The sequence below is a fragment of the Pogona vitticeps genome, chromosome 1 (genome assembly GCF_051106095.1).
Source record: "Pogona vitticeps strain Pit_001003342236 chromosome 1, PviZW2.1, whole genome shotgun sequence".
NCBI classification, from domain to species: domain Eukaryota; kingdom Metazoa; phylum Chordata; class Lepidosauria; order Squamata; family Agamidae; genus Pogona; species Pogona vitticeps.
The window spans coordinates 245,276,812-245,328,497 of NC_135783.1; the positions used below are offsets into that span (position 1 = coordinate 245,276,812).

At 41.8% G+C, this 51,686-nt stretch overlaps 5 protein-coding genes across 5 annotated transcripts; 1 reads left to right on the forward strand and 4 right to left on the reverse strand.

Annotated features, from left to right (window-relative positions):
- Positions 1 to 1,181: 1,181 nt before the first annotated feature.
- LOC110078354 (olfactory receptor 5J3-like) lies at positions 1,182 to 6,681 on the reverse strand. The gene has a single exon (XM_078383503.1). It carries the CDS (start codon positions 3,086 to 3,088, stop codon positions 2,171 to 2,173), a length of 918 nt encoding a protein of 305 aa, XP_078239629.1. The 5' UTR covers positions 3,089 to 6,681; the 3' UTR covers positions 1,182 to 2,170.
- Positions 6,682 to 10,471: 3,790 nt separating this feature from the next.
- Positions 10,472 to 13,135, reverse strand: LOC110078353 (olfactory receptor 5J3-like). The gene has a single exon (XM_020792392.3). It carries the CDS (start codon positions 12,238 to 12,240, stop codon positions 11,302 to 11,304), a length of 939 nt encoding a protein of 312 aa, XP_020648051.3. The 5' UTR covers positions 12,241 to 13,135; the 3' UTR covers positions 10,472 to 11,301.
- A 13,275-nt stretch (positions 13,136 to 26,410) lies between these two features.
- Positions 26,411 to 30,258, forward strand: LOC110078296 (olfactory receptor 5AS1). Its single transcript, XM_072985404.2, is given in 4 exon segments — positions 26,411 to 26,554; positions 28,888 to 29,086; positions 29,340 to 29,449; positions 29,452 to 30,258. Coding segments are annotated over 3 exon segments (720 nt in total). The 5' UTR covers positions 26,411 to 26,554; positions 28,888 to 28,999; the 3' UTR covers positions 29,975 to 30,258.
- A 5,816-nt stretch (positions 30,259 to 36,074) lies between these two features.
- Positions 36,075 to 39,085, reverse strand: LOC110078341 (olfactory receptor 5AS1-like). Its single transcript, XM_078383504.1, has one exon. The coding sequence runs from the start codon at positions 37,233 to 37,235 to the stop codon at positions 36,156 to 36,158; it is 1,080 nt and encodes a 359-aa protein (XP_078239630.1). The 5' UTR covers positions 37,236 to 39,085; the 3' UTR covers positions 36,075 to 36,155.
- A 9,030-nt stretch (positions 39,086 to 48,115) lies between these two features.
- On the reverse strand, positions 48,116 to 51,299 carry LOC110078297 (olfactory receptor 5F1-like). The gene has a single exon (XM_020792300.3). The coding sequence runs from the start codon at positions 49,206 to 49,208 to the stop codon at positions 48,192 to 48,194; it is 1,017 nt and encodes a 338-aa protein (XP_020647959.3). The 5' UTR covers positions 49,209 to 51,299; the 3' UTR covers positions 48,116 to 48,191.
- Between the last annotated feature and the right edge of the window lie 387 nt (positions 51,300 to 51,686).

Genomic DNA, 51,686 nt, shown 5'->3' on the forward strand with positions numbered 1-51,686 from the left:
GAAAATCCCAGCAACAGATATTGTTGGTAATTAAAGGCTTTCCCTCCCATTCCAAGGCATCCACGTATTCCCAATGATGAAAGAGTTTATGTGGGAGCCTGAGGAACTTCGGAACATGAGTCAGAATTATTTCATTTCTGAAACATTTGAAACTATACAATAATCACAGATTTTAAAATGCTGAAACAAACTATACTGAAAACAATTAAACATATTTAAAAGATAATTAAAACAACTTTTAAAACATGTTAAAACTTTAAAAACCTGTTAAATTATAGTATTTCTGAGATCCCCACATTGCTTAAAAGCCTGCCTGATGACAGAAGGACAAAAGGGAGGCAGCCAACTTAGAATCAAGGGACAACACATTCCAAAGCTTGGGAGCATCTACTGAGAAGGCCCTCTCCTGTGTCCCCACCAAGGACACCTGGAAAGATGGTGGATCTGAGAGAAGGGGACCTTAAAGAAGATCTTAAAAGCCAATAGGGCCCCCCCATGGGGTGATATGATCTTTTAGATAACCCGGACCCACATTGTATACGGCTTTACAGGTCATAACCAACACTTTGAATTTGCTCCTGAAACAGACTGGCAGCCAGTCAGGCTTCGTAGTAAGGGAGTTATATGCTCCCTGTAACCAGCCCAAGTCAGTAATCTGGCTGCAGCATTTTGAACCAGCCAAAGTTTCCAAACACTCTTCAAAGTCAGCCCCATAAGGAGTATGTTGCAGTAATCCAGAAGATATGAAATGTAGGCATGTGTCACCATTGTCAGATCAGGCATCACAGGAAACAGGTGCAGCTGGCGCACCAGCTTTAACTGTGCAAATGCATTCTTGGCACTATTGAGACCTGTGCATTCAAGCTCAGGGTTGAGTCCAAGAGCACACTCATTGTGCATGCCTATCTTTTCAGGAGTAATGCAATCTCTTCCGGTACAGGCTGATATCATCTCCTCTGATTTTCCTTTTGACCAACAAGGAGCCCATATGTCCTGTATGGATTACATTTCAGTTTGCTTGCCCTCATCCAGTCCATTACTGACAATAGACACAGAGCAACTTCCTTGGAATCAGATGGAAAGGCAAGACAGAGTTGGATGCCATCAGCATATTCATGGCACCAAGCCTCAAAACCCTGGACAACCGCTTCCCACGGTTTCATGTAGATGTTGAATAACACGGGCGACAGAACTGAACCCTGGGGGGGAAACTACAAACCAATGACCAGGGTGTCAAAAAGGGTTCTCCCAATACCACCTTCTGCATTTTGCAATCAAAACAATCTGAACTAACAGCAAACATGGTCATCAATACTAATAACCTGTTTAGCAATAATAATCTGGGAAAAAATATAAGAATCATCAATAGCACCTACCTCTGTATCCTTTATTATCATTATTGGATAGATCTCTCATTCCTTTTCTCTCACTCTTAACAGGAAAGGCTCAACACTATTCACAAATTCAAAATCCTAACAACTTGTTAAGAGCTGGCTGACTTTCATTTAAGTGTAAAAAGTTAAAGGGGCAGTTAGAGGGGCTGGGGGTACGAAGATACTTAATACTACATGAAACCATTATCAATGTTAAATTATTTGGACAGTATTAAAACAGGTGTGCTGCATTTAGCCCATCCCCTTGTCTGCTGCTGTATTCATAGGGAGAGGACTCATCTTAAGAGGAAAGCCTCTACAACATGTGCAGTCTCTCCACACAACTGGGTGCCCAGGAAAACATCTGGAGCTTCCGTCTGTAGTACACTGTCTCCTGCTCCTCCAATTGTCCTGCATGTGGTGATAGTGACAGAGGGCAGAGCTAGAACAAGTTCATATTAACCTTTTTCTCAACACTGGAATAAGGCTTACATCAGTTTGTAACTAAGCAAAATTCAGTTTTATTATTTTAATTTCAATAGGTAGGAAGCATCGTTTGAACAATGACTTCACTGAAAAGTAAGATAAAGTTGGTGGAGATCACCATATGAAACATCTTTCCTTTCTACTCTAGCAATGGTTGCCGTACACCTCTGTGGTTTCTTCTATTTTCTATAATTGGTGCATCATATTTATACATAACACAAAATGCTACACCACCACCTTCCCATTTATGATCTCTTTGTCATTGCAAAATGGCTCTAAATACCTAAGATAATTGGAACTAATTTGTTTTGTCAGTTGATCATTCTTTTCAATGAGTCTTTTACCTCTTTGTTCCTCAGGCTGTAGATTAATGGGTTCAGCATGGGGACCACCAGGGTGTAGAACACAGCTGAGACCTTCTCTTGCTCCTGGGAGTACATGGAACTGGGCTGCAGGTGACTTAAGCTTACTGGTCCATAGAACAAGGTTACAGCTGTTAGGTGGGAGGCACAGGTGGAGAAAGCCTTGTACCTGCCCTCAGAACAGCGAATCTGTATGATAGAGGAGAGGATGCACAGGTAGGAAATGAGGATGACCAGGAATGTAGAAAGAGCGATTACTCCTGAGAAAGCGATTAGCAAAAGTTCATTCATGTAGATGTCAGAGCACGCAACTTTCAACATGGCTGGAGTATCACAAAAAAAGTGGTTGATTATACCAGGGACACAGAATGAGAGTTTGAGCAATCCAAATGTGTGTACGAATGAATTCACTATTCCTCCTAGGTATGACCCTGCTACTAGGTAGCTGCAGACCCTCTTGGGCATAATAGCAGTGTAGAGCAGTGGATTACAAATGGCCATGTAACGGTCATATGCCATTGCAGCTAGAAGGAAACCTTCAGTGGTCACAAACACTACAAAAAAGCAATGCTGGGTGATGCACCCACTGTAAGAAATGGTTTTAAACTGTGCTAAGTTCATCAACAGCCTTGGGGCAAAGATGGAAGAGTAGCAGAGATCAACTACAGAGAGGTTGCTAAGAAAGAAGTACATAGGAGTGTTGAGTTGGGGACTGATCCTAATCAATGCAATCATCCCCATATTCCCAGCCAGTGTTAGGAGATAGATCAGTAGAAATATCACAAATAAGGGAATTTGAAGCTTCAGCTGTTCTGTTAGTCCAAGAAGGAAGAATTCGGATACCAGCGTGTAATTGCTTGTGTCCATTTAGTTGTGATGTTATAGCATTTCCTCTGGGGAAGGAAATTGAAGAATGTGAGTAGTTATATTCATTGTTTCAAAACAATTTCACAGAATTTTAGCATGGGCAAAGAAGGTAGTCTGTGTGTAAGACACTGTACACAGCCAGGAGGGTAACTGTATTCAGGTGAAAGAACTGAATTGATTGAAATCTCAAGTTTGATTGGTTATCCTTCAGGGCGTTAGTTCTGTGTGAGGCAAATTCACCTCAAACTCTTTGGAAACTGGGCTGATTTTGAGATGGTCTGAATTAATTTGTTGTTGGGTTTCTGCACATATTTGTATGTTTCTTGAAAATGTGGAACATAGAGGTCTGTGACTGGAGTGGGCTGGGCACTATACAGTGACACCAATATTGGGAATGTGATGGACATTCAGTTTGTAGCAAAATGTGTACCACCTATTACCTCCAGTCCTGCTTCTTCTGGAATCCATGCTCAGGAAAAACGTGTGCCTAGGGTGTGGAAGACATCCCCATTCAATAGCCTGGCTTGTCTAAGAATGCCTACTTACTGCCTTGCTCAAATCAGAGTTCTGCATGTTTAGCACCCACAAACACTGGAACATACACAGGCACCCACAACAGGGAAAATGCAATTAATGAGCATGTTTAATTGAGCTTGTCATGGTGAGACACTAAATCGAGAGTAAGTCATTCACATACCTGTATCGCTTTTCAGAATAAAATGTAGAAACTATGTCTTTACCTAGCAACAACTCATTTGGCATAAACTGCAAAAATGTACTGTATTATGAAGATTGTTTGCTTTGCTCAGTATTCATTTAGACTTCTTGCCATTACTTCTGAGCTATTCTATTGTCTGTTCCAGCTGTTAGATGCCTGTGTAAGTTACTCAATAAACTTGTCTCCTTGTAAGCCAACTTGCAGATTTACTGTCATTTCCTCAGGATCCCCTCAAATCGTGCTTGCAAGGGTGGGGGAATGATACAGTTTCTTAAAGTGTCCCATATCAGCTCCATAAGGTACAAACATTCATGCCCCTCCTTATTTGGACCCTTTTGCTAATCTCCATACCCGGTATGGATCTGTCAAATGTTGCAGGTTGCACTGGTAGAGGGCAACCTGCTAAAACTTGGTGAATTCATATAGAGTTCACAATTTCAGCAGTTATCTCTTCCTACTGCAGCCCTTTTATGAACCAACCTACAGTTTGCTGAAGTGATGTGTACTCACACTTCTGAAACACAAACCTTACCTGTTACATAAGGAATACTTTTAATTGTATAAGCCCAGTTCTCATCATCAGCTCTGTTGGGTTTTCCAGGTTCTGTCATGAATTCATACACATCTTCATTTATGCTGAAATAGAAAACAGAAAACATTCAGTGACTGCCCCCCTTACACATGTTTCTGTATTAGATGTAACTTAAAATAAGCAAGGTCAACTGGAAGTATAGCTGGCAGTCCCGTACCTCGTGAATGGAACAGGGCTGTCTATCTTTACCAAGAGGCTGCAACAAATGCATTGTGTCACAGCACTGGTTTATGTGGAAGAGGTGGGTTGATCACAAGTTGCACTACTTCTGATGAGAGAGGGAAGTTTTATTTATTTATTTTTCCATGGGATGAAGCAATGGAATTCCCAAAGCAGCTCTATTTTCAGAGCAGAAGATAATGAGACATATCCTTGTGGGATCACTTTTTAAAAACTGTTATTTTCAATGTTCTTTAATAAATGAGCTGCTTTTCCACCCCCCGTTGGAAACCAAAGGAGACAGCTCTCCTGTTAGCATTTCAGTAATACTTTAAGACTCCAATATGCAAGTTGCATTTAAATTTTTTTTTCAGGAAGTAGTTGAGCAAATATATCCAGAAAACATTTAATTTACGGTGAAGCCATAATCTCAGCCCATGTGGTCAGGCAAAGCCTTTATTAGAACCAACCAAATGTATAGAAAAAATGTGGGCAAACTTTTGATATCTTTAAACGATCTTCCTCATCTGAGATGTCAGGATGTGAATCTGATAGCCTCCTGTTCTCAGTGAATAAGCAATTAAAAAACCTTCTTTTCTCCACACAGCAGGAGTTCTCTGTTGAAGGTTTTAAACATTTATTTCTTTTTATTTCCATATACCCTTTAAATCTCTAAATTATTTTAAATTTAACTCATCCCAATGCAACTGTAGAACATTCCTCTCCTTAGCTAGATTCATCTGGAGTTACAGTACTTCCACTCATATATTTTAACACTCCCTTTATTTAATCTCTTTCCTCACCCCTTCCTTATAATGACCTCCTTTTATGGGTAGAACTTTATCACTTATGAAGAACTTTAATTTACAAATTCACCTCCCTTTCCCCATCCTCTAATTCCCTTTAATACAGAGCCCCCCTGAATTTCCCAGGACTATTATTTATTTAACAACTGTTTTTCAACATACTTATCTAATAAAATATATAACCAATCTCACTAGTGTCTTTATTACCTCTTTTTTAGACATTGTGGCGGACAGCCCACACATCACTCCTGTAAGTCATTTTAGAGCTCTAGTGCAGGAGCCTATGACAGGACAGGAGGGGTGGAGTCAACAGAACTGGGAGACACAGAGAGTCAGGGAGAAGATTGTGAAGTGTTTAGACAAGAGATTGGAAAGTTGGTGTGTTAGAGAATATACAAGTTAAAAGTAAGAAATACATAGACTGTCAGAATATATTGAGACCTTGATTAAAGTGAATGAATACAAGCAAGCTTACATGTAATCAAATCCACATTTATTGAATGAATAGTAAAAGAACATCCATGATTTTACTTCTGTGATTTACCTACCAAACCATAAATAAACCTTGTTATATTTGCCAGCAATAGTCTGAAATTCATAATTGGTACAATGAGGGTAATATCCCCTGGTGGCAGCGTAAAAGGGTGAAAAGAACAAGACATGTCCGAAGGTGAAACTGTGTGAGCGGGAAAACAAACAGGGGACATGGGGGGGGGGGGGTGTGTGACACTTATTTGCAGCAATGTTCAAATAATCTCTTCTTCTCGAAATCATGAACCCTTTTTTATGCCATGTATTATATCAGAGAAATGATCCTAGAGAAACCAATCTCAATTAGTTTTGAAATAAATCTTCTTATGCTCCCTTGACTCCTGGATACTTTTACAGTTGAATTGTTTCTCACTCTCAGATAGTAAGAAGATAAGACAGTGCTCAAGCTCAATCAAATCTTGTTGTTCCACTTGAGTTTCTCCATCTGACATAGACTGATCCAAGATATGTTCATCTAGGATGATCTTTCCCCCCCCCAAGATGGCGCTGATGGTGGGCGGTTAGCTCATCTCCCCGCCGCCTCAGTTCGCCTCTTGGTTTTTATTTATTATTTTTCCTTTTCTTTATTTTTCCCCTTTATTTTTCTTTTTTCTTCATTTCCCTTTTTTTCTCCCCATCTGCCTCCCCTCCTCATTCCTTCGATACCTGGTCGCCAGAGTGAAACCGGGGCCGCATGGCTGGAGCTGGAGCTCGTAAGCGGGGGGCGGAGTAGGAGTTCGAGTGTGAGCTCCTCTGGCTTTCTGGCGGAGCTCGGAGGCTCAGGAGCTTTTTTTCCCAGTCATCGGAGGAGGTGGGTGAGCGCTGGAGGGGAGCGGAGGTGGTCATCAGAGGGGAGAAGATCCGCAGACTGGTGCCTGATGCCCCCCCTCCTGGGAGAGCGAGTCCCGACTGCGTGTGGGTGAGTGCTGAGGGGAGTGGGTCTGGGACCCAGTCCGGAGCTGGTGGTGGCCATCAGGAGGGGAGAAGACCTGCATACCGGCGTCTTGATGCCCTCGCCCTCCCCCTCCCTGGAGAGCGAGTCCCAACCACGTGTCTGATCCTGGTGTCTGGGGCTCTGACTACCTGGTTTCCTGGGCTGGAGGTGGTGGCTGCGAGGTCCTGGAGCCCTGTGAGCCTTGGGTCCTAGGTGAGGTGGAGTGGACCAACCCAGGCTTGGAAGTAGGAAGGTGGAGGGAAGATTTTGGGTGGTTGTAAAGAAGAGAGTGCTATCTGCTGTGGTCTTCGGCTCGGCGGTCGCCATGTTGGATTCCCCAGCGGCGCCCCCCTCCTAGGATCGTACTGTTTAGCCTGCTCTTCCTGGACTAACTACAGACTCGCCTTACCTCCCCTCCAAGGAAGGGAAAGGGAAATGCCAGGGACTGAGTCTCTCTTAACCCGGGCCTTATTTCTCTGGACGCTCCCTATACATATTATTAAGATCCTCATGCTATACCCTGGGAGTAACATCCCCACTCCGACATTTTTTATTGCTGCTAACACCAGTTTTATTAAGCTCAAAAGCAACATCAAAATTAGCAAAAGCCGGAAGGACAAGGTTACGAGACGGAGGAGGACAGTGGGGGTGTTTCGTATTCTTTTTATTATTATTAATTTTATTTATCTATTTTTTAATCTAATTTTTGGATGGGATATTGTAATTGGGATTCTCTTATTTTATAACATGGTATTTTGTGTATGTATTTTTTGTTTTAGAAGTTTGATATTATTTAGTGCATTCTTCTCTCTTTTTTCTTTTTGTTTTTCTCTTTAATTTGACATGGAGCGAAAGGCCTGCCTGCCCAGCGAGGGGCCCCTGAACATCCCAGTGATCACGGGTAGAGGGAGATATGGTGTTGGTACAGTCCCTACTCGTGTCAGAAGAATGATGAACAGATGTTTGACGGCTGTTCATTGTTCTGAGACTGTGTCCAACCCCCAGTATCAAGGTAGCCAGCCCAGCCAGCCTTCCACTGTATCCCTGCTGTTGTTGAATGCCAGGTCTGTGTCCAATAAATCCCAGGTAATTCACGACCTTATCCTGGAGGAGGATGCAGACCTGGCATGCATAACCGAGATGTAGATTACCAGGGAGACTGGTCCTCCCTTGGCACTTGTCTGTCCGCCCGTTTATGCCGTCCAGCACCAGGGTAGACTGGAGGGGCAGGGGGAAGTAGCCATTGTTTATAAATCCAGCTTACAGGTTACTAGGCACTCCTCGGTGGTAAAGCCGGGTCTAGAGGCACTCCACGTGTCGATTGGGGCCAGGGATGGTATTGGGATTTTGCTGGGTTACCGCGCTCTCCGCGACCCAGCCACTTCCCTTCCGGAGCTGGCCGACTTTGTCTCTGCGGCATTGTTGGGATCCCTGAGGCTTTTGGTCTTGGGTGATTTCAACGTGCATGCGGGGGCAGAGGCTTCTGGGCCAGCTCTTGAGTTCCTGGAAACCATGGCTTCCTTGAACATGTCCCAACATGTCAATGGTCCCTCCCACATGGGCGGCCACACATTGGACCTGGTTTTTTTCCACCAGTTGGAGTGAGTGTGGTCTGATGGTGACTGACCTCGTGTCGGTTCCCTTGTCATGGTCAGATCACCACCTGAAAAAATGTAACCTCACAGTGGCTCTCCCCCCTCGCAGGGAGCAGGGACCTATTTCTATGGTCTGCCCTCAAAGGCTACTGGATCCTGCTGGATTCCAGGATGCCATGAGAGGGTCACGGCGGACCTGGCTAGCGCTCCTGTTGACGCTCTGGTTGATAGCTGGTCCACCTTCGCAACCAGGGCTATAGACACAATTGCGCCTAAACGCCCTCTCCGTCGTAAAGCTCGGTCAGTGCACTGGTTTAACCAGGAGCTTCGAGTGCTGAAGCGACATAGGAGAAGGCTAGAGCGTAGGTGGAGGAAGAACCCGACGGATTACAATTGGATAGCTGTCAGGGTCGCAACTAACCTTTACCTGTCTAAGGTAAAGGCTGCTTGTCAAACTTACTTCGCTAACCAGATAAGCGAAGCGTCCAACCAGCAGTGGGAGTTATTCCGTATAGTGTGCGACCTATCCAGAACTAGTCTGGGTGATAGGCCTCCCCCTAGTTTTTCACCTGACCAGTTTGCAGCCTTTTAAAAATCTAAAGTGGAGGCCATCTGCCGGGACCTCTCTCCTTTTTTGAACACAGTGAGTCGAGCAGAGATGTCCAGTGCTCCGTCTTGCCCAGTAACTATTGACTCCTTTCAGCCTGTCATGCCTGATTCTGTGGCCAGGGTGCTTGACCGCTGTCGAGCCACCACCTCCTCCTTGGACCCTTGCCCAGCCTGGCTAATCAAAGCAGCCAGGCCGATAACAACAGAATGGGCCACTGCAATAATAAATGGGTCTTTCCTTGAGGGCAGGTTTCCCTCTGCCCTCAAGGAGACACTCATTAGGCCCATAGGAAAGAAACCTAGTTTGGTGGCGGACAAAATTGGCAATTATAGGCCCGTCACCAATGTTTGTTTCATGAGCAAAGTGGTTGAGCAAAGCTGGTGGCTGACCAGCTTCAGGCACATTTGGATGAAACAGATGCCCTGGATCCATTTCAGTTGGGCTTCAGGCCGCGACATGGTACAGAGACGGCATTGGTCACCCTGTACGATGACTTGTTGAGGGAGGCTGACAGGGGTAAAATATCTTTGTTGGTCCTCCTTGACATCTCGGTGGACTTCGATACTGTCGACCACGGTATCCTCCTGGGGAGGCTCTCCGAGTTGGGTATCGGTGGCTTGGCTCTGGCCTGGTTCCGCTCCTTCTTAGAGGACTGCCCCCAGAGAGTGCAGCTTGGGGGGAGTGTCTCGGCCCCGTGGAATCTCAAATGTGGGGTTCCACAGGGTCAACTATTTCCCCAATGCTGTTTAACATCTATATGAGGCCGTTGGGTGGGGTCATCAGGGGGTGTGGAGCATTGTGTCATCAATATGCTGATGACACCCAGCTCTACATCTCCTTTTCACCAACTGCAGGTGATGCCGTCCTGTCCGTCCAGCGCTGCCTGGAGGCCGTACTGCAATGGATGTAGGAGAATGGGCTGAGGCTGAAGTTCTGAGGGTGGGTGACCCTGTGGCTGGTGGCTTGGGTGACTCTCTCTTATTTGGGGGGGGTGACCCTGGCCACGAAGAGTGGGGTCTGCAGCCTGGGAATACACCGGGACCCAGCGCTCACCATGAAAACGCAGGTGGCGTCGGTAGTCCGCACTGCTCCCACCTAGATCTACTCGGATCACCCACACGAGCCAGGAGGTGAGGCTGAGGAGCCTAACGCCGAGGGAGGCTCGGAAGGAAAGGACACGAAATTGGGCCTTCTTGGCAGTGGCTCCTTGCCTCTGTAATAACCTTCCTCCGGTGATTTGTGCGGCCCCTACGCTGGGCACTTTTAAGAGTCAACTAAAAACATGGTTATACGTTCAGGCCTTCCCTCCTGTCAATATTTAATTCTTTCTTTATTTTTTCTTTCATTCATTATTCATTTTATTATTGTATGTGTTCGGATTGTTTGGATTATCCTTATGTTTTACTGTATACACGTTATTGGAAGCTGCCCAGAGTGGCCGACCAGACCAGATGGGCGGGATATAAATCAAATAAATAAATAAATAAATAAAATAGTATAACTCTCTCTTGTTCCCATTGTTGTTCATCCAGAAACCTGAGAAAGCAAGCTCTGCTTTGATCATGTGATCTTACAATTTTTTCCAGCATAAAACTCTCAAGAAAACTGGGTAACCCCCCCCCCCCTATTTTATAATATTCTCTGCAAGGATCTGGTAACCAGCTTCATATTTCTTCTCCAAGCCACTGTTTTATAACAGAGGTCAGAATACAAATGTACCGATTTACCATTGTACAACAACATTTGAGAACGTTATTCTTCTTCTTTTTCCAGAAAATACAACCTTACTGACATTCTCACTTATCCCTAAATTCAGCAGTTTATGTTTAGAAAATGTCAGGCACAATAATTCTTCACCAAGTTTGTGCCTTGATATTGTGTTGGAATGTGAGCATGTTTGCCCCCTTATGTTAAAAATATCTCTTAAAACTATTCATTCATTCGTTCATTCGTTCGTTTGTTCGTTCGTTCGTAGCCTATCTTATATCACAGAATCTCAAGGCAGGTTACAGAGCTATATAAAACAATTTCAAAACATAAGATAATTAAAACCGTTTAAAATCAAGCAATTTAAAACACAAAATCTAAATGTTAATACATTAAAACCATTATACTAAAATTTTTACAGGCCACAATCCTCAACCCCCAAAGGCTCTAATAAATGAATATGTCTTGACTTGGTGCTAAAATGATGCCAATGTCAGCACCAACTGAGCCTCCAAGGAGAGCGCATTCCACTGTTGGGGTGCTATGGCAGAAAAAGGATGTTTATTGAGAAAATATCTTTTTCCCAATCACTTTTTTAAAAGCATTCCTTACATCTTTATTCCTTAAGCTGTAAATCAAAGAATTCAACATTGGTATTATCACCGTATAAAACACAGAGGCCATTTTGTCGGTGCTGAGTGAATAGCTGGAATTGGGCCTGAAATACATGAAGAGAATTGTCCCATGATATATGACCACTGCTGTGAGATGGGAGGCACATGTTGAGAATGCTTTCTGCCGCCCCCCAGTGGAGCGAATCCTTAGCACAGCTATAACGATGTATGTGTAAGATATGATAATAATCATTAGAGTGCTTGTTTCAAACAGACTGCCAAAAATGAATATCAGCATTTCATTTATGAAGACACCATTGCAAGCCAATTTCAGAAGGGGTGTGAGATCACAGAAGAAATGATTGATAACATTAGAGCTGTAAAAGGATAATCTTAACAATCCACATGTGTGAATCATAGAGTTCACAATGCCCCATAGGTAGGATCCTACAATCAAAGCGGCACAAAGCCTCTTAGTCATAATAGATTTGTACAGCAGAGGGTTGCAGATGGCCAGGTACCGATCATAGGCCATGGCCGCCAAGAGAAAAAACTCAGTGGTTGCAAAAATGGCAAAGAAAAAATATTGTGCAATGCAGGCTACATAAGAGATTGTTTTCTCGCCTACTAAAAAGTTCACCAGCATATTTGGCGTGATGGTGGTGGAATAGCAGACATCCAAGAAAGACAGGCTGCTGAGGAAGAAATACATGGGTGTGTGGAGCTGAGGATCCATCCAAATTAATACTATTAACCCAAGGTTCCCCATCAGAGTGGCAACATAGATGCCCAAAAACAACACAAAGAGAGGAGGCCGTATCTCCAAGTGTACTGTTAGGCCAAGGAGAATGAAGTTGGTCACCTCTGTACAATTTTCTCTATCCATTAATTTCCTTCGGTTTTACCTGTAGGGAAAAGAAGGGAAACATTATTTTAAATATATATCTTTTCCATCATTCTTTTTCTAAGTGAGAGAGGGCTATTGTGGGTATAGTGTATCGGGCACTTTAAAAGAGGTTTCTGACAGCTGTAGGTGGACCTTGTAATGAGGTGATGCCTAAAGGGTTTGATTGGGGGGCAGAATTACGGGTATTTATTGAATGTGTGTCTTGTGTATATCATGTCATCTTTGGAATAAATAACCGTATGTTGAAACAGTTGTCGTGTCTGGACCCACAACATACAGTAGTGGGATTCTTTTGTTATCTCCTTTATGTGTATAAATTACTGGAAGGAATATTTTAAGAAACAGATTTGTGCATCATTGCATCCATTCACCTGTCTAGCTTTTACATTTCATAACATAAGCTTATCACGATGGGACGCCTGCAGACTTGTCCCCGTATGTAATTTTCTAAGTGCTGTTTTTCTTTGTTTTCTGTTAATTTTACCAAAGTATTATGATGCAAAATTGTGTCTGGAAAGTTGAAATGATCATCCAGTGAATTTTACAGCAACTGCCAAAGGACAAGGAAAGGTCTCCATGCACTGAGGTTATCTGAAGCAACTGAATGGGCCATGTAGTCTCTCCAGTGATGACTGCTGAATACGTGGAGGCAATCCAGATCTATTTGAACCCCATTGTATGATGACTGCAAGAGTTGCTGCACTTTGAGGACTTCAAATCTGTAGTTTCCCCCTCTAATTAAAACCCCCAATTCAGCAGTGCCCCCCCCCCCGAACGATGCTGTACAGTACAGGTCTTAGGAAAAAAGATTTATTAAATGTAAGATTTAAGATAGTTATAGTTCTATGGAAATTTTAAAGTTACAGAGACTTTCTTCATTTTTTAATGTTGATGCGTGAAAATGAAACCAAAGTTGCAGCACTAAAGGAGTGGAATGCGGGAGAGACTGGGGACAAAGCTATAGTATCTCTAAAATGTGGTTGACCCCTCTCTTAAGAGGAGATCCTCTACTTACAGCTCTAACCAGTTTGGAACAGAAGGCCTTGTCCTGCAATTCAAGCCTTGCAGGGAAGTGAGGGAGGATTTTCAAAGAGAGGGAAATAAAAAAAGGACATTTTTCCTCTGTCCTCTGCTTTATGTCTTCCCCTCCCCCAAACTGTCTTGTAGAACTCCAGGGCAGTGGTTCACAGATGTGTTTGACCTGAAGCTTCCTGAAGCTCCAGTCAGCATGGTCTGGAAATGGTAGTCCAATGATATCTGGGGATTCAAAGTTTGGGAAAATTCTGCTCGGGCGATGGGGGAAGCTCAGTTTTGCGACTACCTGCCTGTTCTGAACATGAGGCGTATAGAACTGTGGGGGATGTGGTCTGGAAGAGGGGAAAGGAAACAGTGCCCTTCAAGTTTCCATGAGGAAAAACTCCCTATATTTATAAATTTCCAGTTTTGAGAGAGGGCCAAGTCCTGCTTAGATGGTTCTTTTTGTTTCCCACAGCCAGTGGTGGGATTCAAATAAATTAACAACAGGTTCTATGTCCTAATGATAAATAAATAAATAAGTAAGTAAATAAATAAGTAAATAAATAAATAAGTCAATATTTAAATATGTAAATATGTAAATAAATATGTAAATAAATATGTAAATAAGTAAGTAAATGCCCAGGACAGTGGGATCTGATGAGGATTTCTTCCACAGTGGTCTCCCTACTGCCTATTATCACAACTACTTCTCACATAATTAAGACATCTGGATAAGTGCATCTGTTTGGGCATACTGCTGCTGTTACCCTCACCATGGGCATGTGCCAAAAACACACACACAAACACACACCTCACAGTGGGTGCTTATGACCAAGTTTGACAGAGAACTGACACATCTCTCCTTCCCTTTACCTCCTATTTTGCCCTATAGCTCACCAGTAAAAATTGCTTCCCTCCCCTTTCCTGCTCCTGAAATGACTGATAGCCCTGTTTGTTGTTACCTGGAGGCAGCCTTTGCGCACCTGTTGTGGAGTTCTTCTCCCCCCCCCCGCTTCCTTCTGGCTTGGAAGGTATGTTCCCTTTTCAGTCTGTTGCCACTCCACCTCACCCCCACCACCTCAATCGGTCCTTCAGTTACTGACTCCTCTGAGGTCTCCTCCTTCTCCATCTTTCCCCTCCACCCCACACCCACCGCTTCTCCTCGTCAGTCGCTTTGGGGGTGTTGGTGTTGCTGGCGGCGCTGGTAGTGATGATGGCTTCCCTCAGAGCCCTGGCAGCTGCTTCCTCTTCTCATTTTCCATTTTTCCTTCATGCCACAGTTTCACCAAAAACATAAGACTCCCCCCCCTCCACTGTCTTCCCCAAATTTCCACCTTCCATTTTCATCTCCTCTGTCCTCCTCTGCTGCCCCTTTTCTCCTTCAGCCCCACACAAGTCCTCAGGGAAGAGTCCTAAAATACAAGCCTTAGTTTTCAAGGAGAGTGCTGTGTAACCCCATGCAGTGCAGGTTTAATCTCTATTCCCTGCTCTGGGGAAACAAGGAAGGTAGTTGTGTGGGAAGAAGAGAAGGAAAAGGAAGGAGAACCTCACTTGCCTTGAAAGGCCCATTAGGGTGATCTTGAATGGCACGTAACACACATGTAAAGCGAAGATGAACTTGAGAATAACTCTCAAATTCTCTGACCCCTTCTGAAAAAAAAAGTTCTTACCACAGAGCAACAGTAATAGTAATAATGAAGCTTTTTCTGTAGCACAAGCAAGAGAGGGCTGCCACCCTGGGATGTGAACTGGTCTCTGAACAATGCCACAATCATTTAATCCCTCCCCATTCCAGGTTCTGTAGAAAAGTTGGAGGCAACAGGAAAAGAGGAAAACCAAATGTGAGATGGATTGACACCATCAAAGAACCCACAAGGTTGAGTTTGCACCAGCTGTGCAGGGCTGTTGAGGACAGCGCAAAGGGGCAACGTTGCAAAAACAGAAGCTTAAAACAGCATGCTGACATGTGGCTCTTCAAAGAGGACTATCCCAATTAACAAAAATTCAATCATCTTTGCAGACACCCTTGGCCTGATCGGATCGTATGGCAGATAACCTGGACTGCCAAAAAATATGAGTAATTGGGTTCTAGATCCAATTAAGCCTAAATTATCTCCAGAGGCAAAAAAAAACAAAACAAAACAAAAACAAACAAAAAAAACCCTGAGGCTGTACTACTTTGGGCACATCATGAGAAGGCAGGCATAGATTGAAAAAGACCATAATACTTGGTAATGTGGAAGGCAGCAGGGAAAGAGGAAGGCTAAATGCAAGATGGACCTACTTCCTAATGAAACCACAAGCTTGAGTTTGCAATAGATGGGCAGGGCTGTTGAGGCCAAGCCATGTTGGAGATTGCTCATTCCTAGGGGCACCCTAAGTAGGGGGGAATTTGACGACACATAACAATAACAGCAACAACAGGTTTTTTATGCATCTAACTGCCAGTTCCAGAAAGTTGAAAGGTTATTCCCTTAATTGTTTGTTGTGGGTTTTTTTCGGGCTCTTTGGCCGTGTTCTGAAAATTGTTCTTCCTGAAAAACCCACAACAACCATCAGATCCCAGCCGTGAAAGCCTTTGCAAATAGATGCCCTTAGCCACTTTTAAATTTTTTACCATCATAATAAAATATAATACCTGATAGAGCCTGGTTCCCCATTAGTTTTTCCATAGATCCTAAATACTAGATTTCCGCATACCAATGGAAAAAGTGGCATGTTCCCTCCCTGAAAATCTAAATAACTAATTAATCACCAACAGGCTTCTGACCTTTTTTCTCCAAAGTTCAGGTATTTATTTATTTCAAAAAATAGAAGTATCAGTTTTTTTTAAAACCCTGGAGCCTTGGGTTGTTTGTTTGTTTGTTTTTATTTTTAACCGATCTTTCTCTCTGCAGAGTGTCCCCAGTGGTTCACAAACCCTGACACAATGATAAATATTTTTTTTTACATCCCACTATAAGGCAGCATAAAGATGCAATAATACATAAATGCTAAAAGGTTCTAAAGGGAATCCTGTTGAAATAATTTTGAAAATATATTTTACATGATAAAAATTTTAAAAAGCAATCCCATTTCATTTCCCTCCCTCCATTTCTCCACAGCAGTTTACATGTTAAAAAAGCCTACCACAAAAGTCTTTGCCTGCCAGAGTCAAGACTGCATGGCAAACAGCTAAGGCAGGGAAATATTTAATAAAAAGCCAGCTTTATGCTCAAACATAGTTTGCCTTTTATGTATTATACTTACTTACTTGAATAATCTCAAAAATGAAAGCTTGAAACTTAAACCTATCTCAACACAGTCCTCTTGAAGATGCTGGTCACAAATCCTTGATTAGTATGCTTTAGTCCCTCCTCCTCCTCCTCCTCCTCCTCCTCCTCCTCGCAGTCCCTCCAGCCCCCAGCCTGAATGTGTGGATAGTTTCGATTCCCCTTTGATATGTTGATCTGCTTTCTTCAACCCTAGCCTGATGGTAAATCTTACTAGTGTTAAAAAACTGATAGCTGTCTTCCTGTTTTTGAGTAAGCCTGCCATTTGTCTCCTCAAATTGTCAGAGCAACAGCCTTAGTTGTCTTTAACTTGAAAAAAAAAACATAGCCCCCCTCCCTCCCCCGCTCGTCGCTGGTCACCTGGCTCCTCCGGCTTCATTCATCTCAGGCCAGTAACCGGATCTCCGAACTAAAATAAAAAATAACAACCACCTCTATGGAACCGGTGCGAACCGGGTCAATCCCACCTCTGCCCACAGCCATGTCACTCATACAGTATTCCTCCCTTCTAGTTCCAGTCCTAAGGCTGCCTCTGCAATATGAAGTACCTCAAAGGCTCACCAATATGAGCAGCTAATTTTTTCCCCTTCTCTTCCTATCTCCTCAAATGAATTTCAATTTTCATCGTGGATGTTCACAGGCTTTTGCCAGACCATTTGGGGGCTTCCTTTTTTTTTTTAAGTAGCAACATCATATTCCGCTGCTTACACTAAGTATGGAGAATCTGCTGTCTTTTTTTAAGCAGCTATGTTTTCCTTCTATACCAATGAGCACTTGATAGTTGCTATTATCATACTTTACCTAAGCATCTAATTAAGTAGACATTTGATACAGCTGAACTATTATATGTTTCTCAGTATGTTCTCTCATATCTGGATAGCTCAGTGGTTTAGGTCTCTGCCCGCCGAGTCAAAGGTTGGGAGTTCAATTCCCCACTGTGCCTCCTTGACTGGGGATGGATGCAATGATCCATAAGGTTCCTTCTAGCTCTGCAGCTGTAAGATGATAATGATGATGATTGAAGTCAATTGACAATCCTTTGAGGTAGAATGGAAAGAGTGGGCAGGAAAAAGGGTTGTTTAACCTCTTTATTTAAGGTGGCCATGTCCACCTCAATCTGAAGAGCTGTCCTCCTTTTTGGTGATATGTACTGTAGGTGGCCCCCTCCCAAAGTGAGTTTCCCTGGTGTGCCAGGGAAAGCAGAGGCTTTGATTGGTAAATGTATCTAATCAGGCCTCTCTCCCCCCCCTTTTTTTTGTATTTGCAAAATATGCAATCTGCACTAACTGATGCATATAGCTACTGATACATGACAGAAAGGATATGGCATGACATGTCAGTTCTGTATGAATTTCAGATGTAAGGTCAGTCCCAGGAACGTACATTGTGAAAGCAATATTCAGACCATTCCTCTGGAATAACTGATTGTTGCCTTGCTAGGTATTTCAACAAAACTCTAGTGACTTCTGTTTATTTTCTTTTTATATATATCCATTGTCAGAAAGCTGCAGAATATACAAGGCACAGGGCATTTCTGAGCGTTATTAAACACTATGCCTTATTTATTTTATCTGGCTGAATATATCAGTGGTTTAGGTATCTGGTCGTGAAGCCAGAGTTTGGGAGTTTGATTCCCTACTTTGCCACCAGCAAGTAGAACCAACCTGTGTGGCCTTGGGCAAGCTGAACAATTCCAGGGCACCCCCAGGAAGAAGGGAATGCAAACCACTTTTGATGATTATCTACCTGAAAGACCCTGACTTGACAACACATGATTATTATCTATTATTATGCCTTGTTCATTGATTTGATTTATACCCATCTTTCTTTCAGTGCTGCATTTCAAGCTGGTTACCTAGTCACAATCTTGTGTGATATGATGAGTCGCAGTGTATTTCTTCTTAAATTCCAGCAATAAGGTCTAATTATGATATTTGCACATACTAGTTTGGTACAAATTTGATGCAGAACATCCTCCAATTTTTGTGTGTGTGAAGAATGTCCCCTTGTTTTCCATGTCCTCCTTTTTGGTGATGAAGCAGTGGTCACTCAACCTTCATTCTTACTTATTTCCTAACCCAAATGTTCTCTGGGCTGTGTTTCTCCCAGCAAAATTAAATGCAGAGTTGTTGCAAATCACTGTAAGTTACAGTCTTACTGAAAGGTAAACTGTATGTTATCATATAAGAGTTGCAAGTATTTGTCTGATCCTGTCTGATTACATAATCATAGCTATTGCAAATTTAGGATAGCTCCTAATATACAGGAGCAAATGGTGCTATGGCAGTGGCAACACTGAGTGGATATGAATCTGACCACTGAATGAACAAGAAATGCCTAGGAGACTTTTCTAAGTCATTTCAGGATCTGAAGAGTAGCCTAAAGATCATAAACAGATAGTCATAAGGACCCTGAGTCCCTTTGGCCTTCTCTGCAAACCTGGGTGAAACGTCCTTCCAGCTTGCCTGCTGCAAGGTCAGGAAGAAGCAGGAGCCAGGATACCTTCAGGCAATGATATTTTCCCATTGGGAACAACAGAAACCATGTGTACAGTTTTCAGTAGCTTTTACTTGCTGTCCAGACTCACAACAAAAGCAAAATAAAAAGAGTAACAAAATATTGTGGCTCCATAAATTCTAACAGATTGATTTGAAAGAAGTAGCTGTGTTAGTCTGCAGAGGTGTATCGGACAAAAATGAAATACTGTAAACAAAAAACTAGAAAACAAAGCCTTAACGACTGTTATACAGTATTTTAATTTGTAACTCACAAATCTCACACCAAAATCTCTCTCTCTCTCTCTCTCTCTCTCTCTCTCTCTCTCTCTCTCTCTCTCACACACACACACACACACACACACACACACACACACACACACACACACACAGAGTCAATTGTACTAGCACTTTAGGAAACTATCTAAAGGTGTGATCAGACACCAATATGGCTCACATTTTGGACCACTTGTGACATACTCCAGTGCAAGCTATTTTCCAATGGTTTTGTGTCAGAGGTTGGGAGTTCAATTGCCCACTGTGCCTCCTTGACAAGGGCTGGACCCAATGGTATATATTATTTCATCCTGGGGGGGGGACATTGCCAGTCCAACCCTGCTCTGTGCCCAAGCCGGACCATTTTGGTCCTGCAGCGGGGCTACTTTTTTGGAGCTGTGCTGGAGAGGTTCCTGTATGCATAAAACGTTTGGTTGAAGAAAGATCATTTCCAGCAAAGCGAACCTTTCCAGTGCAGTCAGATTTTATCTGTTATCACCATCTGATTACACTCGAAGCTAGATAAGAAAAAAAGAAAGTTCTAGAACCTGGATCCTAACCAGCCATGAAGCGAGTTTCTCACTTCACCCTATCTATGGTATGTGGTGGCTAAAATCTGAGTCTTCTGTAATGACTCCATAGTTGGAGAGCCCACGGTTTACTGAGGGTTTTTGGCTGTCATCTACTTTCTCCTTTAGCTCCAGTAGTTCAGTCCTTTTTATTTCCATTTTCTCAATTTAAATTACTGGGCATATTGCTTAAAATCCCCAGACCAGTTCTAGGGTGGATCATGATGAAAATCACTCTCACACACAGAAAAGGGGAAGCTGTTACTATAAAATGTTGACGTTTCTTAAAGAGAACTATCATACATATTAATCTTCTGCCTTGCTGGAGGGGAGGAGGTATCAAAGAAAGCAAAGTCCTTAGAGTTCAGGCTATGCAGGGAACTCATTGATACTTCTCAAAGAGATGATGAATAAAGAGAGAACACGAGTGGTCCATCGGTCCAGATAGGCGGGGTATAAATCAAATAAATAAATAAATTAATAAATAAATAACATTCAACTGTTCACTTCATCCTCATGTTTGCTTACATAAGCTGTGTTTTACCTAACCCTGCAGAGACCCAACCCCTTGATTAAAGGTACTGATGACATGAAACCTACCTTGAGAAAGAACAGGACACCTTAGACAACTTCACTGTTCAGCCACAAAATGAAGGCAGAGTTTTCTGAGATGCACAGAGATTTGAAGCAAATTGTATGAATTGTTCAAAAAAAAATTCAAAGGCATTGCAATTAAAGTTGCTCTCAGAAGTATCATTTAAGGAAGGATAATTAATCTCCAAGTGATTCTGACCAATTTATTTAAACCTATTGTTTTCATGTGTCATCAAGTCACTTTTGACTTATGTTGAACCTATGAATTAATGACTTCCCAGAGGTTCCAGCAGTCTCAGTCCCTCACGGGTCTCTCAAACTGAAATTTTTAATTTTCTTTATTAAGTCAATCCATTTTATGTTAGGTTTTCCTTTTTTCCTACCACTTCTAGCTTTCCCCAAAATATTGTCCTTTCCAGTGAATGTTGTCTTCTTACAAGAGGTCCAATGTGTGATAGCTTCAGTTTAATTATTTTAGCTTCCAGTGGAAGTTAAATCTAGAATCCGTTTATTGGTCTTTCTGGTGGTTCATCATACATCCCTAGATCTCCCTTCCAGCTCCATATCTTTCTAATAGTGCATGGGATCTATATTTCTGTCCTCTAGTTTCACATTACAAATGAATCATTTTCTCCTGGTCAATTTTCTTCATAATCCAGCTTTCACATCTGTACAAAGCAATCATGAATACCAGGCTATGAATGATTTTGGTCCAATGACATATCTTTCACCTTAACAATCTTTTCTAGTTCCTTCATAGCTGACCTTCCAAGTCTCTGTCTTCTGGTTTCTTGGCTTCCTTTTCTATTTTGATTGATGATTGATGGTAACAGTCAACATTACAGTTATGTACTGTAATTATTCTGTAGTCATCTCTTGTCTTTTTAATGTTCAACTGCAATCTTGCTTTTACACATTCTTCTTTAATGTGTAAAACACCTTTCACAATGCTTGTTTCAAGTCATAGCTGCTTTCACACAGTATCATCATGATATCTTAAATTACTGGAGTCTCTTCCATTGATTTTTCACTCCTTTGGCTGGATTTAGTCCAGCTTTCCATAAGCTATGTTTAGCATATAAACTGAACAATTGGTGGGGTAAAATACATCCTAGTCAGACACCTTTGCCAATAGGAAACCATTCTGTTTCTCTATATTCTTTCCGGGCAATAGCCCTAGGTATAGAATATACAACAAGATAATCAAATGTTGTGGTATCACATGTTTTTATGACAATCCACACAGGTTTTTTTATGACTGACAAGTCAAAGACATAACTATAACCTATAAAGGACAATGTGATGTTCTTATGAAATTCTTTGGTATGCTCATGTAGCTACGTAATATAAATTTGCTGTGTGATCTGTAGTGCCTGTTCTGTTTCTGAATCCACTGTAATAGCGGACATTTCTCAATATATGGCAAATGTATTTGTTGCAAAATCTTAACCTCTCCTTATTGAACTTATTTTAGATCCACCCACCCACCCGTCAAAGCCTCCCCATCCAAAAGTTTAAAACGGTATTTAGTCTTGAATAGAAATGTATTTTCATTTGCCTATGCTATATCTATTCATTTTGGAGTTTCATAAAATTATCATTTCATCGAATTGTCTTTTAGAAAAACATCATAAGAAGTAGCTTTAAAAGATATATTTCTGAAGAAAACCACTTCAGGCTCAATTAGTTATGATAACTTATTTATTTATTTTAATAGCTGCACATCTGATGAATATCAGTCATGCCAAAGCAGTGTTACACTTGTGCTGTGAGAAGATTGTGCCAATGAGACCCGTACTGACTTATTTCAGAACCAAGATTAAAATACTAAATTATTTTATATTGTTTTTATACTTGTACTCTTCCCTGAGACAGAAGACAAATGTCAAACAAACAAGCAAACAAATAGAATAAAATTAAGTGTCGCTCCTAAAGCCAACATTTATCTCATCCAGAAACTTACATTAAAATGTCAAGTATTTCAGTTCTCACATATCATATGTATGTGTTGCCCTAGGTATGTGTTTGATTACTTGCCTGTAGGACTGAACCTAGAGACAGAGATGTGCACACAAGACCTTGTGAGGACATTTGGATGGCTCTGGTTACATTGTTACATTCACATGTTGAACACAAATGCATGTATAGGGCTCCGTAGCTGCATTACACTGAACAATGTTATATCACTTCCATGATTGGAAAAAAAAACTGATGAGGGTCTCTGCCCCATCAGTATTTTACAGACATGGAAGCACTTTGACATTCTTCAGTGTAATGCAGCTACAGAGCCCTATACATGCATTTGTGTTCAACATCTGGAAGTCTAGGTTGTTTGGCAACATTTGGGGGTTGGGTTACATGAATACTCATATATCTTGCCTGCTTAGGGCTTCCATCTGTATCTTTTGTCTTTCATTTATTCTGTGCATTTTCCCCACCAGGAGTAGGGCTGGCCTAAGAGATTTTGCTGCATGAGACAAAATACTATGTTGTTTCCCCTGCCTCTTTATTCCACTTATGAAGGTAAACTGGACTGGAATATGAATCTCATCTGCATGTTAACTATTTCTGCTTCTGTTGTATGATGATACGAAGGTTTCAAATACATGAACATTGGTGGTGCTTTCTCATCCCCTTCAGATATTGTAGCAGTAGGAAAGAGGGGTGGCATTGGGTCCAATTGGGTGGGAAGAACAAGGCATTAGCGTGCATTTGCTAGACATTAGTGTGTATTCACATAAAGTCAGTGCAACAATAGGATTTTGGCTGGGTATATTTGTCATGCCTGCTCTTCCTAGCTCATTTAGTTCTTATCCATCCTAGCAGTACTGTACAAGCACACCTTTTCAGATGATAGACAACAGTTGGTATTTTCTTCCCTGCCACCAAGGGAGACTGAGGGTTTTTTTGTATCCTATACCAGGTCTGAGGGATATTAGATGTGTGGTGTGGCTACGTAACCATTAAAGCAGGGGTCTCAAACATGCGGCCCGGGGGCTATTTGCGGCCCGCCAGACGATAGTTTGTGGCCCCTGCCTTGCCTGCCCCCCCCAAGCGCCCACACATCCTCTGCTGTCAAGAGTCAAAAAAAGCCTTGCCTCGCTTGCTGGCTCTCTCCCAAGACAGCGCCTCTTGCACCCTTCATCTGGAACTGCAGCCTGCCAGGCAGCCTGCCTGTCTGCCGGCTGGCAGGCTGCAGTTCCAGATGGAGAGTGCAAGAGGCGCTGTCTTGGGGGAGAACCAGCAAGTGAGGCGCGCTGCCAGCCTTTTCTCCTGAGCCGCCGCCACGCAGTGCCTGAGAGCGGAGCTTGCTCCCAGGCCGTCCTCAAAGAGCTGTCGCCACTGCCTCTTCCAGGGAAGCGGCTCTCTGGCTCTCTTTCTCTCTTGGCACCCCCAGCACCAGCCTGGCCAGCGACCGCCTCAGCATGTGGCGGTGCTTCCTCTTCCTCCTCTTCCTCCTGCTTCAGCCGCCTCGGCTCTGGAGGCTGCCTGGGCTTGCCCCACAAAGTTTGCTCCTCTGTCGTGGTGGGGGTAGCTGCTGCTGCTGAGTGCGCCTTTTTTGAGGGGGGCCCTCAGAGGAAGATTGCCAGACCTCCATTTGTGTGTGTGTTTGTGTGTGTGTGCTCGTGCGCACACACTTGTGGGGGGGCGTCCCGTTGTGTTTAATTTCACAGGTACTGATGGGGTTTTTTCTCCTTTGGCACTTACCTACATCACACATGTTGTAAGGCTTGGGGAAAGCTGGGATTCAAAATTTATTTATTTTATTTATTTAATTTATTTATTTAATTTATATGCCGCCCACACTACCCAAAGGTCTCTGGGCGGCTTACAGCATTTAAAATACAATAAAGATATGTACAATTAAAATACAATTAAAATATATATAAAATTGCCATCAGACCCACAGTTAATATTATTTCAGTTAAAAGCCTTCTGGAACAGGAAGGTTTTGACCTGGCGCCGAAATGTCATCAGTGTCGGCGCCAGACGAATCTCAATCGGGAGGGCATTCCATAGTCTGGGGGCAGCTGCCAAGAAGGCCCTTTGTCTACAAGCCGTCCCTCTTACCTCCTTGAGGGATGGCTCTTTCAAAAGGGCCCCCTGGCTAGATCTTAACTGCCGGGTAGGCTCATATGGATGTCAAATGTCTTCCATCTGCTGATAAGGTATGCTCAGAGTGGGTTGAGGCAGTTCAACTGTTTCTCAGACTCATGCCAATATCATTCTTAAATAGGTGACAGTAAAAGGTAGTTTTCTGCCTTCTGCTAAACTGAAGGGTCACAAACCTAGTTCTATCTGAAGGATGTTTCCTTTATAAAACATTAAATATTACATTAAATATTAATTAACCATTTCTTTCCCCCCCCCTGTCAATGCCTCCCTTTTGGAGCTGAGTATCAGAGACGGTACATCCTTCTTGTTTTTTGCCCACTATGATTTTGTAAACATCTTCTTTCAGCCTTGGGAGGTACAGGAAGACTAAACTGCTCCTCCAGTTTCTTAAACAGAGTACAGTGGACCCTCTACTTATGGAATTAATCCATATTGGAACGGTGGCTGCAGGTCGAAAAGTCTGTAGGTCGAATCTCCATTGACCTACAATGCATTGGAAACCGATTAATCCCTCAACCAGCCGTTTTTGTTCCATTTTGATCCCGACACATTTTGGTTTTTTTCTGGTCTGTAAGTCGATTCTCTGGCTGCAAGTCGAACCTAAATTTTGCAGCCAGAGAAGTCTGTAACTCGAAAAGTCTGTAAGTCAAGCCGTCTGTAAGTCGAGGGTCCACTGTAGGTTTAGCCTCTCTTCCATGATAATGGAAACGAGTGGTTCTGTGCAGAAGTCTCTTACTTGTCTAGGAATCATAATAGTATTTTCACGTTCCTTGGTTTACTTCTTACATATGTATTTTCAGGACAGACAAAAGGAAGTAGTGTTTCACACACACAACACATTGCTCATCTGTGTTTCACAACTACATGAAGTAGTGATGGTTCTGTGACAGATATCTATTTTTCTGGGAGTCACTCTGCTTTCTTTTGAGTGACGGAAGTAACCCTTCTTGGAATGAACTATAACTGTGGCATGCATGAGGGCCAGGTCTTGTTTGTTTGTTTTTCCTACTCTCTTTGTTCTAACAAGGACCTTCATATTTCATTCCTCATCCTGAGTATTTAGAAGTGGCATCAGTTAATGGAAGAAAACAAAAGAACATCCATACGTAAGAGTGAGTGCCAACAGTTACTCTGAATTGGAGTAAACTGTGTGGGAGCAATTTGGTTTCTACTCGTCATCACCAACCTGTTTCACTCCATATGCTTTGGACCTCAGCTTCTATAAGCCCCAGCCAGCATGACCAAGTGTCAGGATTGTAGGAAGCTATTGTTCAAAACACTCAGAGGGCACCAAGTTGAGAAAAGCTTTTGAGTGCTACCAGTGAATCTGAGAAGAAGAAAACAAATGAAAATGAAATTAAAGTTGTCTATTTATTTCATACAAATCTGCCTCCAGCACATGATAATTGACTAAGACAGACACCATTGAGTGTAAAAAATGAATGGGCTTTCTTTCCATCACTTGACCCATTTCCTGCTATTTTTCTAGTAACAAAGAAGCTTAGATAGTACTGCCAAACAAAACAAAACATGCAAAACACAATTCTCCACTGCTGTGCATGCTGAGCTACATTGATAAGCCTTTTAATAGCTTGCCTGAACTCTGTGAGAAAGTACTTTTTCAGTTCACATACTGGAAAGTTTTGTACCATGAATTTTGCTGTCCTGGCCCTTGATGGAGGAAAATAAGATGTTGTTGTTGTTCTTACTGCCATTATCAGTAAACCATGTTAGACAAAAAACTTGACTTAACTTTTCAAGGTTGCTTTTTTGCAGGTTATTAGTCTCCACCCCAGGAGACACAAATAACTTTTTAATTATCTCAACAGTTCCTAACATGAAAGCCAGGGTTGAGTTTCTTTCATTTTACAAATGACATTATGCTGGATGTAATCAGCATTCTCTCACATATCATCATGAACAGAGAACAGTAACCATCCTTCTTACTCCATAGGTAGGACGTTTTTTTCAATATAAAAGAAAAAGAGAGGGAGGATATTGATTTGTTCAGAAATAAGAAGTTTGTCTAATTTTTTTTGTCACAGTTTGGGAGGGAATGAACTTGAGGAAAATGTCTTGCATTTTCATTTGAAATCTTTATTATGACATTTTTGCATTTTAATATGTCTTTTTTTGGAATGTCCAGCTCACCAAGACTAGTCACTCCATCAGCTAAACAATTTATTTTGTTGATTTGGTAGGGAGAGCAATTTTTAATTATTGAGGACCAAATTTAGTGAATATTACTTTAAAATTGTTTATTAGGTTTTTAAAACTATGTATATATTTTAAACCATAAAAAGCAATGTTATGTGTGTGTTTTTTTTCAAAAAAAACTTCTGTTATTTTTCACTTTTTGAACAAATGACTCCAGGAAAGCTTATTTCTAAATAAGTGAGCCTAGGACTGCAGCCTACATACCACAAAGCAATTAGCACATTAAAAGACAGATTCTGAATTAACTAAAAATGATTGAATCAGTGTGTTCTTTCACATTTAAATTGTGGTCACCTTCCTTGGGGAAAGAAAAAATTCTCTAACTGAGTTACAAAATGTGTAAGGATTTAAAGATCATTGGGGCAATCATTACTTATTATAATCATTGACACCTATCCCCTCATTTCTATACTTTGTGTTGTTATGCTTTTTGTCTTTCACAAAAATTCTATTAACAATCCATTATGATGTAAGGAGTAACTCAATATTTTTCAAAATACAGTTGTTTTAATTTGCACAGTGCTTTTTAGCCCTAATTTAACCCCACAGTGGTTCTATGGGATAGATAACTGTTACTCCCATTTTTCAGACTGGGAAATGAAGCTGAGAGAGGGTCTTGTCCAGACCTTGAAAAAAGCTGGGTTTTTTGGTGTTTTTTTTTTTGTTTTTTTTTTTTTGAATGATAGCCCCCAGATCTCCATAACAGATAGAGCTAAGCTGTCTCCTGGAGATGAAATATAAATGTTCAAAAGCCTCAAATCCATTTGATTTACTGAGCCTGGAATTAATTCTCAGTTTCACATGGGGTCAAGTAACCCTCTTTTTCTACATAAAAAGAGTTGAAAGGTGAGGAACGGTGGCCACTTCAGTCTCTTCTCAGTGCATGCTTCTATGTGGAACAAGAAGGCGATTAGCAGACTGTGATCATGTTGCAGAGAACTGAAGATACAGCAGGAGGCTTCCTGTCTGTGATGGCCTTCTCTGCTCATTAGAGAACAGCTGGAAATGGCAAGTGAAAACCTGCTGCTTTAGTGGTGATGCAGGGTGGGGAATTTAATCGGGTAAAAATAAGTCCTGTTTCTTAGAAAATATACAAGTCAACTTATAGAGAATCAATGCAGTACACGATAAGGTAAAAATAAGAACCAAAGGACAAATCAGGCATTTCCTATCCTTGCCCTTCATCTGAATCTTCACTAGGACTTTGAGAGACCACAGAGAAACTCCTGACAGGGCTGGTGACCAGCTTTTCAGAACTGGGTGCTGCGGAGACAGCAGGTCAACTCTGACAGCTGCTTGATACAGGCTGTGCAGCCCTCCTGATCTGTGTTGTATAGCGACTGTAATACCACTCACTCACAGATGGATTCAGGATTGTGGGGTTGCACTACAGAAGCACAAAAAGAACACCCTTAGTGTTTATCTTCTCATGACTAATCACAATGATATACTTAATTAATTATACTGTTTACTTTGGATATTGGGCTTTTCATAATTACGGCATTGTCTGTACTCTAAGATACTCCACCTCTCTCTCTCTCTAAGGACCCCCATCTTTCTCTTGTTTCCATGTTTCTAAAAGTATTTCTGACTTGTTTTATATCAATAAATATCAGGGGCATTGTAATGCCTTAAAATCTAAAACAATCCAATTGTTTTGAGCGAATCAGAACATTCCAAACACCATTTTAAATAGTTTACCATTTTTTTCAAAACAGAAACCAGGAAAATGAAAGATTAGAGACCAAGTCATGATCCCAATAGGTGCCAAGTGTTTGGGTGAATGGTCATGTTCAAACCTTTTTCCAAAATGAAGACATTTTTGGTGCCATTTGGGTCTGCAAGGCGAGAGCACTTCACATTTTTGGGGCAACAGTGTTTTTTCTTCTTCATGATTTTGCATTGCTACAGGTTCCCAGTCTGTAGTGAAATAATGCCCCCTCCCTAAATTTTGTAAATGAAATATGAATATTCTATGCTTACAAAAACAGGAATGCTGGAGAAAACTCTTATTTGGATAATATGAACTACAGAAATTATGTTAATAAGGACATTGACTCTCTGTTTCAGAAAAAAGAAGAAGTAAAACAGCATCTAAATCATCATCCTTGCCATCTCCCTATTTCACTTGCTCCCATACACCATTTCCACCCTGGTTATCATAAATTCAAGATAAACCACCATGAAACCAGAAGAAACAGCCAAGGGGAATCATACGACAGTGACAGAATTCATCCTCTTTGGACTCACAGGCCACCCAAAGATACAGGTAGTGCTCTTTGTGCTTTTCCTAGCCATCTATCTGGCCACTCTAGTGGGGAACAGCAGTATCATCTTGCTAATCTGGATTAGTTCCTCTTTGCACAGACCTATGTACTTTTTCATCAACAATTTGGCTTTCCTAGATCTCAGTTATTCCACTGCCATTACGCCCAAGATGCTGATCAATTTCTTAATGGGAAAGAAAACCATTTCCTTTGCGGGATGCATGGCACAAATGTATCTGTTTGCTTCCTTTGCAGATGCAGAGTGCCTCCTGCTGGCTGCCATGGCGTATGACCGCTACATGGCCATTTGTAATCCACTGCTCTATCCTGTTCTCATGTCCCGCAAGTTTTGTGCTTGGCTGGTAGCTGGCTCTTACCTCACGGGCAGTTTGAGCTCACTGACGCACACTTATTTTACATTCCACCTTTCCTTCTGCAATTCCAACATCATCAATCATTTCTTCTGTGACATCCCACCACTGTTAGCCCTCTCCTGCTCTGACACTCACATCAACGAGACCCTCCTCTTTGCCCTCTGTGGTTTCATCCAAACTATCACTTTTGTGTTCATCCTGATCTCTTATGCCTGTATCCTGTGCACTGTCCTGAAGATCCCCTCTGCAGAAGGCCGCCACAAAGCTTTTTCGACTTGTTCCTCCCACTTGATTGCTGTTGTCTTATATTATGGTGCTCTGCTCTTCACTTATTTACGGCCAAGCTCCAGCTATGTTCTGGACACAGACAAAATTATCTCTGTGTTTTATACTGTAGTTTTCCCCATGTTGAATCCTTTGGTCTACAGCTTAAGAAATGAAGACGTGAAGGACTCTCTTAGCAAACTGTTACAAAGAAAAATGATGGTGCTTCCAAAGATCAAGAGTTGCTCTTAGCCCAACAGATAGCAAAAGCTCAGTTTCATCTTTGGCTGCACAATGCTGATTACAAGGATGGACATGAAGCTATGGATCCATGATCTTAAAAATGTATCAGTGGCTTACATGCCACACTTTTTATTTTAACAATTATATCACATTGATTCAGTTTCATTTCTTCAACCTTTTGCTCCACTAGGCAGGAACTACACTTTCCCCCGAATCAGCAGCAAAGCTTTTTACTCCATATTATCTGCAAGCAGGCACAAATATATTGCAACAAATGTCTTTTTCTAATGTGATTCCTTGCATTAACACAGGATGTGTGGTTGCCAGCCAGCCAGTGCTGGGAGACTTTCTGGCTACTGGCAGTGATGAGTCAGCCGGGCAGGAGGTGAGAATCCTCACTCGCTTGACATGTGGTGAAAACAGAGCTACTGGACCTCTCCACCCGCACCCCCAGCAAGAACAACATCATTGGTCAGCCAGTGCTGAAATAGCCAGGAAGCCTTCCTGCAATAGCCAGGGTAGTGATGTTCTGCCTGGGACTGCTGTGTGCGTGGGGGTGGGGTGGGGGTGGTCAGATCCAGTAGCTCCATTTTTGCTGCACATCAAGTGGGTGAGGACTCTGCTGCCTTGACCCTAGTGCTGTCAGTAGCAAGGAAGCCTCTCAGGATTGGCCAATAAGTGAGATAGACCCTAATACGGGTTTTAAAAGTGCACACTGGTGTTATTTTAAAACTGCAGTAGGGCTTGAGTCACGTGCAGGACAGGAACTTCTGTGAATTCCAGTCAGGGGTTGTTTTTTTGGGGGGGAGTGTATAAATTACAGCCCCAGTGCTCATGGAATGTTGAATGACTCTGTGAACGAGCAGTTATACCAGAATTTGCAAATAAATTTAATTTGGAGAACATTTAAAACCATTAAAGTTACTCTGACTAACTTGCTTCAAGCAGATATGCTGTGGAGGCACATTGGTTTATGGATCATAACCACAAAGCTTTAGCCTGTGCAAGTGAATTCTGCTCTGGTTGAGTATTCAATAAATGTTTTCTTGGTCCACTGTGAAATAACATTTTCACCAAAGCCCTGCTTAAAATCTATCATCAATGTTGGGACTAAACATACAGACCTGAATCTCTTTGGGATGATCCCAATTGCTAGTCCAGCTAAAACTATTGACTTTGTTGGATTTACATAGACTCGTTGACTCAATAGGATTTACCTAAGTGTTGGCTCACAATTCAGCAACTGATTCAACAGCATTATTCTAATTTGGATTAAGAATTGGATTTAGGCATTACAGGAAAAAATGAAATTGGGTTCCACCCCAGACTTGTATACCCCATTGTTCCTGCCTCCAGTGTTCCCACCTGAGCATCATACCAGCAGAAAGACAGCATTAATGTCATGGATTTCCATGTGTTCTGAACCCTAATCATGCAGGGGTCCTGACCATATGGAAGCATTTACATGTACTGCCATATACATGTAGGATCCTCTATACAGACACAGATCATGAGCTAACACTGTGGAAGGAGCAGATGATGCACAAAAGGCACGTGGATAGCACTCAGATAATGTACATTCATAGAAAACCTTTTCCACAAAAGAGTGATAATGTCTTTCTATATGGATTATTTGCTTGTAACCATTAGATAAATTTAACAAGAGGAAAAATGGTGCTTATTTCTACTTCAAAATTATTTCCAAGGAGCACACCTTCTGATATGATTTGTCCATACAGTTCGAAAGAAGGAACTAAATCATGCTTTGGTTTCTTTGCTCACACAATATTTTTCAAACCATTAAATTACAATAAAGGTAAAGGTAAAAGTTCCCCTTGACATTTAGTCCAGTCGTGTCCGACTCTAGGGGGTGGTGCTTATCACAGTTTCCAAGCCACAGAGCCAGCGTTTATCCGAAGACAGTTTCCATGGTCACATGGCCAGTGCTCTAACTAGACACGTTACCTTCGCACCAAGGTGGTCCCTATTTATCTACTCGCATTTACATGCTTTCGAACTGCTAGGTTGGCAGGAGCTGGGACAAGCGACGGGAGCTCACTCCATTGCGTGGATTTGATCTTAGGACTGCTGGTCTTCTGATCTTGCAGCACAGAGGTTTCTGCAGTTTAACCTGCAGCACCACCATGTCCCTTTAAATTACAATAGGAAGACTCAAATTCATGTCACGTTTAACAAACTGATGTGCTGAGAATATTGTGATCTAAATAATATGAGTAAATTGAAGGACAGTAAGATGTGAGATGTGCTGCTGAATTCAGTGGAACTGAGTTCCAGATAAACATCTATGAGACTTCAGTCTAAAAGTGTGTCCGCACTGCATATTCATATCAGTCTGACACAGTGTTGTATATGTCATGGTTCCCTCTTGAGATATCCTGGGATAGTTGACATGCTTAGAATTCCTTGTTAGAGCACTAAGATTCAATAGAGTGTGCCAATGCTCTTTATCAGATAATTCTATTTACCTCAATGAATCATAGATATTAAGATTTTTGCAACAGAGCCATGACAGCTAAAGTGTTATCAAACAAATATAAATGTGTGGTACAGAAAAGTAATGCACCTGAAGTGTAATAAAATGACTTGTGCAGCATTAGCCATGATAAACATTGATACAGACAAGGATGTTGTGGCTGAAATTAATTTGATCCTTAAAGGGTCAAGCCTGGCTTTTACTTGTAATGGAGCTCTTGTCTGCATAAAAGTAATATTTTCACCCTTCTCTGCATTTCCCTACATCACCGAAGGATCTTACAATGTGTTTCTCCAGGCATGGGGTGTACACTTTCACTCTGTATGTATTTCCACTAGTGCATATTGTGGTCTGCAGTGTCATATCAATGGAAAGCTGGCCCTTTCAGTGAGTGAAAGACGATACCAATGAGCAATACGGAAACACACAGATATATTTATATTTAGAGCTGTATTTAGTCAGCTGTAAACTGAGCAATTAACTAAGCATACTCAGATGTCTTTTCCTAAGTGTCTCCTTGCCAAGTTTTCACAATGCACTTACCAAGGCATGGGTGTTGACAGTAATATAAAATAGTGAAAGAGCACTCTGAGACTAGGATTAAATTCTTTTCTTTATTATAAAGAAACTTGGAAAAAGAAAGCAAGAAGCAAACAAGTTTAGAAGGCAGAGACACAAACTTAACACAGCAAACTCATAGTTTTATACAAGATCAAAAGTCCCTATTTTCTAGATCCATAGCACCTAAACCATCAGAAATGTCTAGTGGACTATCTGTGATCTCTTTGTTTCATAAGTTTATATGGTGGACTGATATGATACCTTAGCATTTAATGTTCTTAAGTGGGAGAATATATCAGGCCTTCTTGGTCCCTTTATGAAGTTTCAGAATGTAGTGATATATGTATGATGACTTTTCTACATGAAAGAAGGTTTATGTTTGATGCAATGTGTAACCTTGGCATACTTCAAGGGATAGGGATAGATGCAGTTACACACACACACACACACACACACACACACACACACACACACACACACACACACACACACACACACACACACACACACACACACACACACACACACACACACACACACACACACACACACACACACACACACACACACTCCTAGACACTGGCTGGCAGTCAAAAGACAACCTGCCTTCAGGCTGTCTGCATTCCAAGTGATATCATTTAGACATACTGTAATTGAGAAAACATTTTAAAATATCAACTTATCTAGGGGCAAAATACACCATAGGGAAATTGCCATTGAATAGCTGAAATCCTGTTGCACTGTTACACAAACAGTGTAGATTTTAGATCTGAAATGCTGTAAATTGAAAACTCTCCATAACATTACCTGTTGCACACTGAGTTGCGTAACTCAGTCTGCAAGGGCTGAATTCTGTGGAGATCCCCCAACTTAGAGAAATGTGTTTCTGAAAGTTATATTGTTTGCGTAACTGCACAACAGGATTCTAAGAATTCATTCAACAAGTTGCTATTCTGTTTTTCATGCATACTGTGGAGAGGACAATGGCATGGACGGCCTTATCAGTGAACTGTCACCCTCCCTCCCAGGGCCCAAAGAGTGGACTGATCTACCAACTGACACAGCAGAGGGCTTTAGTAACTATAGAGCCTGAGGTCTATAGAGGAATCCCAAGTAAAGGATGCCAGGGGCCAAACTGAGTACCTGCCCATGTTTCTGGCCCTGGAAACCCCAGTAGTAGGCAGGCAACCTCTAGTGGGGAAAAAGCCCTGGTGGATGTGGGATATAAAAGAAGCCTTGCCATGGGTGGGGTGGGAACAACCCACTGCCAGAGAAAATCTGGAAGGAGCAGGCTTGCCAAATGAAGGGGAGCCAATGACCCCTCTTCTAACCTCAACATGGCAGGAGGAAAAGCCTTGGAGGAAGAAATCAGAGGAGATGCTCCAAGACAGTTTCTCAGGAGATTATTGGGCAGAGGACTCACCCAGAAAAGACCCTGAGCCATCCAAGGAGTGGGACTACATTTATAAAGAGGAGCCCTGCTGCAGGGCCCTTGTCCAGTTGAGGATCCCTAAGATAGAGGGCAAGAAATACAAGAACCCTCTGCTCCCCTACAACCCCCCTACTGATAGCAGGGCAACAGAAGAGGAAGGCTCAGAAGGAGCAGGAGACTAGTCTGACTCCTGGGAAACCTACTGCCGCTCAGCTCTGATGCTGGTGGAAAAAGAGGCAACATGAACACCAGTGCCAGGAAGAGAAAAAATGAAATCGAAGACCAACATGGGAAAAAAATGAAATCAAAGACCCACTGTCATGACTGCAGGCAAACATAGCCACCCCAACTTCAGTGAATAGAACGGAGTTTGGAAGAGACATTCTGCATGTCAGTGAAGAGAACCGAGGGATTACAGACTGTATATAGTGATGTAACCCCAGTGAAAGGAACTGGGCAAAAGGAAATTACCATATTTTTCCGTGTATAAGACTAAATTTTGTCTAAAATCTTTAGACTAAAAATTGAGGGTCGTCTTATACATGGAAATAAGCTGAGGAGAAAAAAACAAGTGGAGGGGGAAGCAGGTATCAAAGTGATCCTGCAGGGCTTTGATCCTTGCTTTCCCCTCCACTTGCTAAGCCTTAGGAAAAGGGAAGCAGGGATCAAAGTGCTGCAGGACTGCTTTGATCCCTGCTTTCCCCTCTGCTTGCTAAGTCCCATGGGGCTTAGCAAAAGGAGGGAGGGAGGATCAAAGCAATCCTGTGGCTGTATAAGGGGGAAAGGGATCAAAATGATTGTGCAGTCATGGGATTGCTTTGATCCCTTTCCCCCTCCTTTTGCTAAGCCACATGGGGCTTAGCACAAAGGGAGAAAGCAGGGATCAAAGCCATCCTGCAGCACTTTGATCCCTTTTACCCTACATTTGTTAAACCCCACTTAGATTTCTTAATTTTGGATTAGAAAAGTGGAAGGCGTCTTATACATGGTGTTTTATACACAGAAAAATACTGTAAATTATTGCATGTTAATCCCTCACCTAGTATAATAAACTCTATTTTGTTGCAATTCTTACATCTGGAGTTCATCGAACACAGGATGGAAAATAACCCATCCAAGCAACCCAGGGCTGGTGGGGTTCACACATGCACCCAGTGAATAGCTATTCATTCTACTTAATGCAGCCCATTCATGTAATGTGCAATAGATTCAAGATCAACAGAAGTCAGATACACCTGCTGAACAGTCTGTCTTTTTGTGACCCAAACAATTTTAAATTGGTAGCTATACATGTTACAGATTGGGGTGGAGAACACATTAAATTTAGAAGAAGCTTTAGGATCTACCAGTTTTTTAAACTGAGATCTTAATGAGTGGAGCTTGGTGCAAAAAGCCATCCTATATGGAATTAAAGTATTTTGACTTAGGAATTTGTTTTGATTAACAAAACTGAGTGGAGTTGTTGGCCCTTCTACATAAAACCCTACTCCTGGTTACGTCAAACACCTTTCATTTCAGAAGTATAATTTAAGAGTAGAGGACGGTCCTTTGGTTGTTGCCATTGTTCAACCATCAGAAGTAAGAAATGCTTTCCGTTCTACTGCATATCAACCTAAGGTCCATCCATAGATTATTCCTACCTACCATCCACCCCTGCCACAAATAGCTATTAGGCTGGGAGGCGGCTTCCTTTTTCTGTTTCCTCACTGAAGACAGCACACAGTTCTTTCCAACGCTCTCTTCAAGGCATCCTTCACTTCTTTGTTCCTCAGGGTGTAGATTAGAGGATTCAACATGGGAAATACCACAGTGTAGAAAACAGAAATGACTTTGTCTGTGTCAAAGGCATAGCTAGAACTAGGACGCAGATACATGAAAAGAAGGGCTCCATAGAAAAGAGCAACAGCTGTCAAATGGGAGCTACAGGTTGAAAAGGCTTTGTGGCGGCCTTCTGTAGAGGGGATCCTCAGGACAGTGCCCAGGATACAGGCGTAAGAGATCAGGATGAACACAAAAGTGATAGTTTGGATGAAACCACAGAGGGCAAAGAGGAGGGTCTCGTTGATGTGAGTGTCAGAGCAGGAGAGGGCTAACAGTGGCGGGATGTCACAGAAGAAATGATTGATGATGTTGGAATTGCAGAAGGAAAGGTGGAATGTAAAATAAGTGTGCACCAATGAGGTCAGACTGCCTATGAGATAGGCGCCAGCTACAAGACAGATGCACACCTTGCGAGACATGAGAATTGGGTAGAGCAGTGGATTACAAATGGCCATGTAGCGGTCATATGCCATGGCAGCCAAGAGGAGACATTCTGCATCTGCAGACAAAGCAAACAGATACATTTGTGCCATGCATCCCCTGAATGAAATCGTCATCTTCTGTGCTAACAAAATGTCCAATATCATAGGCGTAATGGCAGAGGCATAACTGAGGTCCAGGAGAGCCAGGTTATTGAGGAAAAAGTACATAGGGCTGTGCAGAGAGGAGCTTGTCCAGATTAACAGGCTGACAATTATGTTTCCCAGCAGAGTGAACACATAGATAGCCAGGAAGAGGACAAAGAGTAGTGCCTTGATCTCCTGACGATCTGTGAAGCCAAGAAGAACAAACTCTGTCACTGAAGTATAATTCCATTTGGTCATTTCTTCCAAATTTATTCTGATTGTCTCCGTACCAAGAGTAGATGAATGAAGAAGAATCAGCTCTGGGGACAATGGCTGAAAAAGTGAAGCAAAGCAAAGCAAAAGATCTTGCCCCTGAAATGAAAAGAAAGAGACCATGCCCTATGTATACCCCATTAAAGAGGTTGGAAAAATAGGACCCTGAATCATGAGTCTGATTATTGTATATTAAACAGCCAGTGGCAGCAAAGGTGTAATATCTGAACTCTTTCTCAATCTTACATATGTTTTAATGCTCCCCCCCCCAAAAAAATCCACCAAGGTGGCACTAATTGTGGTTCTCATGAAGGAAGACCAACATAAGGTACTATTCCAAAGTTAGTAGTTAGAAAATGATCGCAATGCACTATAATCTGATAACACTGTTAAAATCAATGAATTCATATTCTGAGATTGCAGAAGCTGACCGGGTAGAGAACATCTGAGTGTCTCAATGAGTCCAGGTTGTTTTGTTCTGACTGCCATAGCAATAACAGGAATGTCAATAGTATTATTAATCATCTTACAACTGCAGAGCTGAAAGGGATCCGATAGATCATCAAGACCAGCCCCTGTTAAGGAAGCACAGTGGGGAATCAAACTCCCAATCTCTGGCTCTCTGCAGCCAAATATTTTAACCACTGAGCTATTGCTTTTGGAAAAGGTGGAAGGCTAAGATTAAGGCTTAGGCAGAGTGTAGGCAACATATGATCATAGAAAGCACCTTTTCCTTTTCCTTGGTTCACAAAGTGCTATTATCTCCTTCTGGAGATAATAGTTCACACTTGAAGACCCAGTAGTGTGGTGGTTGTTTGACTGGGACTCTGGAGACCCACAAATAGTCCCTACAAAGCCATGAAACTCATAGATGGGCTTGAACTGGTCACTCTCCCAGTCAGCCTGACCCACACAGAGGGTTGCTGTGGGATTGAAGTAGGCAGGAGGACAGTCATTTATGCCGCTTTGAGCTTGTTAGAGGAAATGTGGAATGTGTGTAACAACAAGGCAACTTGGTGGAAATAACCACTGGGCTGAAGTCTTTCATCTGTTACTACTGGTTGGTACCCTGCCTGGCTACATGACAACTGCAGCCAACAAATGTTACACATTCACACTTTGTAACACAAACTAAAATACTGTGGCATCTGACAAACTGATTTATTTTAGCATCCTCTTTCATGGATTATAATCCATTGTCTCAACATATTTGAGCCAATTGTAACTCTCAAAAGCTCACACTGAGATAAACTTGGCAGTCTTTAAGGTGTCACTGCTCTTTTGCTTATATTTCACACTGAATGGAGCAGGCTTAATACAGCTACCACTTCAAAAACTGCACAACCACATCTGTTAGGTTTATGGCTTATGAATCACTAAAACAAAGTAGTTTTAGGGACGGTCTTTGCTGATGATGACTTTGGACGGAATCCTGCTCATCAAAAGCAGCTGATATTAGGGCATTTGAAGTACATTTCCCATTCATCTCTGATTTCTCATGTGTACTGGAAAGGGTTTATGCATATCCTTCTCTTCTTAGCAAAAGCGGTTGAGGCAGGATATTGCCTAAAAATCTCTGCTGTTGCTTTTTTCTCCTCACTGGATCACCAGGTTGGAGCACATCCCTTGTCTTCAAATTATATCATTCCTGATTTTTTTGGATGCATCTGCATAAGGCCGCTGTCTGCAACCCAAGAGAACAGATCCCTGTGATTGTAAGAACAATCCTGAGCTAAACGGGCCAATGGTCTTACTTGGTGTCCCTTGAAGACAGCTTGCTAGGCTCCCGGTACTCCATACTCCAGTGTTATCAGCAGATCATTGGTAACTCAACACTTCATATTGAAATCATAAGAAATTATCCTATAAATACAAACACTACAACTATGAACCTGTGGAATGGCTGAAAGCAATAGAAGTGCAATGCTGGGACTCAGTTCTTCTGCTGTTTTTTCCTGTTGTGCCTAAAGCTGCAGGAGCATTACTGGCAATTGGTAAACATTTTTGCAAAAATAAGGCAGTCAATCCAGCTAGGATATATAGGTATGCATTTTCTATGGGCAATTTATATCTTGTCTTTTTTTGGGGGGGGGGAGGGGGGAAGGTATGAAGCTGGCATGGGAACAGTGGGAGGGAGAAGGTTGTGTAGGTAGTCTGCCACAGTCCCAGCTCACCATGCTAATTGTAACAGGAGTGGAAGGAGGCTGGACTGACAGCACTTGAGATTTCCTATTATCTGAGATATTCTTGCAAGACCCAACAGCTCTACTGATGCCCAGGGCCCCTCTGCAAAATACAGCCCTTCATACAGGAAGGATAGCAAATTGACAAAGCCCAAATGATTGATTTTAGCAATGTTTAAACTCTGAGAGCAGAGGCAAAGCAGCTGTTTTCTTCACCAGAGTGCATCAGAAAGGTAAGAAGGAAGCAGCCGTCTCACCCCGGTATTCTCTCTGGTAAACTGATTTTGCAGAAGGGTTGGTGTGTTCCCAAAACTTGCAAAACCCTTCTAATAAAAAATGACAGAGAGGCAAAATAAGTATGTTTGGGACCCACCATCACCTTGCTTCCAGCATGCCAAGACTCTTTTTCTGTCAGCAGCTGAAAACTTCTTTGAGGAGTAAAGGAGATGAAACAGCTATCCTGTTATTAGATCCATAATAGAGCCTTTAGAGCTGGAGGGCTGTCTGTTTATTCTAAGACAAGCTTGCCTCAATCCACAAAGTAGCTTGCTTCTGTTTTGTAATTAATCACCAGGAGACAAACCTGCCTTTGTTTGTATGTCTGATTTTTCAGGCACTTGTTCTGAAAGACTTGTGTGCCTAGAGGGAAAACTTTGTAAGCTAAAGAAATGATGCACAATCTGACCTTCTATTTATTTCTAAAGGCATGTATGTGGCAGGTGAACTACGTTGTGTCACTTGTGACTGTCCTTTGTACATAATATGGAAGGGAAGGGACTTAATGCACACATGACTCTGTATGTCTAACACTGTATTTGCTTAACAAGTCAATTTAAAGGGGGAGAAGCAAATTTAAGCCCATAACTAGAAGGGGCCCTAATGATTAATTTGAAGACAAGACTCCAGTTTTACTAGAAACAGTACGTGTTGACCTAGAATTCAGACCTGTTAGTCCTGGATACATTCTTCCCCTCAATGGTAAAAAAAGAGAGTACATTGTACATAGTCAGAACCCAGTATTGTTTATTTTCCAGATGTGCCCATTCTGTCATTAAAATATCTTACAGGCTTGAGCCCTGGCTGAAATTCAACCCCCAGTTTCACTGCATAGAAATGATTACATTCCTGTTTTTTCCCTTTCCCAAAGCTCAAAGCAATGTATATCCAAGGAACTCCTTCTCATGGAACCTTATGCTTTGTTGCTTTCAAAACCAGCAAGGGGTTGAAAAGTACAGCAATTTTCACCAAATTCTACCCACAAAGGATCATATTCAGATACATGTCCATTATAATGGATCTTTTTTTGTAGTGACTTACCAGAGAAGCATATGAGGATGTATTCACTGTCTCATTATGGGAAGTGATCCCTTTTGAAGGTTTTGCATTCATCGTGAGAGCCAGATCCCTAGAGAAGCTCAAGGCAGATGGGTCTCAAAGGAGGGAAGGGGTGTGGTACATGCAGGGAATGAAAAGAAGTATTAGGACACTGCAGTGGTACAACATATGAATCATTCATTGTGAAATAATGAACCCCAGCTGGCTTATGGCTTGCAGCCCATCGTTCCTTATAAAATTTAGCTGGCTAATTGCAGGTTGGAGGTTCATCTACATCTTCTTACAATCTTTCTGAAGTTGCAGTCGTTGGTGTCAATATATATATAAATTCTCCTTTTTATGACACTGGCAGAAGGGTCCCTTACCAAGGCCTAGATCCATACAATATTCACAGCAGATTTCCAGCTCCATCTTCTGACAGTTCTACTCTCTAATAATAATGTAGTGGTAAATTAGGAAGTACAGGTGCTCATCTTGACAGTTCTTATAGCCAGACCCTGCCCTTGAAAGAGTCCACAAATGCAGGCAGCTATATGAGTTCATATCAACAAATGCGAAGCTGGACTTTTGCAAAATTATTAGCTCTGAATTGCCTATTCAAAAACCACCCACAAATACTTATTATTATTTCATATTACAAGAGGGGTGGCTTACCATCCCCATGTTTTCTTGGAAAATCCATTTCCCTTCCAGCTAAGCTCAGAGGAAACAGGAAAGTTTGAGGTGGAACGGGATGTGACATCCTAGTCCCTGTTGCTAAGAAAACCTTAAGGTTTCAACTTTCTGCGCTCTCACCCGGTTATGCTCCTGGTCTCCAGGCAAGGCAACTTGGGGGTGAAAAGCAATGTGAAAAGGGAGTGTTGATTAACGATTTCTGGCCCTTATTCTCACTCTGCAAATTCGTTGTGCCAGGCAGAGAAATTTTCCCTTGGACATTTATACTTCCAAACTCAAATAAACGATGAGCCAGATTTATAAGTTCTTCTTTGATTTGAAATGCTTTTGAGGGAGGAGGCTTTTTTCTCTGCTTTTCCCACATCTGTTCAGAGGACATCACAGCTGAAACAGTCTGTCAAGGTTCTTTGCTCTTCAGAAGAATCCTCCCTCCTCCCAAAATGAGTAAATTAGAACTAGTGATGAGTAAACCGAAAACAATTGCAATCTCTTCTGAGATTCCAGAACATGTCAAGGAACCAGAGAGATAGTTTAACAATGCCCTGACCATTCCAGAAAACACTGCAGTTTTGCACCTCCAGTGCAATGGAGCAGAGTTTCTTGACTCTTTCTCTGAGGGGGCAGCTCTTTTGATTTAAAAAGAAAACTTGTGTGTCCTTGCATGCAAAGACTTGAGACTATGGTGACTTCCCCTCTACCATCAGCATCATTACAGAACTTAATGACTAATAGCAGCCTCTCTCAATTCGCTATTCCAAGTTTACACAAGAATTTGTATACTCGGAAAGCAATTTTACATGCAAAATGTCCCAGTTTCCCCTCTCCAAAATGTATTGCAAGCCTCACAAATACATGGTTTTACATGGCAAGATGTGTTCTTGGGAGGTGCAAAATGGCTACTTCTACTCAAGACTGTGAATCTAATGAATATTTTTCCCTTCCATCCATGGTCATCTAAGAGGACTTTTTTTTGGGGGGGGGACACATTATGTGGAAAAGCTGCAGAATGGTATGCTTGCACAATTTGTGTGCATTCTGGGAGTCACTACAATACACAATTATGTTCTGGAACATAAAAACAACTAATAAACTAAGGATTGTGGAGAGTGGGGGGAAGCATCTTGCCTCTCCTCCCCTGCAGACACCAATTCATCCATTCTTTCCTCCAGTCAATGTAGGAGAAACAAACCTCATATCTTTTTTTTTCTTTTCGTTGGGCTTTGGTTGATGTCTGCAATTTCTCAATAGTCACATCAACATGATGATAAATTTTCTAGGTGGAAATGAAACTATTTGTCCCCTAAGCATGTTGGTCTAATATAGTTTTGTTTCTCTGCTGGGCTGGCAGGTACAGAGTGCCTCCTACCAGCTATGACAGCATATGGCCACTAATGAACATCTGGGGTCTGCTGTTTTATAAAATTATTATGGTAAGTAAGAGAGGTGCTGCCTTGGGACCCATTTCATTTCAGTCTGTCTTTTAAAAGTCAATCACTCAAATAATGACTCCAATATCCTCTGTAATTTCTTCTGCAATATCACAGCCCCGCTGAAACTCTCCTGAGTTTTTGCGAGAGCAAATAAGATTCCAATCTTTGTTTCTATCTCTGCCCTTGGAATGTCTTCTTGTCTCATGATCTTCAAGTCTTTTTTCTACATCCTTTCCACCATTCTGAAGCTCTGTTTTGCTGAAGGAAAGTGTAGGGCTTTTCCACCTGAATCTCCCACAGTTTGGCTGCCTAGAGTGGTCGTAATGACCAGATAGATGGGAAATAGATAGATAGATAGATAGATAGATAGATAGACAGACAGACAGACAGACAGACAGACAGACAGACAGACAGACAGACAGACAGACAGATAGATAGATAGATAGATAGATAGATAGATAGATAGATAGATAGATAGATAGATAGATAGATAGATAGATAGATAGATAGATAGATAGATAGATAGATAAAATCTTCCAAAGGACTCTCTCCTTCATTGTCTTCATCTGTAACCAGGCTTCAGACACTAGACTGGACAAAGATTTGCAGCCTCACCTCACTCAACCTATGGGTGTCTCCTTGGGGCCTAGTCCTGAAGAAGACACTGCCCAAGATCCTCAGCATAGTAAATCTCAGTTGAGTATCTGTATTGAATTAATGGAAATTTAGAGAGTCAGCTCCTCTATAAGTTCCATTGATTCAGTTGGATCCACTCTAACTGTGACTTTAGCACTGTACATCATAATTAGAATAGGCCCATTTGAATCAACAGAAATTATTGAAGTGATGGCTCACCAAAACCCCATTGACTCAATGGGCCTGCTCTAGTGCGATTTAATACACCAAGCAACTGGATTTTGGCCACTAGCTGAATTTTAAAGGGAAGTATTTTTTATTATTTAGCACCCCAGGCCTTCCTAAGCATAGAGCAACATCAAATATACAGTAGTGCCTCGCAAGGTGAATTTAATTCATTCTGCGGTTAATGTCTTGCAAAAAATTCATCTTGCGAAATGCGTTTTCCCATAGGAATGCATTGAAATCTAATTAATGTATTCCTATGGGCAAAAAAAGTCAGAACAAAGTCAAATTTGGTTTACAAAGGGTTTAAGAGCTCTTTAAAGCCATACATATTGTGCAGATGATTTCAAAAAATTCAGTCAAAAAACTTTAACTTTTTAAACATCATAGAAAAACATTTAAAAATCAGCAAACATGAGGCAGGAAAAAAATAAACGGAAAACATTTGTCTTGCGAAGCATGGCCATAGGAACATTTGTCTTGCAAGTCATCAACCCCCTTGCCAAAACCATTTGTCTTGCGAGATTTTTTGTCCTACGAGGCATTTGTCTTGCGAGGCACCACTATATATCAAACAATATATACTAGTAATATAATATAGAAAATATATACAGAGCAGTTACCATGTGGGAAGTTTAAGCCGTCAAAACTGGCATTTCGTCATATAAAATGGAGAACAATATAAAAACATTTGCAAGTATTTGTTACAATAAAGCATGCTTAGCCCAAGGATACCATTGACATGAAATAGAGTTTAACTGCTACAGAAATTTGACAGCTATTAAAAGAACAGCAACAGAAGAAAATAAATATTTAGTTTCATTGTGATGGCTAGCATAATAGAGTGCTCAAACCACAAAAGAATTTTCACCCCTCTCTCCAAAACCACAAAAACCAAGCAACCAAAAAAAGGCAAAAAAGCCCACAAAGCCCCCACCACCAAACCAAAACTACTAAAATACAGGGAGATTTTTCTTTCCCTGCTACTTGATGCCTTCTTTCCAGCAGGCATGGAGGATGACCAGGCAAGCAACAGCAAAAGTAATCCAAAGAAAACAGGAGAGGGGGGATCGTATCAAAAATCAAGAAGGAGGGGCAGGGAGAAATGGTTCCAAGACCTACATGTCAGCCGTCATCAGCCTTACACACAAAGAACTGTGTGAACAGGAGTCCAGCTGCTGTTCTTCCCCCTAATCTCCTCACCCTATGATAAATATAATGATTAAAAACAATTAAATGTGATTTGGGAGAAAAACTGGGCTTCTTTGTTTCTATCACAGTGAAATTGGAGTTCCGAATTGCCACATAAGATGAAAGGACTGGTAACTGCCAGGATAACTACAAGAGCACCCTGAACACATTGATTCAGTTTGAGAACCCTTAGAACAAGATCTCTGAGGGATATTCGCCTCTCTATGGCAGTCATACAAATACAGTGGTGCCTCGCTTAAAGGGCGCCCCGTTTAACGACGAAATCGCATAGCGACAAAGATTTTGCAATCACTTTTGTGATCACATTGCGATGTTCCCTATGGGGAAAAATCGCTTTGCGACGATCGATATCCTGTTTCGCTTAACGATCATTGCAAAGCGATGATTTTTTAACAGCTGATCAGCGGTTCCAAAATGGCCGCCGGGGAAAAATGGCCACCCGCTGTTTTCTGGGATGGATTCCTCACTTACCGGGCAGCGAAAATGGCCACCATATGGAGGATTTTCGCTTAAAGGTGAGTCTGAAGCCCATAGGAATGCATTGAAGGGGTTTCAATGCATTCCTATGAGCTTTTTAATATCGCATAGCTACAAAATCGCTTTGCAGTGATTTTTGCTGCATGGATTATCGTCGCTATGCGAGGCACCACTGTATAGACAGTAGCCCTAGGGCCAGAGAGAAGTAGGTGTGTTTGCCTTTGTTCCCAGGTAAAGGAACCCTGCCCTCCCCCACTAGAAGAGCTATATTTGAGCCTGAAGAGAAGAAGCAGGAAGCAGCAGCACCATCCTGACTGACAGACCTCCTGAACCAGGGCAAGGGTGCCTGGATCACCATCACACTAAAGAAAAGGCAGTGCCTGCTTAATCTCTTTAGGAGGCAGCAGCATCAACCTTTCTTGCTCATGTCAGAAATTTCCCAGCAGTGAGGCTGCAAGGCCTAGGCCCAAAGGATGAAAACCAAGACTGCTGAATCCACTGGCCACTGCCTTCAGTCTCCCTCTTGCAAGAGGCATAGGCAGGTGGTGGTGGAGGAGGTGGTATCCAGGTCACCTGGTGCTTTGGTGAGAACCGGGCACTGAATCGCTTGTCCTTGCTGTGCTTCTCAGTGCTATATTTCAGCTCTGAACCTTGAGGATGTACTTTGGGGATCTATGGAGACCTCGAGACCTTTTGATGCCTCACCCCTTTGTCTGTCTGCCTCTGCCAATTGTTGTGTCTTCCTGCTGCCTCCCTAGCACCCACCAAGCTGCCTTTTAGTGAAATACGTCAGTGAAGTCAAAACATTTGGCCTTTGTTGAATGATTCAGTGCAGCAGTATGTTAAGCTGCTAACGTTAATTTGTAAATCTTGTATTTGTTTCAGAGGTCATTAATTCACCGGTTTGCTATAGTTGGAAGTGACTTGATGAGACATAACAATCACAGTATGGTAAACCTGAAGGCTGGAGCTTAGAGATGTTCTTCAGGGTTCCAGTATGGTGCAACGGGATGATGTCTGTCTGGGAATATGGCGTTTCTCTCCCTGCCAGTCTCTACCAAACTGTGCTGCCTACCTGGCTGCCCAATGATCCACTCACTGCGCTGCCTTTCAGGGCGGTACTGTAGCTCCTCCTTATCTCCCTTGACTCTTCTTTGAAGCAATTCTTCAAATATATACTTGTGATTTTCTAAAGGCTCTAGAAAGGTGCTGCCAACGGTAGAGGGACAGTGAGTGGCCAAAAGCCATAAGAATGAACAACAGCGAGTAGTCAGCTGAAGTCATCTTTCTGACTTCAGCTGGGTCAGGGACACTTTGTCGCATCCACCCAGTGTCCCTTTATTTCTCCCTTAAACATAGGTTCATCTTCTGGATGTGTTTCCTCTTTACACACTGCCACCAGGTATTATTCACATAATACCAAATACCTGTACGTATTTCAGACGCGTGTGCTGCCAAATATAACAGGTTTATTGAACTTTCAAGTTTGAGAATCACAGGAGTAAATTATAGATGTTCTTCTATTGTTATGTAAATCACAAATGGAAAATACAGAGGTTCGGGATCATTCATTAAATATGATTCAGCTATGCATTGGTTTGAATGTATTTTTATTCACAACAACAATATAATTTTACTATACAGTATTCCTTATAACCCTTTCCCTATTCTCTCTATCACTTGAACTGTCCAATCTATGTATTAACCTTCTCAATTCAATCTCCTAACTCTCCTCTGCTAATCCCTATCTATCTCCTTCTTCTCTCTAATCCCATAACTGTCATTCTAACCCCTCAACTGTCTCCTTGACTCTGCCCCTCCTGCCCTATCATAGGCTCCTGCCTTTCGAGCTTACATGATGGACAGACAGGAGTGACGTGATGTGATGCCATTCCACCACAAGTGAGTACTCAGCTGAAGTCAGAAAGAGATCTTAGAAATAGCCCATAACTAGAATTAGAAGCCGATTTATTTTGCAGAAAGATGATTCAGGCTGTCTTTCTATGTCTAGGAAATCAAACCTCAAAGGAATCTGAAGACCAACCAGCAAAGCAAATTAATTTGCATAACTCCGGATTTGAGTGAAACTCATGCTGAGACACCCAGATGTTCAGATCGATTAAGAATTTCCCTCTTCCAGTCATGGAGTAAAATCTGATTTTGGACTGAGCGTACACACTTTCAAGAAATTTTTCAAACTCTTAGTGTGCAAATCTTGAAAATCAGCTGTCTGAAATTTGGCAGGCTCATTCCCCTCATTAGATTGTATGAGATCTCCAAATGTTTCTTGTATCAGTTAAAAAAAACACCAAAGTTGTTTTTCAGGGCAAGTCAATGGGAGGGTCCCAGTCAAAGTTGCTTTGTACCAAAGCAAATTGGATGGAGCACAACTCACAGCATCCCAAATCAGCACACACCTTGAAGTGCTACATTGGCTTCTGAACAGAATTGGGAGATCCATGCACAACCATAGTTGTGTCTTAGTTTAGCAAAACATCTGGACTCCTGAAGTGGAAATACACTTAATCATGGGAATGAATAGTAAGTCTGGTATAATGCTGAAGATGATATTTAAAGGCCTCAAATAATCAGGCTACAGTATTTAAATAATAATTATGTGCCATCAAGTCAGTTCTGACTTACAGTTACCCTTGTCATGGTTTTCCAGGTACAGAATACTTAGGGGTGGTTTACCATTCCCTTCTTGTGGGGACACCCTGGGACTCCACAGTTTGCCCATGGCCACACAGGCTGACTCTTCTCCCAGGAGGCACAGTGGAGAATCAAACTCTTGACCTCAAACCCCTCAGCCAGATATCCAACTCACTGAGCTTTCCCTATAGTGTTTAACATAATTTTTTTAAAAAAAATGAATCAATGCTCTTTTCTGTCTGCAATCATAATAGTTACACTAAATGGGAAGACTTCTTTCTCGCCACTGCTCTCTTTAATGCATCCTTCACCTCCTTGTTCCTCAGGCTGTAAATTAAGGGGTTAAGCAGTGGGATGCCAAATGCGTAAAACAGAGACACAGTTCTGTGCTGGCCATCTGAATAGTTTGATCTGGGTTGCACATAGACAAACAGGCCAGTTCCATAAAACATGATCACGGTGGTCAAATGGGAGAAGCAAGTGGAGAAGGCTTTCCTTTGGCCTCTTACATGGATCTTGAGCACTGAGGAAAGGATGTATGCATAGGACCACAGTATTATGAGGAGAGGCCCCAAAATAACAACTCCAGCACAGATGAATGTTGATGTTTCTGCAAGAGATGTGTCTGAACACGAAAGCTTGAGGAGTGAGGGAATCTCACAGAAGAAATGGTTGATTTCATTGGACCGGCAAAAAGACAAATTGCCTATCAAAATAGTATTTATCAATGAGTTCAAGAAGCCAGCTGTGAATGCTGCACCTGCCATCTTGACACATCGGCTCTGGGACATAATGCAGGTGTACAGCAAAGGACTGCAGATGGCCACATAACGGTCGTATGCCATCAGCCCCAAAAGGAGGCACTCTGTACCTGCCAGAGCAACAAAGAAAAACATTTGGGTGATACATCCCAGGAAGGAAATGGTTTTCCTTTCTGACAGGAAATTCCCCAAGATTTTGGGGATGATGTTGGAAGAGTAACAGAAATCCAAGAAAGCCAAGTTACTGAGGAAAAAATACATTGGAGTATGAAGCTGAGGGTCTGTTCTGATCAGTACAACCAAACCAAGATTGCTTGCCACCGTGGCAGCATAGATTAGCACCAGCAGCAACATGAAAACAGAAATCTTCACTTCTGGCCAAGCAGCAAATGCAAGGAAGATAAATTCAGATATTACACTGTTATTTTCTACTGGCATCTCTGTGGGAAAAAGTTCCCTCTGATTCTCATGATGAATGAACATGGCTCTTCTTGTATCTTCAGAAGTCATGAGCAAAAATGTTGAAAGCTTGGTGTTACGATGGAATTAATTATTCTGTGACTTTCAGCTAGTGGCTCTTCCAGTTGATTTGCAAATATTTTTCAACTGCACTTTTTCTTTCTACCTGCAGATGAAGTGTAAGACAAATCTATTGAAGAGCTTATAAGTACAGTAATCTATAGCTTACTACAAGTAACCTTTAATATAGGAAACATGACTTAAATATTGATTTTCAACCCAGTTTAAAATTTGTACTGGTTTTGTTGTCAGTAAAACTCTGATCCATGAGGTTCCAAGAATTCAAATTCGGGGCAGTACACTAAAGCTCACCGAGTGCTATTCTCTTTTCAAGAATGGAAGAGTAACAGAATTTTGAAATATTTCTGCTTTTTAAAAATCGAATGCAGTGGTGCCTCGCATTACGACGTTAATTCGTTCCAACAAAATCGCTGTAGAACGAAAATGTTGTAATGTGAAAATAAAAAACCCATTGAAATGCATTGAAACCCCTTCAATGCATTCCAGTGGGCTGGAAACTCACCGTCCAGCAAAGAGCCTCCATAGGACGGCCATTTTCGGTGGCTGTTTTGTGAGGAATCCATCCGAGAAAACAGCGGGGAGCCATTTTATTTATCTGGTGGCCATTTTGAAACTGCCGATCAGCTGTTGGAAAATCGTTTTGCAAAGACTCGGTTCCCAAAGCAGGAACCGATCATGGTAAAATGAAAAAAGACCTATTCATACCATCGCTTTTGCAATCACAAAAATGTCATCGTAATGCGGTTTTGTCGTAATGTGGGGCAATTGTAAAGCGGGGCACGACTGTATATAAATTGACAGCACATGCAGAGGTACTGATACCAAGTAGAAATGAAACTAGATTTTAGAATTAACAATTGACAGGCCAAGAGAAAACATAAGCCTCACTTTGGAGCTCTAGGAAGAGATATTCACACCTCACCTAGAAGTATTTATGGCACACATAGAATAACAATGTACTGTAACTCTCCCTTACTGCCCTTTTACCTTTTCACGTAGTGGATGGCCCATCCTTGGAATGCTTGTAGGAGGAAGCTAGCCATAATTGTTGTAACATTTCACAGTATTGAAGGCCATACATCAGGGCCAAGGAAGAAGACACATCAATATACCAATAGACAAGGAGAAATGGATACCCTTATCCCCAGACTTTCAAGCGCATCTTGGGCACAGGTCAAGGAAACATGGGGGCACAATATACATATTTCCGTATAACCAATAGATTAACGTAGTTGGCATCAATTACCCAATGAGGGACTGGATCCAAAGTTGGGGTACAATTGACCAATAGAATTGTAACATTTTATTGCTCTTTTCTATATCATTATAAAATGAACGTGCTCTTTATGATCTGGATCTTCTCTGCTATTAAGGGAAGTCCCAAGTGACCTTTTCTGTTACTTTGCTATTCAAAATAAAATCACACCTTTGGTTCAGCTGTTGTGTTCTTGCTTGATTCCTTACCAGAAAACCAAAACCCAAAATTGGCTGGTAACAGTACAGCTTAAATGCTCCAAAACCTACTGCTGTCTCAACAAATCTCCTGCAGACAGCCATCATCCTAAGGGTTGGATGCAGATGGAGGTGCCTGCAATAAGCCAGTGCAAAGTGATTTTCTCACTCTCTTTCCTACATGGAAGCTGATCTAACATCCTGAAAAAAAGTGTGTGTTTGGAACCTTCTGATCCTCCCAAGGAGGTTGATCAGCAGAGCTATGCTATTATCCAGGGATGTAGAGCCATCACAAGGGTGCATAGAGCCCAAACCTGGCTCTCTATGTCTCTTTCTAAGTTTGATTTGCCTCTGTTCTTTACCATACAGACACTAACATTTAAAAAATCCTTATCTTGGGGTGAAGTATTGTTGTCTGCCTCTTTCTCATTTTAGATACTTGTGTCCCTGTACTAAATTAGTTCTAGTAATTGATATGCTTTAACTGCTATTATGCTATCCTATAGATTCCTAGATTTTGCAGGGGTATTATCATTTCCTCATTGTTATTTGAAACCTCTTTCCAGAATTCTGAGTCACCAAAAGCATGCATTCAATCTCAAAAAGAAAAAAAAACAGATGTTTCTAATAATTTATATTCCTGATGTCCAATTATTGCCTCTTTCCTCCTGACATCATCTAAACTCCTAACTCAGTTTCCATAAACCTGCTGGAGATAAAATGGAACTAATATTTCTAGAGGGCCACAGAATCATAGATCTATAGAATTAGAGTTATAGGTCCCCAAGAGTCATTGAATCCAGCGTTGCTGTCAAAGCAAGAAATGTAGAAACAGGCATACTATCAGAGCCTTGCAGCCTTTCTTCTATGGCTACAACGCCCACAACCCCCATTCAGAATTCACTGCAATGGGTTACCTGTTTTGTGTCTGCAGGCAGCTCTGCAGGAGCCAAGCATCCTCATGATTGTTATATTTACCTTGAATCTTTGGTGTCC

Excerpts from the sequence above, each read along its gene's own strand:
- LOC110078297 (XM_020792300.3), bottom strand. The coding sequence starts at position 49,208 with ATGACTTCTGAAGATACAAGAAGAGCCATGTTCATTCATCATGAGAAT.
- LOC110078341 (XM_078383504.1), bottom strand. The coding sequence starts at position 37,235 with ATGGTCTCTTTCTTTTCATTTCAGGGGCAAGATCTTTTGCTTTGCTTT.
- LOC110078353 (XM_020792392.3), bottom strand. The coding sequence starts at position 12,240 with ATGGATAGAGAAAATTGTACAGAGGTGACCAACTTCATTCTCCTTGGC.
- LOC110078354 (XM_078383503.1), bottom strand. The coding sequence starts at position 3,088 with ATGGACACAAGCAATTACACGCTGGTATCCGAATTCTTCCTTCTTGGA.